The sequence below is a fragment of the Doryrhamphus excisus genome, chromosome 1 (assembly GCF_030265055.1).
Source record: "Doryrhamphus excisus isolate RoL2022-K1 chromosome 1, RoL_Dexc_1.0, whole genome shotgun sequence".
Classification (NCBI taxonomy): Eukaryota; Metazoa; Chordata; class Actinopteri; order Syngnathiformes; family Syngnathidae; genus Doryrhamphus; species Doryrhamphus excisus.
Genome location: NC_080466.1, coordinates 12,868,784 through 12,940,872, shown reverse-complemented (window position 1 = coordinate 12,940,872; position 72,089 = coordinate 12,868,784). Strand labels below are relative to the sequence as shown.

Genomic DNA, 72,089 nt, shown 5'->3' with positions numbered 1-72,089 from the left:
TTAACTGCAGTCGTAGTCGTAGTGAATAGTATGAAAGCTGCTGCAGAGTGTTGTTCAGATATGCACAAGGATGATGATTTGGACCAATTGGACAATGGTTGGACGGATTACAATATTGAGGAACTGTACCAAACCATTCTAAATGACAAAAGGTTTGAGTTGACAGTGCATAGTTTATATAACCAGGAGCAGAACTGGTGGGTGACAATGTTGGCTTATGGCCAACGATTATTGGAACTTGCCTAAAGATTAACAAGGTCCATGTATCGGTCTTCACCATGTCAAGGTACATACAGTATGTGTGTCATTTGAGAGGTGTTACTTTACCCTGCAATGTGGGATCCGTGTAGCCACTGTTAGAGGTACAATCCCTTCTTCATCACAGTGTTTATATTTTTAGTAATAATAGGTTATATTTAACCACCAAACAGTAATGATTTGTTAATTAATATATTCTGAAAAACTGTGATAGAGTGAAGCAGAAGAATTTGACTGGCAAAGTAGTACATAGGAATTCAAGTCAAAATTTTATGGAAGTCATAAAAGAGAGTCGTTTTGCTCAGTGACTTGTTGTTTCTCACTGACTCAAATGTTTATCCCAAGGTGTCAACTTTTTTGACTAATATAATTGAATTAATCCGACGAAATTACCAGGCTTTATCATCGGACACCGCCTTCGCTGGCTTCTCTCTGACTTGGAACGAAACTATGTGATACCTGGAAGCTCTAATGGGGCTCCACCTTGCACTTAATCTCACAGTCAATTTCTCCTCAAAGAGGAGAATGTGAATGTAAGTTTCTCCACTCGCGTACAGATATGTTCTGTTGGAAATGTTTTTGCCTAAATTAAGATCATTCAATTTTATGGTGGCTGCACGGCAGGTGTACCCTGCCTCTCACCCAAGACAGCTGGGATAGGCTCCAGCACACCTTGTGAGGATAAGAGGGAGAAAATGTATGAATGAATGACTTAATGGCTATTTTTACCATATCATAAAGCTAATCGCAGGGCTGCAGCCAATCCCATGAAAAAAAGACACCCCCCATTAATTATTAGTTTTATTTGGAATTTTTGATTTTACATTTTTGTAAAGTGATTTTCCTGGATGTTCCCCGTTGTATGACTCCCATAGATGAACTGAAACATTTATAACTGAGCCATGAGATCGGTGTCTGCAGATTTGTCATCTCTGAAGAGAACCAATTGATGGTTCCTCCAACTCAGGATTATTCAGTATACGTCAGGGCGCTGCTTCTTCCTGCTCCTTTTTGGACAGGTTGACTTGGGCAAGTGTAACGGTGATGCAACTGTTTTGCATGGCTGGATACATGTATTAATGCGAACGAATTACTATCAGAAAGTCAGTATGGATACAGACATTTCTACCTCCATGCCACACTGATCAAAATTACGGAGGAAATCACTAACAGTATAGCTCATAAGAAGTGTGCAGCCGCAGTATTCATGGACCTGACAATCAATTAGATACAATCAATCATGACATCCTAATAACTATATTAGAAAGGTATGGAATAAGAGGATTAGTTTTAAAGTGGGTCAAAAGCTACTTAGCTGACAGGAAGCAATACGTGAAGCTAGGAGAATACACATTGTAAGTTCATATATTATGTGCCGAGTTCCCCAGGGGTCAATACTGGGACCAACACTGTTCAACTTGTACATCAATGATATCTCCAAAGTCACGAAAGACTTAAAGCTGGTATTATTTGCGGATGATACCACTGCCTATTGTTCTGGAGGGAGTACAGACGAAATCATTAGAAAGGTCAGAGAAGAAATGGTCACACTAAAAAGATGGTTTGATGATAATAGATTGTCCTTGAACCTAAGTAAAACTAAAATCATGCTGTTTGGTAACAGCAGAAAGTACCAGGAAATACAGATAGACATTTTAGACAAATAGACAAGTAGACATTGAAAGGGTGAAGGGAAATAAATTTCTGGGGATCACAATAGATGAAAATATGAGCTGGAAGCCTCATATTATAAATATACAACGTAATCGCTAAATGTACCAAAAAAGAGTACTAATTTAAATTCATAATGCTGCCTACAGAGAACATACTAACTCCTTATTTCTAAAATTACAAATACGTAAACTTGCTGATATAGTTAATATTCAAACAGCTAAAATAATGCATAAGGCTAAAAATAACCAATTACCTAAAATGTCATACAATGCTATATATATCACTATATTGACGGTTACTATGGTACCCATTATGTCATTGTATGGTCATATCACCTGTACTTCGGTACGTGACAAAAAAAAAAAAAAAACATTCAAAAAGAAAATCTTAACTTAAACTATATTAGGAAAGCAGGAAGTGAACAAATGTAACAGTTACTGATTGTAAAAGTACCAGGCGGAGGGGTAGGATTTAATGAGCTTTGCTTCTTCTTACTCCTTTTGGACATGTGGAACTGTGAACTGATTATGTGATTCACTCAATTGTAATCTGATGCATGTTCAAATGAAATAAAACCATTACCATTACCATTACATAATGAAGATAAATCTCCAAATCTAGGTTAACATTTACTTGTTTTATTTTTTTAGGAGTTCTTTACCTGTCCATGCCCAAAACTCATTTGAGAAGAGAACACCTAATTTTAACGAGGTGTTTTCTGTCGCTGCCAGATATCCTGACTTCAAACAGCATTCCCGTTTGCAAATGAGGATACATCCTGTTTTCAAATCACTTTCTGTGAAATGTGTTTGCCTTTCAGTGTCTTCCAACCCTCTCCCTTCATCCCTTCACTCCTTCACAATTGAGCTCTGAAATCACGTACTAATCCATTTGAAGCTGACAGGATGTCGTGATTACGGCAGAGACTTTCTTCTTCAAACACACCATGGTCCTCCATCCAGGAACACGCATCAAAACATGAAAGAGTTCCTAAGTTCAATTAGCGGTTCAACTGTTTGTCAGATGAGCCAGCAAACTGGGGGCAAGTTGTTGTACACACCTGAGCCATTATGTGGGGATTTAGGCACTCAAACACATGCACATTCATTTGTGGAGTGAAATCACCAAGCTATTGCACTCTTAAAAAAAATCCCATCACTGTCACTTTGTTGAATTAATAAACTGTTGAAATTAAAACCCGCTAAGAGCGTTGTGCCATGAAATGAGAACAGGAGCAAGCATTTGAAGGTGAATAACATCCATCATTCAAATATTTTCCTGCAGAAATGGCCATATGTGGCATAAAAGTGATCACCTTAAATAAAGAGATAAGAAGAGGCAGCTCATGACTTCAAATACCTCCAGCAAAGTTTTATACTAGGATATGAAAAAAATAACCATAAAATCATTAATTCATTTTCTACCGCTTATCCACACTGGGATGGGGGTATGCTGGAGCCTATCCCAGCTGTCTTTGTGAGAGAGGCAGTGTACACCCTGGACTGGTGGCCAGCCAATCACAGGGCACATATAGACAAACAACCATTCCCACCCACATTCATACCTATGGACAATTTGGAGTCGCCAATTAACCGAGCATGTTTTTGGAATGGGGGAGGAATCCGGAGTACCCGGAGAAAACCCACGTGTGTACGGGGAGAACATGCTAACTGTGTGGCCTGCACGCTAACCACTCCTCTGATATGCAGCCCATACAATGTATTTACCATATTCTTTGCACTTTTTAATAGGTTGGCTGTTCCTGCGACTTATACTCTTATACTTGGTTACAAAACTACGTTACAAAACCATTACCGTATAGCCGACAGGGAAATGTATGTTGTTATGTACTGATATTTACTGTATATTTACTTACCTGGATGTCATCTCAGTCTCCATTGTTTACGAGTACAACACAGGAAAGCTCCCAGCTAGTCAACGAGAGCTGGAGTTAGTTACTCTCAGGAAGACACTTTTGGTCGAGATGCAATACAATACACCAATACAAACTACGTCCCAAAAAACAGAAGTTAAAATTGCTATTATAATTTAACTTTTATAGGCTCCAACCAATGTCTGCCGGTACTACCGAGCACTGACAAGGTACCAGACTTAAAAGCGGTGTTGCAGTTGAGTTTTGCCATTGCTCCTGAAAACCCCTAATATTTGATGCACAAAGTGGTGAAGGATGACTGCAATCAAGTGCGGCCAGGGGGGCAATTAAGCCCATGTATGTTTTTCATTGGCCATCAGCCCAGTTAAGAATACAATGAGAAAGAAGAAAACTGCAAAAATGGAAAAAGTAGAAGTAGAGTAGAATTGTTAAAGGCTAGAGTATGTATGTTTTAAAACTCAGAATATTATGAGAATAAAAAAACAAAGAATAAAGTTTCACTTTGAAGAAAATTAGGTTGGATCAAAGTTATAAATTTATGAAAATAGAAAGTGAAGGTATAATAATCCAAAATAATAAATAACCATTGATAATAAAAAACACACTCTTTATCACAGACAAAACAAAGCTGAGATGCAGTAAACGTTCCATCACCCCCGCACAAAATCAATGAAATCAGTATTTATAAAAACACAAAAAGATGCAACATTCTTACCATATTTGGTAAGTATTTTTTTTTTTTACTCAATTTTATCTCTCATAACATCCATAAAAATTACATGAGCATGCGTCACAGCCAGTTATCCAAATTTGACCAGGATGTCATCTTTCCCACCACAGATAGATTCTAAATGGAGTGGTCAAGGTTAAATATCCAACTTGGAGTTTTGAGTGTGTGATGAAAAAGGTGAAAATTTGGAACAAGAGCCTACAAATAGTAGCTGCACACACACACACACACACACACACACACACACACACCAGGCATGCTGTGCTCAATCAGTTCTTTAAAGAAACCCAGCAGGATGTTCTGCAGCTCTGCTTTATTGTCCATTGTTGTAAGCCCTCACTTTTTAGTTTGGGTTCAAAAGAAAAAAAAACAACTAAGAAGGTATGTGAAATGTGGGGGGGGGGGGGGGCAATATTTCCCAACAGCTTTCTGCTAACCAAACTTTCTTCACCCGCTTGCATTTCCTCCTCACATTTTCTCTCCTTAACAACAAAGTAAGTTTGAGTGAGCAACAATAAGAGTGCTTATTCTCTCAAAAGCTGTTTAAGTGAATTTCAGCGGCTCACTGGGGAATCGCCCCTCTGAGGTTTCTGAAGGCATCGAGGCAGAGAGAGAAAGTAATTACATTTTTCCCTAAACAGAAGCAGGGTGTGGCGTGTGTGTGTGTGCAGCTTTGTGAGGACCACTTTGTGCATGCGTGATGAATCAGTATGCTTATATTTATGTTGTATGTCCTCATTGTAGGGCTGCAGCTAATTAGAATTTTTCCATCAATTAATCGGAAGCTTCTTTTTTCGATTAATCTAGCAAATCCCTAAACAGGGGTAGGGAATCTATGGCTCGGGAGCCAGACGTGGCTCTTTTATGACTCCATCTGGCTGTGACATTTCTTAACATGGTAAAATGTATTTGTTTTGCATTACGCCATTAAAAATATCCATCCATTTTCTTCCGCTTATCCAGCAGTCTCTCCAGCAGAAGTCAAGGCTTCCCGGTCTCCAACCACCTCCTCCAGCTCCACACTGGAAGGACCCCAAGGCGTTCCCAGGCCAGCTGTGAGACATAATCCCTCCAGCGTGTCTGCCCCGGGGCCTTCTCCTGGCTGGGCATGCCCAGAACACCTCACCAGGGAGGCATCCAGACTAGATGCCTGAGCCACCTCAAGTGGCTCCTCTCCATGTGAAGGAGCAGCGGCTAAACGCTGAGTGCCCCCCGGATGACCGAGCGCTCAGGGTGAGTCCTGCCACTCTATGTAGGAAACTCATTTCTGCAGCTTGTTTCCACGATCTTGTTCTTTCCATCACGACCCAAAGCTTGTGACTATAGGTAAGGCACCAAATCTCCATACTGGGTAATGGTGGAAACAAAGAAACATACAGACGATGGTGCAAAACCATGTTGCACCAGAGGTCGCATTAATGGTAAGTAGTATTTTAATTATTATTGTTTAGCTTTAGAATAACAATGCTATGAAAAAATGTCAATTGAGAGTTTTATTATATTCTAAAATTGCTGGTCTTGCTTAAAGGGTACCTATCATGCTCATTTTTTGGCGCTTTGTATTGAGGTTGTTGTGGACTCCCATAGAACAGCTCCACATGATAACCAGCACAGAAAGCTTTCTCAATCTTCCATAATTTGCACCTATTCCAGCTGTATTCTTTTGTATTCTATGCTTCCCGTGAAAACAGTTTGTTTTAATTTATTCCATCCACGACCCGCCTCCAGGCACGCCTACTCGGCTGTGGTTGGTCACACTCCTAAGTGCATAGGAGGACTTCCAGTGTTGTGCTGCGAGCTGCAAACCCAACTTCATAGGAGTTGATAATAAATGGTGATTTGTCTATTTTAAACGTCTTACTCATTATATGAAGTCAAAAGTGTGTCAGTTTGTCTCCTGACTATACAAACTGGATCTCAGCTTATCACTGACAATCACCCTGTACAAATCCAGCCAGAACTCTGAACTCCGGTCCGTCACTTTGTAGACGTCCGTGTCAAACCCAAACAACAATAACAATTCCTGTTGTTACAAAAAGGTATCTGTAATATATTGTTGTGTGCAAGAAATGGTCATGTCTTTAATGTTCCTTCTCAGCTGCCGTAGCATGCACAGTAGAGTTGTTCGAGCATGTGATGTAGTAATAAAGAAGATGGCCACCACCCAAAACTCACGCAAGTCGTGTAGTCTGTAATACACATTATTTCACAGCACCCAAAAAACACTGAAATCTACAACACTGTGGCTGTTTACTGTTTACAATATGTTCCTGTATACCAGGTTAGTCATCGCGTGAACATCTGTCTCGTGAGCACAATTACCAGATCGGACGCTCCCCACAGATTGGCGGCAAGACGAATAGGACAGGACCGCTGCAACCACAACGGATCCAGTGTGATCGTGGTGTTACAACTGAAGAAACACTTCCTGTGAACCATTGCTAACAACGTAAGAGAGCATATCTCGCCTACAACGCAGCCCATATAAGGAAGCCCACCCATGTGTGACATCAAACACCTCCAGTTTTACCACGCCCTCTGAAACAGAGCGTTTTGAGCCATCCCAAACTTCTTTCAGGTCTCACTTCCAAATGCGCAAACCTCATTATCTGAAACTTTGGCATGGTTTAAAACGAGAATACGAAATTCTAACTACATTTAGCGATCGGGAAAGTGGAAAATCTGTGACCCTTTCAAAATGTACACATTTAGTTATATTCCATTAAAAAATAATTATATATATATATATATATATATATATATATATATATATATATATATATATATATATATATATATATATATATATATATATATATATATATATATCACAGAACTACATTTTAAAATATGTGGCTTTCATGGCTCTGTGCCTGACCCCTGACCTAGACGGATCAACACTATATGAAGCAAACACAGTTAGTGGTTTGGTCCCCAACATATGAGAAAAAAAAAATTGAAAAAAGGCAAAACGGTTTTCCAAAGTCAACACTGATGTGTGTGAATATCATGTTGAGAATATCTCATCTGCTGTGGAACACATACATAAACAAGATGCGACAGCCGCAGAGCAGATGAAGACGCGTGCGTTGCAGCCATTTTCATCACATATGGAAGAACGGGTAGGCGCAGTGATGCAACGAAAGAGGAAGGTAACGCTGAGCAAATTTTTGAGATCTGATTTCTTTTGAGGGGCCATTTTTGTGGTGTAAATGTATTACTAGAGAAGCCAAAGGTTTTACTTAAGTGGCCCAGGAAATAACCGAGACTGCGTTCCTCTTCACTGAAATCTGACCACAACCAAGTGGGCGGTAAGTCACCATGGATGCCACATCACACCGCTAATGGGTATGTCATGTCAAAAAATCCGAACTATCACTTTAATGTGTGCTTCCAATCATGTTATGTAGCCTGCCGCATCCGCATTACTGTATTGTCATATGAAAGGCTGATTGGCTTCTGGCTGCCCTGTTTTCATACTTTTCTCCAAACGTGAAATCCTTCCATGTTTTAATGTCACCCCTAGTGTATATTATAGACTACACATAGGCTTGACACTACCTTCCAGTTGAATGCACAAATTCTCTGACCACTCCAGCTCTCCAACAGTTCAATCAACCTACGCCCACACGGAATGCCTTGCTCCCACCAGAGCCAGTAAAAAACACAAACTAGTGAAAATGAACATATTAAGCAAGATACTAAAGTTTCAGAAAAATAAAACATGTAATTTCGTGTATAATATATAACTTTTAAAAGTCACTTAAATGCTGCATAAGTGATATGGTCAGCTTGAATGCTTTGAATTTATTAACACCAGAAATAACGATGAGACACCTTGTGCACCCTCAATGCACCGCCGCATTAATAGAATGTTTCCCGGGAACTGGAGTGTGTGTGTGAGGGTATGCCTGTGTGTCACTCGAAGTCAATGACGGAGCCACTCCGCCGCACACTATCCAAGGTTTTAGAAACCGGGAAAGGTAGGCAACCACGCAAACTTGTAGGTTTGCAGCGATAGGTACCATCCTGTCAAGCAACTGCTTTGATCCCTCAAGAAGTTGATCCACCTCAGAGCATGGTGATCCGTCCCCAAATACCAAAATACCAAGTACCTCAGACTTTGCAGGGCCTGTTTGATCGCCAGACCATTATTTTTCACTGCTGATCTCATGTGTCACTGGTTCTCCTTGAGCAAGGACAGCACCAAGCCCAGCTGCTGAGATGCCCACTTGGACCAGGAACCTTCTATCGAAGACCAGGCTTTGCACTTCAGCAGAGGAGCAGAGGCGCATTCTTTGGTCTTGATGACTAGATTCTTTGTCTCCTTCATGATCAGTGCAGTGAGCGGGGCAACAATAGTTGCAAAATGGGGAACAAATCTTTGCTGCCACCCTGCTAACCCAAGAAGAATGTCACCTCAATTTTGGTGCGAGAGCAAGGAGACTTCAAGATTGCTTACACTTTGTCCACCTGTGGCCAGGCCACAGGATGGTCTACATACAAAAAGCCATAGACTGCCCACACTTCATGTATCTTTGTGCAATGTCCGTATGGCCAACGTATGTCTTTTGTACGCTTTGCTGGAGATCTTCAAGGTCACCACAGCTACAGTACTTTCCCCACAAACAAATATCCCCCACAGTGATTGCAATTGCACGGCCAGAAAAATCTTATGTCCTATTGTGACCTAGGCTTTAGAAGCTGAGGTTGAAACTGATATGAAATAGCAGAGCATGCTACCTGCTGCCTCCAACAGACTCTTAGACAGGAACTATGTTGTAAAGTAATGTCTTGCTGGACTTAGAGCATCCCAGATTGCCCAACACTTAGATCAGTGTTTTTCATCCTTTTTTGAGCCATGGCACGTTTTTTACATTGGAAAAATCTTGTGGCACACCACTAACCAAAAATGTTACAAAATGTCACCACGACCTCACACGTGCATCAATAAGTCTATCGGAGGAACAAGGTTGGTGTTGCCACACGGACCAATATTACATTGCTATGCCAGTCTTTACACCACAGACACTCGACAGTAGCCACATTTTTACATGACGAGTTTTTCTCTTTCCGAATGACCTTTCGGGAAACAATGGTATCAATGGAAAGGAATATTCCAATCTCTTGTCTACATGCACCGTGAAAATCAAACAGAATAGTCAATAGGGCATGCGCAGTAAAACGTAAACATCAACATCACGTGATACCGGCTTCCCCAAGTTTTTCTTTCACTTGTTGGAATAACTCCGTATTTCCAGTTTATCGTCTGTTCAGTTTTTAGTAATTTAGTTTGAATCAAAAACAAACTTTGCTTAGTCCAGTGCCGATTGCTGGCCTCCATTTTTAAAACTGAAGAACGTCTGGAACTGCGTGTTACGTCATATCTGAACATGCGCTGAAAGAACGCACCAGGGATAAATTTAAGGAAAAGATCAAATTCAATCTTGCTAATATTTTATAATTAAACTCAGGACATGTTTTATATAGATATATATTTTCTTTTTTAATAAAACTGCACTTGTGAATAAAGTATAGAAGGGTTTAGATTCTGTTCCACAGATGGCGGTAATGCACACGAAAGCTGCTTGCCAACCGCCAATAAACAACAGAAGAAGAACACCACAAAGAAGAAGGCACCCTGACAACTTTCCGTTTGAGCGGGCACAAAATACCTCTATCGGATTGGTTAAAGGAATATTCCATCCCTTTTCAATTCTTTCCGTTTGAGCAAATAAGCCAAATGCAATTGGAATATTTGGGTCCATGTATACGATTGACATAATGGCTACTGACATAATATTTGCAAATGATGATTAATAAATGTTAATTATAAAAAGTGATATTGGATAATTCCTCACGGCACACCTGATGGTTTCTCAAGGTACACTAGTGTGCCGCGGCACAGTGGTTGAAAATCACTGACCTAGAGGACCTGCAGGGTAGAGCATATTAGGCAGTATTGGTAAATCTTTTACTTTGAATAAATAGCACAGTGGGTTGGTATGCAGAATAACATAGTGAAATACATATTTGTGCTTCTCACATGTTCACCCATGGGCACACATTTGCATGAAACACTTGACAACCTTCGCATTAAAATGAGCTTCCGTGTCACGTCATGGCCATATCAGCCCAAGCTGAGCCCCGACACTAAAGCCGGTTTGCTTTTCGATCACTCGTTTCTTATGGAAATCCATCTGACACCAAAGCAGTCTGTCATAACCTTCGTGTCTCTTCATCTCATGGCCTCATCTCCTGCACTCAGTAATCGTATAGCCGACATTCCTTACACTAAAATCAACGACATAATTTTTTTTTCTTTTTTAAAGAATTGACTATGTGGTTTTTAAAGATTATTGTAATGAAAAAATGAATACATTAAGAGGGTGGACATTAAATATATATTTTTTCATTTTGTAAAAAAAAATTGTATATATTTAAAGACATAGCTCTGTGTTATAAATTGTTCAATCGATTTCAGCTTTTTTTCTTTAATTTCCCCCGTTTTTAAAACATTTTATTTCTACAAAGTGGCTATAAAATGCCAGTCACAGGCTACAATTTGGACACCCCTGCTTTTATCGCCTTTGCCACATCTCTTGTCAACCATTTAACCTGTTTGCTTCCTTGCAAACAAGCAAACAATGGTAATTGAAGAGAAAGAGAGAGTGTTTGAAATTCTTAGAAATGTTCGATAATAATGCAGTGTTGTCACACCAGAGAGCATGAATATGCAAATAATACATTGTGACCGTACTACAATCAAATGAAAATGGGCCATTTCACTGAATTTGAGCCAATGTACACAGTAAATGCACAATGAATATTAAGGAATGTGTCCTGCTAAGTTGTTGATTAGTTTGAAACTCTACTCCAAGTGAGCATCGAAGAAGCATTACCCCCCCCCCCCCACACTTAATCATGGACCTGCTAAGACCTGCCACTCCCACTACTACTTGACAAGCGCTCAGTCTTTTTCATTCTGCCGGCAGCAGATTGCCACTCCCACTTGCTCTCTGCATGATAATATTCATACCCCACCAACCTTCCCTGACAACGGTGACCCCTCAGTGCTTTATTCATCATATCCCTCATTTCCTTCTTGGACAACACGCAGCAGTGGGAGCGGCAAATGTTAATATGACTTCAAGAAAAATGAGTGAGGAATGGGAGACAAAGACAGTGATAGAAACAGAGTGCATGCATATAGTATATGAATACACACACACATATGCATAAAAGATAATAGACCTATGCACAAATACACAAAGCTGCCACATAAACACCAAGCCGTTCTGGGTGCCGGCACATTCAGTAGATTGATGATATTTGGGGCTCAAACTTTCATCAAAATGTCACAAAGAAATTGTGAATCTGTCTGCAATGAAGTGTGTATATGTGATTGTCTACTACGTCATGAAAGGGCTGTCGGTGTGTTATTCGTTGGTGTTGGTGTGCATGGCGATAAGCACATCAGATGACAGCAGTGCAAAGGCTCCTAACAACAACCTCTTTGTCCCAAGAGCTTCAATAATTCAGAGATAATTCACAAAAGGGTAGCTTTCCCTCATATTCATACCTGCATTACCATAGAAGAAGGTATTTGCACAGGGGATGAGCTGAAGCATTCAACACAGATGACTCATAAGTGTATTGATAAAATAATGTTTGGTTGGTTGGGCTACTTTTTAGCTCAGATAATCTCTATCGCATGGGTGTGGTAACCAGTGCAACTAAAGGGTCAGCTTTGACAATAAGTCAAAGTATTGTATTTAACCTGGAATCTAAAACAAATTGTTAATTCATTCATTCATTTTCTACCCCTCACGAGGGTCACGGGGGTGCTGGAGCCTATCCCAGCTGTCTTCAGGCGAGAGGCGGGGTACACCCTGGACTGGTGGCCAGCCAAGCCCAGGGCACATATAGACAAACAACCCTTCCCACCCACTTTCATACCTATGGACAATTTGGAGTGGCCAATTAACCTAGCATGTTTTTGGAATGTGGGAGGAAAGCGGAGTACCTGGAGGAAACCCACGCATGCACGCGGAGAACATGCAAACTCCATGCAGAGATCGCCGATGTTGGGATTGAACTCCTACTCTCCCCGCTGTGATGTCTGCGTGTTAACGACTCGCCCGCCATGCAGCCCATAGAAAATAATGTAAATGTAATTAATCTGTCACAGACACCCAAAAATGTTAACAGTAAATGAACAGCTGATCATTTAACATCACTATTATCTCATTGTGCAAAGATTGAGTGGGAGGAGAGGAGATTATGCTTGGAGATCAATGTTGTTGTTTTAACTGTTTTTTTACTGCACTCATGAGAGGTCTGTTAAAGTCTTTTTCACATGCACATTTTTACTTTTGTATGGAGAAGTGAACATTTAAAGGGATAGTTGGGATTTTTTTACATGAAGTTGTATGACACCCCCATAAGCAGTGAAGTCCCTCAACAGTGACTCACTCCCCACTTCGTATCCTCAACCAAGTTGTGGTGGGATTTCGGTACAGAGGTTTTCGGATTTCACTGCTATGAGGGTGTCATATACTAACTTCATGTCAAAAAAATCCCAACTATGCCTTTAATGTCATTTTACCCATAGTGGACACCTTTGGACAAAAAAAGAGGGACAGCAACCACAATTTGTGGCGTCACGTGGGACGCAGCAGGACCGAATAAGACCACTACTGCTTCACGGATGTGAGAAGTCGTGGTGACAATGCATTGTCATACACTAAATGTAAACAGTACTTGACAAGGTGTGAGTAAATGTGTGGTAGCGTGGTCATTTCGTGCTGACACAGTAACGCCGTGTGTTGTTTCCATATCTCTGACATGATCATGGTCTTCTCTTTGACTGTACAATTTGCACCTTAGTCTTGGTATGGTGCATCGCCTGTGTCTTTTGTGTGGTCCATGTGTTTGTTATGTTGTGTATCTCTCTGTGGCCAGAGAAAACTCTGACAAACTCTGGGTAGCAGTATAGCTCAGGAGGTAGAGCAGATCATCCAGAGACCGGAAGGCTGGCAGTTTATTCCTCACTCCCTCTGCCTCACTGTTGTTGTGCCCCTGGGCAAGATACTTCACCCAGCTCCTCCTAGTGGATCTTGAGGTGTTCCCAGGCCAGTTGAGAGACATAGTCTCTCCAACCTGTCCTACCGGACGGACATGCCCTGAACACTTCCCTAGGGAGGTGCATGGGATGCATCCTAAGATGGCCGAGCCACCCCGTCTATCTACTCTCAATGTGGAGGAGCAGCAGCTTTACTCAGACTTTCTCCCGGATGACAATAATTCTCATCTTATCTCTAAGAAAACGCCCCAAATACCCTATGAAGAAAACTAATTCCAACAGCTTGTGAAGAAAACATCTGAGCAATGTTTATATTTTAAGCCTCCTTTCCTGTGTCAGTTTAGTCCTGTGTGAGTCCAAATGAATTAAATTCACCTTTAATTATGTAGTTATTCATTACTCCCTTGTTGCCAGCTCACAATTGGCAGCAGCGAACACCATGCAGGGAGCCGGTTTGACATGCTAAAGATATAAATGTGCTGACCCATATAGCCTCATTATTGATAATTACCTTCCGCCATCATTTACAGCGTGAGAGATTAAGTTGACAGGGCATGACATGGGGGGAAAGGGACTAGGAAGGGTCCAGAGACCCTGTGGAGACGACGTGGGAGGTGCAGATGCTGCATTTTAATGGCAATTTAAGTACAAAGAGGAGGCCTGGTGTGTGTGACTTGGGAGGTGCGAGAAATGTCAGGCTTAGGTATTCTCAATAATTAAGAGAGCTGTGCCTGCTGGGAATATATGCTAAATATTAGATTCAATTCATTTTCATATTCAGTGAGAAGAGCTGAGATTTTATTTTGTACTGATTGTGTGTAAAGTACAGATAAGCCGAGAAGTATTTGGATTTTCTATGCTTTTATGAAGGTTTTTTGAAATACATTCCAAATGCCATTTTTTCTACCACATTTGTTTCAACGAAGACAAAGTGCAATTTGTTTTTTAATATTTCAAAATTACAACTATTGGCTTTTTTCATTTTTTCTGCAAGGGTGCTGTGTCACTGAAATGACACATGCGTGTTTCAACTGATTTTTGACAATAGTGTATGTAGTTTGTGTGTATTTTTGCTTTAACTTTATTAAAACGCAATGAACATACATTACAGTCTTCCCTCGCCAAACCGCGGTTTGAATATTGTGGCTTCAGTTTACCAAGGTTTTTCAAAAATACATTAATAAATAAAATTTTTTTCAATTCAATTTTTTTTGTGGTTGAAAATATATGCATATTTAAGCAAATTGCATATTTTTGGCCGAAATTAATCTTTGTCGAGCATATAAAAGGCTTAATCACTAAACTACAAACACAGGCAGAAGACACATTCTAATTTGGAATGTCGTGGCCAACATTGGTCACTAGGTGTCAGTAATTGTTCAAAGAGACAAGCACCAAACTTGATTGCCAGTAAAACAGGCTTTTACTGCGGGTTTGAATCTCACAACAGGCACAATAATAATAACCGAATTAACTCCACTCTACACAGCCGGAACACACAAACTTCATTTATGTCTTAAATGACTTGTTTCTCTGATTCCATCTACTCTATTGGGCAATGTGAATGTAAAGGTGGCATTAGGGTTCTTATTTCATGTCTAAAGGGCTTAAATAATGTTACATATAATGTAACATAGAGTTGAAAATTTGCAAGAATTTACATTTTGCACTGTTGCTTTTAAGTACAGCTTCGAAATGGGGGGAAAAGCAATATGCAAAAAAAATGAAAAAAAAAACTTATTGCAAAGAAGCATTAAAAGGAAAAAAGTCAAAAGAGGGTCAAAAGTTTAAGACCACTTCCTTGTAAAGCAAACATCCTCGCAAAAATGTGCATTGTCTGTGTATTTTCTGTCAGGTATTCACACTTGATGGCAAAGACAAAAAAAAGATTTTGCTCTTTGAACAGGTTGGACGCAGTAAAACAGTCATTTCAAACTTCCTCAAAGATCCCGAGGGTCACGGAAGAAAGACAACGTCAAGTGACAGACTCAAAAAATATGTTTGGTTTTCCGTCAAGATGGGGTCATCCTCGGCCCAAACGAAGGTTGTTACTGGTTTCAAGGGTAGTCCAATAAGCTTCACCAATCAATAACCATCAAAGTTTGACCCCGTCCTCAAATCCCTCCACTGGCACTGCCCCACTGGTTTGGTTTTTGGATTTTGGTTGTTCTTATTATGTTATTACTTTTACTTACTTTTATTTACTTTTATTCTTCTATTGTAACTGTTGCACTTTGAGATCATTCATTTGATGTACAGTGCGTTATAAATTAAATGTATTATTATTATTATTATCATTATCACATGGCATCTGCGAGGAAAGGGTTTTACGAGGAAAAAACATTTTCAAAAGCCTCCTTTCCTTCAACACCCCAAAATGCCCATTTGAAATTTGCACAAGAGCACCAAACATGGGAAATTGAGAGGTGGAAGAAAGAACAAATTTAACCTTGATGCTCCTGAGGGCTTCCAACATTACTGGCATGACAAGGAGATCCTACCCAAGATGTTTTCCAAACGGCACAATGGAGGGGGTGCCATTGTGATCCTTCAATGGAACAATGGAACTTCAGGTTGTGCAAGGGAGTCAAACAGCAGCTGGTTACGTGGAGATATTGCAGGGGGCATCCTTCTCAACTGAAGACCCTCGACTGTGTGATAATGATTGGCTTTTTCAACAGGACAACTTTGCAGCTCATAATGACAAAGGACTTTTTCCAGAGACACGACTTCACTCTTTTAGACCATTTGCAAAAGAGCACCAAACATGGGAAATTGAGAGGTAAATTTAACCTGATCTCAGTCCAGTGGAGAACATTTTGGGATGGATGACAAGAGAAGTTTAGTCAGTTCCAGGCAGGATGCCCTCTGTGAAGCCGTCTTCACCACCTGGACCAACATTCCCACTAGAGACGCTGGCATCAAGCATGCCCATACCCATTTTTGAGGTGATGATGGCAAAGCGCAACATTACTAAGTCCCTTTTCAGTTTAATGCTTCACAATAAAATAGTTAATTTTGATCAGGAGTACATATGTGGCTGTAGATTGTTGACTACTTCTCCGAGAGCAATGCATTCCAAAGAACCAGTAAGAAAAACCAGAGAGATGAAAAGTCCTTTGGATGGAGTACTGCATTCAGGTCAGGTGGGAGATCATAAAGAATTGCAAAACTGGGATGTACAGTAATGGTTTGTACAAATGTACCAGAATAGGCAAGATGTTCTCCATTTGAGTTAACCATGGGATGTTTCGCAATGTGTTTGTGTGAGCATATTCCCATAGGTGCATTTCACCACGGCTGCATGGTAGAGTCCCATAGAGTCCTAACAGCTTTAGCAGCTTTAATCCAACTCCTCCTCTTCCAATCTGGAGTGTAATGGAGGGTCAGAATATGGCTGCCCAGGGGGTAATAGTCTTCCACAAGGCTCATTGGGGAAACAGATGGGGTCATTGGGATTCTTTGAGTCGGAAAAAACACGTATTTACAAACAAACAGGGCAGGGAGCTCCCATCCACAGTGCTCTATGATCAACAACTGTCCTTGTAATTAATGTGTCATACAAAATGGGCAAAGAACCATCATTAACAAACCTTGTCTTCCATTATGAGCTTGATCACTTCATGTACTGTAGATAAAAGCTGCTATTTGATGTCTTAGTCAGTCCTAGAACTCCCGACTTGGCATCTTTGTGTACCATGTGTATGGTTTTACACTCATTCAATAAAACCATTGTTCCAACAAATCCCTGCTTTATACTTCTGAATAACCTTGAATGCATTGGCACTGAATGCTCCCAATGGGGATCCGGGGACTCTCTTTGTCATTAAGAGCTGTTACACAGTAAATCTGAAAAGTAGATTGCAGGGCAGTGAGCTGTGACGGGGTCCAGGAAAGAAGCAGTCAAGGTGGGATTGACAGGATTGCCAGTCGAGTCAAACAGACAAGGGGAAATACAAATATTTGACTGTGATGCAATTGGCTTTTGATCAGACCCAATGAGAGGTGGTCGGGGGTTTTGACAAACAAATTCCAGGTTATTAGCCAATAATGCGGTGGGTGGTAAAGGAGACAGGACAGAATGAATGAGATTATTCATGAAAAACAAAGAGTGAGGGAGTAAGTAAATGAGTGTATGCAGATACACCGCACCAGTGGCAATGGCAGCTGTTTTAAGGATACAGGCGCCAAGGTGACTGCTGATTGAATGAATCTCAAATCATTTTTTGTTTTGATCTCACTCCGATCCTCATCAAACATCAAGTGATGAGGGGAAATTGGCAAGACTCACTTCAAAGTAGAATGTGAAATACGACAGCACCAAAAGGTTAAATTAAATTGGTGAGCCGCACCAACAGTGGAAAAAAAAGTCTGAATAGAATAGAAGCTCATTGAAATCATGAAGTCACTCATTCATTTTAAATGTGTCTGACAAATATTTTAATTTATTTGGGCTTTCTTTCCATTTGTAGTTAAAGTAAAGTTGTTATTCAATTTTCCCCTTCAAAGCGTGCATGTTTTATGCTCTTTGAACATCAAGGAAAACCTTCTAATTACATGTAAAGGAACACTCATCCAACCGTCTCTGCTGCTCATGACGAGCAATGCAACAAAATGGCATGACGGTTATACAATGAATGTCTTCAAAAAGTTATTTTTCTTGATGATTAAAAACATGAAAGATTCATCAATATTCATTCAATATTCAATATTCCACCCCTGTTCCCAGGCAAGTATGTGATGTATAAAAAAGCAACCTGATGTGAGCAGGTACGCCACCTTTGTAGCTGGTGTACGCACTTTTTAGAGACATGACAAAAAGGCAACACACATATAACGTGTTGAAGTGAAGTCATATGTTTGAAATAAATATGTGGAGGCCAATAAAGGCTTATTCATCACTGTATGAAAACTTCACGCCGTTATTGACTTAGAAACATTTGTGGATATATTTCTGGATATAATCATCAAATAATAAATTAAAGCCTAGGTCACAAATATTCGTATGTGCCCCTACGGCTGGTCTACGTGCAAAAAACTGAAGAACCACAATAAGGGTGCGTGTGGCGTACTGATTTTCTTGCCGTTCACTGAGTTTCTTTGTCATGTCAAACAAACGCTAAGGGCAGTTATGTTTTTTTTTCAGGACAAATGTACTCACTTCATACATCTTTGTGTCTTTCCTACATTTTGCAGTTTTTTGTACGTCACACTTGACTCCATATGTGTTGTATGCCACAGCGTGTATGAGAGTGCATTAATCACACAAAAGCTCTGGGATAGAAAGCTCTGTGTCTAGAGGTTTGTTTTATATGGTAAATTCACAATCACAATCCTGTGTGTTTCCTAGCTGTGTGGCCTGCGCAATAACCACTCGACTGCCATGTAGCCCCGTAAGAAATTCACAATCCTTATGTGCAACATGAACACATATTTCTTTCCCTTTTCTGTGCATCATCATATGAGAAAACAAGTTAATTTCAGCTAGCTTACAATGCTGTCATTGGGATACACCTATTTCTACTATGAATCCCTCTAAAAAAAAAAAAAACTCTCGCAACATGGCATCGTTTGATCAATCATGAACACGTGCAGTGACAATAACATGTAATAGTTGCAGTATCCTGACGTATTTTGATCATTTAAAAACACTCTGGAAACTTCTTTTATCGGTGCAGTGATACTAGCTAACTGACATGAGGCTTTGCTTGCCTCAGCGTCATTTATAGACGGAAGAGTGGATACGTACCTCTCAATATCTCTATAAAGACTCAACAAGATGCTGGTTTGCCGTCAGCATTTTTTAACCTGACGACTGGAGCATACGTCTTGTGCTGGAAGACACAGCCATCCCAAGGAGAGCAGACATTGAAAGTGTTGTTGCTGCTGGTGTTGTTGACGGAACTAGCATAAATATATGTATTAATATGCAGAGAAAAGAAGTTTGGGTAGTGTTTTAAATCATCTAAATAGGGCAAGATACTGTAACTATTACATGGTATCATCAGTGTACGTGTTAATGTATGATCACAGCATGTATATCAAACCATGCAACTTTGGAGGGCTTCATAGTTGAAATAGGGGTATCCCAGTGACGTTCATGGTATGCTAGCTCATATTAACTTGTTTCCTCATGTTGTAATGCACAGCAAAGGGAAAGAAATATGTGTTCATGGTTCACATAATGGTTAACATCCAATATACTACACCTATTACATATCTTTTTGACCATTTATGTTGATAAAATGAAAAAAAAGTCAGTTGCAGAAACTGTCAATAGGACAGGACCAACCATGTACAGGATGCGCCATGTTTCGGGATCTTATGTTGTTGAAGCCTGACTTACACGTTGTATGTCGGATGCACGGTGATCTTACTCCTTCATGGTCATTATAACCATATTCTTCAAAACGCAGACATTTGGGGAGCACTAGAAAATCTGGTTGTAATCCTGGAAAATTTCAAGTAATTGTACTTAAAGCACCCTTTTAGTATCCGTATCTGCAATACATGCTTTTTGTAGGATCAATACCAACATTTACAAAATTGCCCAATCTTTCTTGCTGCTCCTCTGGTCGTTATAACACAGTAGTTCTGTGCAATTTGATAGTGATTTCATATCATGACGTATACATGACAGTCTGAATCCCAATAACAATCAGCGTATAATTATGGTTGATGATTGACAAAATTTGCCCTTAAATTAAAAACGAGACTGAATGATTTAATTAGCAATCACATTTGTTTTCTTGATTTCCAATCCGCATTGATTTTCTTCCCTATCTTTTTCAAACAAGCTAGTTAAGACACATATGACATGATTAGCAAATAAGGATATTTTTGTAGTCTTCGAGTGCCTCGCATGTGGACTCAAAGCAAATCAAGTGAGGAAAGGAAAACACAGTACAATATATGACATTCGTAGACCACCAGAAAAAGGCCTGCTCGATATTATACAGGACAATAGCTCTGTGTGTTGTCAGTCTAATTGACTTTTCATAGAGGCCTTTACAACACACACCTTCAGCCTTTATAAGACATACATACGTACAGGACACGCACTGACATAGCACAATCAGAGTTGATCAACACTTAGATACGACTCGTGAGAGAAACACAACAGACTCACACCAGCTTAACTCTCATTTTCTCAAATTAATGTTCACTTTCCAGGCACACGAGTTTACGTTCCACTTTGTTGAGGGACATGGCAACTGTTGTATAGACACCGTGTACTAACATTCTTGGCTCTTTTCTCGGCCGCCAATATTGATGATAAGAGTCCAGCACTATAAGAAAATATAATTCATCCATTCATCCATTCATCCATTCATTCATAAGGGTCGCGGGGGTGCTGGAGCCTATCCCAGCTGTCTTCAGGCGAGAGGCTGTGTACACTCTGGACTGGTGGCCAGCCAATCGCAGGGCATATATAGACAAACAACCATTCCCACCCACATTCATATCTATGGACAATTTGGAGTGGCCAATTAGCCTAGCATGGTTTTGGAATGTGGGAGAACCCCCGCAAGCACGGGGAGAACATGCAAACTCCACACAGAGATGTCCAAGTGTGGAATTGAACTCGAGTTTCCTAGCTGTGTGGCCTGCGCAGTAACCACTAGACCTCTGTGTAGCCCCGTAAGAAAATATATTTCACTTATTTTTTATTTAAGCCTTTTAAATTGTGTGACCAATGACTACTCCAAAGAACCAGAATGATTAAAAATATATAAATACGACATAAAATCCATTTTCTATACCACTTATTCCCACTGGAGCCTATCCCAGCTGTCTTTGGGCGAGAGGCGGGGTACACCCTGGACTGGTGGTGTTGTAAATCTCTACAAAATGCCCCACACAATTATTATACTTATTTAAAGTATGAGAAGTATGAGCAGAGAGTCCAACACACAACAAAATGACCGATTCTTCAGAGTCTTCTTTTTTTTTCCTAGTTGCCCTCATACAGCCCATCTACTCCAACAGATTGGGTAGGGGACCACAAATGAGTAGTGTAGCCCAACGGGACACGTCATATGATGGAGCAGGCAGGGTCTGGCCAGTGTGCCTGAAGGTCAGAAGTCTGTGGGTTCCAATAGATAGCCAGACATTAGACAAGGTCACTGGGCAGCTTGATCAGGTAGAACAATTAGAAGACAGATCTTCTCTCAACTGCAAGGTTGAAGGTTTACTTCCCTCCTTCCCCATCACTCCAGAATCAGTAGATGCTGAACCATGTTTGTGTGCAGTTTACTTATCTTCCCCTTGTGTTTTCCTGTCCTTCCATTACACTATCCATCCCTGCAAGAATGGATGAATGAGGTACCCTAGAAAATTATTTTCTTAACCTTGAGGGTAGGAAGAAACTATGTTCAATCAAATCCATTTAAAGAAAGTCATGATTGTACAAGGCCAAACTAACTTGAATGCCGATAGCCCGTAATCCCTCAGACAGGTTAATGAGTCGATAAAGGGTGATACTACTTAGGTATAGGAACCCTTTGGACATTGTCAATAAATGGTTTGCAGTTTGCAACATCCTTAAATGGCGAGTAATGTTGTTCGTTCCGAAGAAAGAGCCATATACAGTATGTAACACATACATACTGAAGGAAAGCGACACAATGAAACATTTTACAATGCATTCATAAATACATATTAATATGTATTAAATAACCAATGTTAAAATGAATGTTTCAATAAAGTTGTGTTTTTTTCATTTTTCTTTTCAATATAATTCATCATGTTAGCTTAAACACAGCCTAAGCATAAACACAACCCTAGTGAGGATAAGAGGCATAAACAATGGAAGGATAAATCATTGTTATTGAAAATAATCATCCAATCTCTGTCTGGGGGTGGTGCCTTCGTTAATAAAAATATTTTTTTAAATCTTTTGAATAAACTTGAATATAATTAATCTTTATTGAAAATAATCATCAAATCGCCATTTGGGAGTCGTGCCTTGGTCGGTAAAATACATTTTCATTCATTTTTCTTGAGTGTAATTTACTGTTATCAATGATTGTTTTCATTAATGATCAATTACATTATGAAAGAAAAACAGAAAGAAGTGACATTTTGTGGGCCGTGGTCTGCAAAAACATCAACTTTTTCTGTCATTCATGTTGTTATGGCCGACTGCTTACGGCTTATGTTAGACCTCATGTCAGCTAACCCTTATTTTGCTGCCTCAATGTCTCACAACCTGGAATTCATTTGCCTTGATGCTCAGTGAATCTAAAACCTCCGATCCCCCCCCAAATGGTTAGATTTTCAGCTCCATCTATTCAGAGCACAGTTCACATCTCCAACTCTGAGCACTTGCCTGATGTATTCTGAGCCCATCACTCAATCCCCCAGTGCCATTTACTCTCCACCTACAACTTCACCTTTTACACCACTTTCAGAAGTCATTGCTGGCCAGAGAATTACACCCACCTGAGGATGAACCCACATAAGAATCAAAAGAAGCACGCATTGACTGCCTTAAGGCTTGTTGGGTAACCAGTGCAAAATGAGGTATTGGAATCAGAGTTAGGTATGTTTGGCTGTGGATGGCTTGAGTTATGTTTCATGAAAGCCTGGGGGCCATGTAAAGAAGTGGAGAAGGACTAATGTATCTCTCCACTTCAAACCTCAAGGGGTTAAAAAAAAAATCTCTTCACCAAAGTTCAAATGCAGTTTTGATTCACCTCAGCAGGCTGGCGTGCGTGTGCAACTGTTGAGGCCCATGCACTTTTTGTGAGTGCTTCAAAAGAATTGGACGGGAGAGCGATCGTCGTATGAGTGCGCATGTGTGTGTTGATATTTCGCCTGCAATAAATAGACAGACATTTGAGAGATGCCCCCTGGCTTTCCTCGCTTTAGTGCATTTTGGACTATGTAAGTCCCCTTAGAGCCAAATGTCTAACCGGATCTGTCAATATTGACACAGAAAAAACACACTTTCTCCTGACACAGCCTCGTAGAACTCGTAGAATGTAGTTCAGTGTTGGGAGTAACGGCGTTAAAAATAACGGCCTTACAAATGCCATTACAGTTGGTCAGTATCGGGTAAGTAAGCCCATGTTTAGCGTGATTAATTGGTTCCAGACCGTGGACTAATATAAGTGAATTTCACAAACAGTACACATTTATCAAAAAAAGAAATAAAACTTGTTCACAAAACCTGTATAAATACTTGTTTTAAATAGAGCCCTCTAGACTTGAACTAACACCCCTATAGTTACCTTTACACTTGTACTACTCATAAGTAAGCCATTTAAGACATAATTAAGATACATAGTTGTGTGTTCTGCTGGAAATGTGTTGTGTAATAATAATATAATAATAATTTATAATAATAATTTTTGACTAATAATAGCTTGTATTCACTCAGAGAACTGTATGATTTGTTAATTTAATAAATTTAAGTAAAAGCGTGGCAGAGTGAAGCTGCAATATTTGAAGCGCAGTAAGCAAAACAGTGTGTATCAGCAAGCCAATAGAATGCTAACAAGAACAATTTGTTTTTAAAAAAATGCATCAAGAACACAGCTAAACTCAAGCAGTGAATTAATAACGGGACTCATGCCATATTTTCTGCTAACTGGAAAATGTATACACACCAACGCAACATTTTTGATGTTCGCACAAAAAAAACACACTAACCCAGGCATACGCTAACCAAGGTTCTAATGTAATATAGGATACTACATTTGATACTACATTCCTTTCCTAGCCAGTACCCCAACACCCAGACATTGGAGCTAATTGGGCTAAGTGAAAGGTTCAGGCTTCAGGAGCGGAGAACATCCATCCATCTATTCATCTATCCAGCCATCCATTTTCTATGCTGCTTATCCTCATTTGGGTCGTGGGTATGCTGGAGCCTATCCCAGCTGTCTTCAGGCAAGAAGCAGGTTAAACCCTTGACCGGGGAGTGGAGAACAACTATGTAACTAAAAAAAGAAATATACTTTGTACCATTTAACATTGAAATTCCACTTTTCGTCTCAGGCAGGTCTTTCTATGCAACTGGACAGTGACACCTGGTGAGTGTCTTTGTCTTGCAGATCTAAACATAACAATGTGTTTTCCCCATGAAATCAACGAGCTGTGAGCTTTATTACAATGAATAATGCATTGCCCCTGTGAAGCTGCATTCCATCTCACTCTCGCTTGGTGTTTGCCATGCACCCCGTGGCACGCTGTCTCCACTGTTTGCCTTCCCTTGCACCTCATAATAAAGTAGAATAAAGGTGCTGATCCTTGTGAGAGTGTTTCTTAATGATCTTCTCAGGCTGGCTGATGCAGAGCTACTGTTGGGCACTTGTTACACAGAAGCCAGTAACAAACGGAAATGCTGCATATTATTTTCTTGAATATGTCGTCATCAAATCAGCTAAGGTTTGTATTGCTCATGAAAGGAGCTAATGTCGGATTTGCCACCTTTACGTTGCTCTCTTCCAAACTCATGCCATTCTGACATCCTTTACATTGTTCACTCTTACAAGGACTCTGAAGACACAATAGGCCCGGGTCCCACTTCCTTAATAACTCTCTCTGTAGAAGTCTATGGGTGTGTGTAAAGCCTTATTGATCCCCTGCGGAGCGGCAAGGCCAGCAGTCCACTGTGGTGTGCAATGTTGACCTTGTCTCCCTCCATGTAATTAATTAAAACTTCACAGCGGTCCTGACAGCTGATGGATCGCCCCCTTGTTGATTGTTGCAGTTGTGCCAATCACAAGCTCATACACATGCACATACACACACTTGCCCAACGCGCTGAGGTGTATGCATTTACACCGTGCTGAGAAGGACTGGTGATGAAAGCGATCTGTTAATGGTGAAGCCAGCGACAAAGAGAATTGTGGGGATTAGACGTGTATGGTTGCAATAGAGCTTTCCCTCCAAAATAGCCTTCCTGTTGCAGTAATCCCTCGTTTTTCGTGGTTAATTTCTTCCTGAGCTTGGCTGTGCAAAGCAAATTTCCGCGTGTAGGATTCCTTATTTTTATAATTAAAGCATGGAGAAACTCTCTACGACCTTCAAAATATTGTTTTGAACATTATTAGAGAACATGCTATTACCGAATAGAGTTAACATAATAAGAGAAAATTAGACATGACATACTGTAGACTCATACATGTTAGCATTGGGAGAATTCCTTGTTGTTGCTGTTCCATTTTTACTTACGGTTCCTGTACAGAGCTTCCAGCAGTGGCTATTGTCTTATTAATGTAAAGTTACTGACACTTAGTCTCCAGTTTAGACTACTACATATCATCACACCTTTGAATGCATGTTCTTTATGCCTCACCTTTGTTTTGTTCATTTAGCCATTTTTATGCTTGAAAATGTTTAATTTCGGCCAAAAATATATATAATTTGCATAAACAGGCAAAACAGCAATGATTTATCAATGACTATATTTTTGATAAACACGATAGAGTGAAGCTGCAAAATTTGAAGCGCCATGCGGGGAGGGATTACTATATATCTTATTAACCAGGGGTCTCAAATATATTGACACTGAACCGGCAGTGAGCTCTTCAAACAGCGAAATGAAAGAGGGAATGTGGGGGTTGTCATAAGACACAACACTTACTACAGTCACTGTGACTGTAGTAAGTGACTGTAAACACAAAAATGACAGCAGGACCTAAACAATCACACATAGGGACACTTCTGTTACTATGGGGAATCAAACAACAGCTATGTTAACTCTAAGGCCAACTCACCATGCCAATGGGGTGTGGCCAGTGCACTTTGCAATTTTCGTGAGCGGCACAGTCCGAAGCAGCGTGGGGCACCCACGCCTCCATCCCTCCCACCAGTGCAAGAGGCAAAGAGGGAGCAGAGATGGTGTGGTGGGTTCAACACTGCCGAGTGTACTCTTCACTAATCAAATGAAGGCCTCAATTGCCTTTCAATGTGTAGGGCGCATCAGAGGCCACAATGCACGTCACCACGTAAACCACCTTGTGGGACACATGTCATCTATTCCTGACAGTTACATTAAACACAGCAGCAGGCTAATCTGGGCATCGTGCTTGTCATCACCAAATAGGAGAACCTTTGATGGTATATTCTCGGTCATCCTCCTTGCATATACTCCATCTTTTCAGATCTCAAGACACCAACTGACATTACTACATTACTACTACTACAACTACATTTATTAAACGGACATCTCTCTTTTTCCTTTTCTTTCCCCTCTTTTTTTCCGTTTGAATGAGATTCATGAGAAAATAGAGCCCGATATGTCCTGAAGACCTGTTCTTTCTCTAAACTGTTATTGGTAAAGATTAAGAATCTTAGATGAGTTGTGCTTTTTTTGGTGCAGTGAGACTCCAGCTTTCCCCAGGTAAGTTGAGTTTGAGACCCCTGATGTAAACAGTATGTGTGGCTCTTTCACGTCCTTGTACTTTGCACAGCATGGCTGTCTGTCTCCTCACATTGGTGTCCTTCATCCCCGACAGCCGACCAGAACTGCAGTATGTCGGCCCCAGTTCAACAGGTTCAGTCAGACTTTCAAAGTAAAACCCCTTTTCCACCTCGGCTGCTTACCTTTCTGAAGCACACTGACAACCTTGGCGGGGCACCGGCTGACCATCTGCCCCCCTTAGCTCCTCTTACTAAGTGTGCTAAGCTTTCACTTTCTGCACTACAGTCTGTACTACACAAATAAATATTATCCAAGCTGGAAGAAGGGTCTTCCGTATGAATGATGTCAAGGTTCCATCCACAATTTCTAACTGACATGAGAAAATAATGCAAAACAAATTAAGATTGAAGCACCGTGTGTGTGCCTCATAACTAACTGGCGACCAGGCAAGGTGCGGTATGCCCGCCTTGCGGTCCTGCTCCCTGCGACCCCGAAGATGATGAAATAATCATGTGTAAAGATGTCAGAGCAATGATATTATTGGTATAATTCAAAAGCAACCAAGATAAATTAATTTCTGTGATTCAATGTTAAGAAATGAAATATTTCATAGTTAGAGCATAGAAAACTTGACTTTCGTAATATGGGTTTTACCATAATTAGAGCCTGGAGACATAAAACAGCACGCATATACTACCTTTACACTCCAATTATTAATTGTTTTCAAAACATTGCGCAACTGTGATGCTGCAGGGACTCAAGACAGCCATGAGCTAGTTTGCCTCGATTTTTTTTTCTTTTAAATTTAAGAAGCCAAAAACATTTTGATGGTCCCCTTAGTTCCCTTAGGGCAAAATGTCTAACCGGCTCTATCAATCTTGACACAGAAAAAAGACAATTTTCTCCTGACCATGTTTGTAGAATTCTATCATTCATGCTTGTTTTGAGTGTAAGAACGCTGTTACTAATGTTGCAGTAATGCCTTTTTTAGCGTGGTTAATTGGTTTCAAATCCGACTGTGATGAGTGAAGTTCCGCAAAGTAGGATTCTTTATTCAGAACTGGAATATTTCATTCCGGAATGACGGATGCCATGTTTTTGGTAAAAACCTCTTAAATGAAAGATATTTCTAATCTTGCAGAGAGTGCACATTTTAAGAAACTTTGCATACAGCTCCCTTGCAAATTAATCTTTGTCTGAACCATGCAAACAAATTTAACTTTTTAACCCAAACAAATGGAGAGAACAGGATTATGCCGTCATAACTTCGGAGATACCGCACGGAATGACAGCGAAACCGCAATAATACCTTGGTGTCTTCCTCTCTGTCTTAGGGGGGCAGAGTTTGGGCTAATTAGCTATAATATCAGGAAGCAACTGTTCTCGCTTCATTGACACCCACGGCGTCCCCTAATTGCCTGCCAGAGTTTTGAGGCTGTAAAACAGTGAAAAAGCAAGCTGTATGTTGGTGATTATGAGGTTTGGGGATATAGTGAATTACACACAAAACACTGTTGCAGAACCAATCCAATGTCACGAACTTTGAATGCAACAATACTTGAATAAACAAAGATATGCTCAAACATCAGAAAACCCCCAAAGGAAAAAGAAAGCATCCTCCATAGCAGTTTGAAGTTTTGGTTGGTGCTTTGAATAACACACACACACACACACATACACACACACACACACAAAACCTTTGCTGATTTAAATGTTGTATTCCTGGTGTGGTTTGCCAATCCATTAGCCCCTGGTAATAACCTTGGCAAGGGTGTCAGGTTGTACTGTATCGCTTTGTCTCTCAGCTGAAAGTGAATCTTGGCCATTGCACTCAATTTGGGCCATTTGCTTACTTAACTCTCTTAAAATAAACCGACATGTCTGTCTTTTCTCAAATCTACCTGTGATAATACCAGCGGCAGGCATTGGGACGGGGGGCCTGTTTCTTTGCTCTGATCAACCAATAAGAATTGGGGGCCTACACGCTGGCCATGATAGTCAAATCAGAAGTCTGATTGGCTAAAAACAAACAAACAAAATACCCTTGCAAATAGTGTGCATGTGACAGGGGGCAGCCAAGAAACACACAAGAACTGTTAATAAATTAATATAATATGATGGCACAAATGTACATTTAAGTTAGAAATATACTGTAAGGATGCTAGCCCTGACTGGACACCCACTGGATAAGAAACGAGTTTTTGCATAAAATGATCAAATACATAAAATACAGCCTCATGGTATTTAAATATCAATTAATTTGATTATGTTTAATTGTAATGATAAAGAAAATAGAATTAAATCATCCTCTTAGTTTTTTGTTATTTATAATCATATTTTTAAACAAATAGTCAAATACAACACAATGTAAATACACATATGTAAGAAAGAAACCTTTCTGAAGAATTAAAATGATTATATTTCATGGTGAAAAAAGTCTAAATTTAGGAATCAGGGACAGGCAGGCAATCCCAGCTGTCTTTGCGCGAGAGGCGGGGTACACCCTGGACTGGTGGCCAGCCAATCACAGAGCACATATAGACAAATAACCATTCCCACCCACATTCATACCTATGGACAAATTGGCATCGCCAATTAACCTAGCATGTTTTTGGAATGTGGGAGGAAACTGGAGTACGACCATGCACACGGGGAAAACATGCAAACTCCACACAGAGATGTCCAAGCGGAGATTCCAACCCAGGTCCTCCCATCTCCTGACTGTGTGGCCTTCAGATATATCCGTTGATAGGTTTTAAGTATTTTTTTGTGTTTTCTTTAAGTTTTGGGGTCTCTATGTCCAAACCCCTCTCCCCCATTTTTTAAATTGCTAAATCACAAAATGTACAATGTTTTCCAAAAAAAAAGTTTCAAAGTAGAAGTACAACCAAAGTAATTGATTGAGACCCACCAGACACCACCAGAGGGAGCCCAAGAAGATAAGAAGATAACTTAGAGTGTTAGACGTTCCAAAGGTTCAGTTGGGTATTCTAAGGCGCACACCTTAAAACAAAAATCACACATTCCAAACCCTGTTTGTTCATGTTTTCAGTGTGTTCCCAGTGACACTAGCAATAGAAATGCCATTGGCATCTTACGTATATATTCCCCACAAAAAGGTCCAGCGTGTACAGTATAGAATCATGAATATTGAACACTGCATTTGTTTGAACTCCTTTGCCGTCACTGCCGAACTAAATCTTTTATCCTCCAAGAGCAAGGGAGGGACAGAGAAGTGCGAGTGGGCGGAATATGATGGAGGGAGCCTCACCTAACCCTGGGGGGAAAGGCCAGTGCATTAGATGGATAACAAATCAGTTCAAGCTAAGAGGAATATGAGCACACAGATTGGTCTACTGTCTGGGGAGACTTGGAAAATGCAGTTTTGTGTATGCTGGAGCTGCGGGACTCAGACACAGGGAGTGTGGGGGGCCAGGGAAAGAGGCAATCACCGCATTACCAAGCAGACCCTGGGCGGAGCACATCAGTGCTCGGGGCCAAGCTGAGATATACAGATTGCTTATTGAGCTGTTTTTACAGTGATGGTATTAAGAAGTGAAAAAATAGCTCAAGCGATCTTGTGCTCTCTGACTCTGACAGCCTGTGCAAACTGTGCAAACCCCCCCCAAAGGGAGTTGATGATTGGAATTTTCTAACATACTCCAAAAACATATTTGTGTTCGACAGAATAAATGATATTGTCTATCATGCAGTACAAGCATGGGGCCCACAAGGGCTGCGTCCTTTCAGCCATGTCACCAATTGCTGTCTGTCATTAGTATTACATGAACAGGGTCTACGGGGTCTTTGATTGCTGTCTGGTGAGACTAAGTGAGGGCAATTCCACCTCCTTCACTCACACTCAGCATTTGTGCTTCGGCCTTTCACTTCTCTTCTTCTGTATCGCTGCATTTGTCCTGATTGTCTGTTTTCTGCGTCTTTCTGATTATTTTTAATGCATGAGGTGGTTACTTAATGTTCATGTGCATGGAATTGAGCTGTAGGTGCTAAGTGGGCTCAAGATTGAGCCCATGTCAATCATATCTTATGATTGACCAAAAGGTACTCACCTCTGTTAACTCTTTCGCTTAATTACCCCTGCTACTACGAGCTAAACTAAACAAAAGTAAACAAGGTAATATGTAATTCATTGTGCAACTGTTGCTCTAGCTGCATTTCTATATATGTAATAACCCTGTGGAAAAAGCAACACATCCTCTCCATGCCTCAAATCAACTCTAAACGGTAAAACCCTTCCTGCCTGAGTGGCATCACAGACTCGACAAAATGAACGATTCACTCAGCCCATGAGTTTCACTGACTTGCCGATGCTTGCCGAAGACTTTAGTTTCACAAAGTAGGGGTGTCACGTGATTAAAACGTAACAAGATTTCTCATTCAGAAAAAAAACTGTCTCGCAATAATAATAATAATAATAACACTAAAATGAATTTTGCTAGAATCAATATCTTACCATGTGCGTGTGTCTTCCTCTTTTCTCGCCTCCAGACAGAAGTAGGGTTCACTCTGTACTTCTTTTCAGCCATTGGACACATTTGCCTCATAAAACAACAGCTTAAACGAAGTGAGCCCTCTTGTCAGTTATACAGTCTTTGTCATTCTCTCTGTGAGGGGAGGAGCGGTCGCTAGCATACACACAGCAGACGAGTGTAGCCTGGTAAGGAGCAATGCAAGGTAACGTCGTAGAAATTAGAAGAGAAAAAGATACAAAAGGAAGTTACAAAGCTAATGTCACTGGCCCGGTGAGGGATTATTTGGGCTTCAAACCAAGGATCAAGAGGAGCCCATCAACACGGACAAGCCTGTATGCTGAATTAATTTGAAAGTGGTGGAAACAAAAATATTCACTGTGGACAAAGTAAATACAAATGGAACAGTGCAAAATTATTTGCCCTCACAGAAACTGCGCTCAATCACAAATTTTTTTGCTTTTTAATGCAGTTGAAAAGCCAGCATTTTGAGAAATGCTGCAAACCTTTGACAGTCAGTAGAAATTGCCTGTGAGAAAACACATCACAAACACAAATTCCACAGCTGTACAGAAAGAAAGATTACATATTAATGAAATTGCATTATTATGGTACATTATACAGGATGCACGGTGGACGAGTGATTAGCGCGCAGGCCACACAGCTAAGAGACCCGAGTTCAAACTACCCTCGGCCATCATCCGGTTTCCTCCCCCATTCCAAAAACATGCTAGGTTAATTGGTGACGCCAAATTGTCCATAGGTATGAATGTGGGTGTGAATGGTTGTTTGTCTATATGTGCCCTGTGATTGGCTGGCCACCAGTCCAGGGTGTATCCCGGCTCTTGCCCGAAGACAGCTGGGATAGGCTCCAGCACACCCGCAACAAAGGGTTAGCACACAAACAGGAGATACAGAGAGAGTGAAAGAAGGTTACGTAATTAGAGACCACACATTGGGGCACTTTGTGTTTCTGAATGCTGATCTTTGCTCAAGACGAGCAAAAACTGTTACCTGAACGCAGTTTTTCTGTGTTGATTGTAAATAGAGTTCAAAATGATAAAGTCATATTGGACCATTTGTTTCATTGAGATGGGTCTTGTTACAATTTGTTACATGTTGAGCATACAAATTCCAATTTGTATGCAGACACGGTTCCTGAAGGAATCGCAATTTCTGCTGGAAAAGATCTTTCTGACAGTTCCACGTGTCTAGAAAAAAATTGTGATTTGTGGAATGAACCACTCACTTTCAATAATGTCAGCTTCATTTTGCTGCTCTTCAACCATTTTTCTGCACCATCATTTCATGTCAGCACCACTTGCTGCCATCAAGCAATCTCTGCACCCCCTTCTTCCTTCAAGTGTCCTCCTCGCACTTTAACACCTCATCCTCCTGGGGCCTTCATACATCCTGACCGTTCTCTCTGCCCGTCCTAATCCACTATCCACACCTTCCTTTGAGGCCCATCTATCCCTGCTTCCTTTCTATCACCCTTTGCATTTTCTCACCACCATGTCCCTCCATCCATCAGACTGAGTAATGGCCCTCAGGCCCGGGAGTCACCCTGCAGCTGTCTGGGACAGACACTGATCACATACCCAGTCACTTTGAGCTGAGGGTACAATCATCCATTCTGTACATGCTCAAATCCTGGTCTGGGTTCACCGCACTCTGCATGCTGAATTCCTTGCAGGTTACACAGCACAGTTGAAATGAATATGGTTATGCAAGGAAGGGGAAAGAGCAAGATGGGGTTTTTTTTCCAATAGGCGACATTCCCATTATCCTCCTGGAAACACTGGCATCAAACATGGAATGACTTTTTGGGGTGATGAACAAGAATGGTGTAGCGACTCATTACTAAGTCCATTTCTGAACATTTTACTTCTATTTTTGTAGGTTTTTTAGTTTTTTGAGCTATGGCTGATGAACAGCCTATTTCAAATTAATGCCTGCTTGCAATTGTTTTGTCTCACTTCCACGTCTCCGTTTTGCATTGTGAGGCTCTACTCCTTAAGATCGACTCTCATGTAGAAATTCACTGTCATGGTTCGCTCTGGAACCAATTAACCACAATAAACAAGAGATTACTGTAATCACAAGAGTCGCTTTTCTTGCAAATGTTGATCCGTAATTGGAAGAGAACATCAAGGTTAGCTAGCAGGAAGGGCTGGAGGGGGAGGGGCAAGCTATAAATACATTTTACAGGCATATCAATTACTTGCCATTCGCCGGTGGTACCTTAACCTTCACAAATTGCAGAGATCTACTGTATTGTACATCTATAATACATGACTGGATATGTCCTGTCATTGATAATCACAAATAACTGAATTGTTCTGCCATTCAAATGTTAAAAGTTATCAAGTCTCCTGCCTTTTTCTGCACATGTCAATAAGTTAATTTCAGCCGCTGAACCTACCTAAATGGTGACGGAATTCGGAATTCTGCGTTCATGCAAACTCAACAGCCTACAGTATACAAAGGGACCATTGGTCCCCTTTACTACCATTTCATCGGCCCGCAAGTCAGTTGTATTGCACTTCCAAAGTGCTGTTTCACACAGCCGTGAGGTAGCAGTTTATTGGAGGGCTCTGTTCTTGGCACGAGGTATATCCTTTGGGTGCTAACCCCCTTAATGATATCTTAATTGCCTTTTTGTTCATATTATGAAATTTTAATAGCCTTCTAAGCTTCAGCGGACAGACCAGACTCCATTTGTTGGCCCCTCCCAACATGTCTGGTTATGATGTAATTTGTCAAAAATATATAAGCCATTTGTCACCGCAGAGCCACTAAATTATAAATGCGCAAAGAGTGAGAAAAGTGACCGCTGATAGTTTTCTGGCAGGTCAAACTATGAATAAATGTGACATATTTATTCCATGCTTAAATTAATTTGCATCTGGTGCCAATGAAGGTCTTTAAATAATGTTGCTACCGTAGATTTGATTATTTGCTGGACAGCAATAACCCAACTGTTGACCTTACTGGAAATAGACCATGTTTCAATTATGGTAATTGTTTCACAGAGAATACTACAGAGGAGTCCCGCCCACATACAACACAACCCTGTATAATACAGTATGATCCCCCTTTTTTCTGTCACTCAAAAATATGAACACAAAACACATTTTGTATAAAACACTAAAATAAAATTAAACAATAAAATTTAACAAAATAAAACATGTAGAAAACAATGAAAAAAGCATATACATGAAATGGATAAATTAACATTTAACATTTGTAGAATCCTTGTTGGTGAAGGCGCCGATGACCGGAGGCAGATGCCGTTTCATTCTGGTCACGTCTAGTCGTTCAAGTTAACTATGAAGAGTGGACGGCTCAGAGCTGTGCAGTAATCTTTTGTTTATCACTTCAATTGGTTACAGACTTGACTGCAATAGGTTGCCACCTTGAAAATACAGTTTTTCACATGACGCTAGACATGAAATAACACCCCTATAGTCACCTTTACACGATACAGTAGACATAAGAGGAAATAACACGAAATAAATGTGTTCCAGGAAGTGACTTCGTGCAGCAGTGCTAAGTGCTATTATGCTAGGTGTTTTTATTTTAACAGCTCGCATATTAGCATTGCTAGCAGGCTAACATTATAATGTTATGCCTAGCATGTGGTGATGTATTGTGTGAGTGTGTTAATGCGTCGGGTGCGTGCATACTAGCTAGGTGGCAGCAGGTATTATCTTATATGTACATTTAGCATGGTAGCATAAATTATCATGTTACGTTTTAGCATGCTAACAGCTAGTTTCTCATCTCTATCACTTGCAACATTGTGTGGCCCAATGGCAGGTTGTTTTGCAGCCACGATAAATGCAAAAAGCAGACTTGTAGTGATTGTCAAAGACATAAACTTATATAGTGTGTTAGCATGCTAATTGTCAGCATGTTAACATATATTTACCAATTGTACATATACAAAATTACATTGACACTAAGTGTGTTAGCATGCTAACATTGTTAACATGTTAACATTAGCATGTTAGCTTTGTATATTAGCTGAGCATGCTACAGCATTTCAGTTCGGTGTCACCTCGTCAGGGTTTGGGCGAGGGATTCGATAATGAGTGCATCATATGATTTTGATATGAGCATCACCAGCATTCACACACAATTTCTCCCAATTTTACATCACAATCATACTTTTTTAGGACTTTTTTCTTGAATTTGATGGTGTTTCTCATCCATTTTTATTCAAAGTTCTGCCACTTGCGATTTTTTTACAGCGGTCCTATATATTCTAAAAAAAAAAGCACACATTTGTCTAACACTCAAAAATGCAAATGCCTCATCTGTGCATGTCACGTGCTCAAAGGAGGAAGAAATGTGATGGATACAAAGTCCTTTGTTCTGTGTGAGTTCTATGGACACATAAAGCACCACCTCTCACACATAATAAAGATGAGTGAAGGATTCCCTGCATCAGGGGTGGGCAAATATTTTGACTCATGGGCCGCATTGAGTTAACAAAATTGTCCCGGACCAGAACATATATTTAACACACATACACACACTATTTTATGCTTATAATTTTCCTTGAATTATTTGTCTAATTTTTATCTGTAAAAGTGTTATACTATCAGCTGTATATTCTCATGTCCCTTTTTTCAGAAGAACTTTAAACGTCAGACCACATCAAACTATGTTAATTTGACTTTTTTTTTTTTTTACTAAATAAGACATCCGACTTGCAAGTAATGTTGCCAGTTTGTATCTTAAAAGTTGAAATACTTAGAAAGCAACTGATGGGCTGGATTCAAACGCTTGGTGGGCTGCATGTGGCCCCCGGCCGTAGTTTGCCCACCCCTGTGCTGCATGGACAGAATCTGTCTATAGTGTCCCACAATCCAAAAAGACCACATAACATAACTCAGTCAACAACGCATGGCTGCTTTGTTTGGCAGTACGATTACTGAGACATGTTTTCTCAACAAAAAACAAAGCCTACAAAAACCGGGCCATACGAGAACTGAGGTTCCCCTGTATCTCTGTCCCACACTTATTTTCAGTCAGGGTACCATTTACTCCTATTTAACCCATAAAGATAATACTGGCATCAAGCGGACTGGACACACCTAATGTTCAGATGGGTCTGTACATGTCTTCTTGAGCAGGGTCACTGCAGCAAAGTATGTTACGTATGCCTTTCTTGCTGACTGTGCTCCCAACTCCCTCGACATTCAGGGAGCAGTTGCATGTAGCTGAAGAAGAACTGGAGGTAGCAGAGATGAGGATGCTGAGATTCTCATTGGGAGTGACCAGGATGGATAGGATCAGCAAGGAGTACATCAGAGGGACATTACATGTTAGAGGCCTTGGAGATAAGGTTCTTTAGGCCAGACTGAGATGGTTGGGACATGTCCAGAGGAGAGATAGTGAATATATTGGTAGAAAGATGCTGCCAGAGGTAGAAGGCGTAGAGGAAGACCAATGAGGTGGTTTATGGATGTAGTGAAGGACGACATGAAGGTAGTTGGTGCTAGAGAGACAGATGCAGAAGACAGGGTTGGATGGAGGAGATTGGTTTGCTGTAGCGACCCCTGAAGGGAAAAGCCCAAAGAGAAAGAAGAAGGTATTGAGTTAATGAATGAGTTAATGCATAAATCATACTGTTTTACGGTTGAATACAGCCTATTATAGTCCAAAAATATGCCTACTTAAGCACATTTAATGTATCTTTTTGCTTGAATTAATCATTTCCTAACCAATGGCTAAATTAAGTAAAAATATAAATATAAGGCATTAAGACAACACATTGTTGTTACAACTGGCAGCAAGTGTGCCAGTTTGTGGAAAAAAATGTATTTTCAGAATAACAAAAGAAGCGAAAGAAAGAAAAGTAAAACAGAAAAGTTACAAAAAGTCACTGGGAAGCTAACCAAAATATATTAGATTTACAAGAATTATAAGATATTGAAAAAGGCTCAACAATTACAGGTATAACTGTCAGCAAAGGGAAAAAATTGATGCATGCATGACGTATGACGTAACTGCTGATGGGCTGCATGTGTGATAGCCAGCCAAGCAGATGGGAGCAGTCCTCTGCAATGAGACAGCAGAAAGCAGAAGACTAAACATGGGGCAAACCATGACAATTGTGATGATATGAATTACACTGGTCACTAATGTTACTGTGATGTTGCATGAGAAACACGCCACACCAGACTCGATTGCCAGAACTCCAAGCTTTCACTGCAGGTTTGTAGTATCTCAAGTCGCAGGGAGCCTATCCCAGCTGTCTTTGAATGAAAGGTGGGGTACACCCTGGACTGGTGGCCAGCCAATCCCAAACAGGCACAGTAATCCCTGATAAATAATCCCTGGACTCCCCACATCAGTTCCAGTCAGCTCTCCAACATGGGAACACACACAAACATGAGTCTTACTGTTAGAAAGCCCATAATTTACATTGCATTGTATCATTGATAATGTACAGCTTTGAGTGTCGTTTGTCCTACGATGTTCAGCATAGATCTCTGAGCCTGATTGCAGCTCATACATCATTTCACAAGGTTGATGCTGTGCGTGAATGCATAGAGGTGAGTTTTTGGCTCTGTTGTGGGAGCTGTGGAGTTGTTTGGGCACCCTTTTCACGGAGTTAGGCTCCCTTTGTCAGCGGTGCTAATATCAGTATTTAAGCTAGCTATGACTAACTTGTTTTAGTGAGCGTCATGTTTGCTTGGTTCCTTTGTTGAATTCTGTGTGTAGTGTGCCTTTGGCTTATCATTATACTTGTGTAATTTGAGTTACGTTACGATACTTATCATTTATTGTGTATTTGTCTTTGTATGTATGTCATAGAGTACCACAGCATAAACCTAAATAAAATTTCCAAAAGAGGACAACCTTCCGTGTTCTTTGATTTGAACACACCCCCTATACCTTTGACCGCTCCAAACCAGTGCATCGTTGGAGACGATCTCACAACCCCAGAAGCCTCTCAGTTACACTTATGTCTTATTTTCTCTTGCTGTGTCTACTGTATAAAGTTGACAAAACACTGGTTAGCAGTAAGTACAGGATGTGCAATATTACTTTGATCATAAAAAAAGAAAATTAAATGGTCAACTAATATTAACATTTTATAATGAATATACCCAGCATAAAGTTTTCTAATAAGGTACATAATGCCTTATCCAAGACATACCTTTTAAACACCATACAATATGCTCTATATTTTAAGTTAAAAAAATAATGAAGTGAACATATGTTGTGTATTTTAGCAGTAAAATGTTTCATCAAGTTGATTTAGAAATCCAAAATATGAAATCCACACAAAATGATTGAGCATGAAAGTATTAAAATAAAGAGCTTACACCAGGGGGCGACATTGTTCTCTGTAATGGTGTCTTCCATCCAGAGACAGCGGGAGCGAGAGAGGAAGAGAGAGAGAGATAAGAGAGAGAGGGAGGCTGTGAGTTCTCACTTCAGTGTCACTTTCATTCCGTCACACAGATGTGGCTCAGACATGGATGGAAATGTATCTAACGTGAGCTTTGTTTCCCCTGGCTTGCGTGGCTCGACGCGGAACGGTTATTTCATCCACTCCTCGGTGCGCACGTCGCTTGTCGCGCCTCGTCCATGAGGTTTGGATTGAGGGACTTATGCCAATTCGGTTAAATGATACGCCTTTTCATCCTTTTGTCGTCACCCTCCCATAACGGCATATAAACAGAAAGACCACAACAAGTATTGCACCGAGCATTTGCATATGTAATAAATGCATTTAAGGGCAGCGTGAAGGTGGATTGTTATGAATGTTTTTCATTGATAATAAATAAATAAATGGTCACTTTATTTAAATACTAACTGAGCACACATATATTGTTCAGGAAAGGAGTGCAAAGTAGATCAATCTCACGATGTACTATTGCGCTCCATTCTAGGAGGGCGATCCGCTACCTTTGGATACCGGGTAGAAACAGGGACCGTGTTGCCGATATCAACGTTTTTTTGTTCTTGAAAATATTCATTGATCAATTTGGCGTTTTTGCCTTTAATAAGAAAACAAAAATGTGTTTAAATGAGTACAATGCCACATGCTTTTAATGTAAGTGAATGGGTCATAATGCACAATATAAACAAGAATTGCACCATAGGAGGGACACAGATGAGCATATATGTTCACATGAAATCATTTCTATCACTAAAACATGAATGAGCTTTCACAACACCAACAATGTTAGACAGGATATCAAGATAATCATGTTTTTCCTTGTTTGAGGTAAAGTTGTTTGAGCCAAATAAGTAAACAAAAGCAAAAACTACATTGTAAAAAATATCCATTGATTTTCTCATGAGGATATTATATATTTTATTTATACAAATGCTTATATATAGATATATATTATTTAAAATAATATCAATTATATATAATTGTGTTGTTGTTATATATAAAATCTTATTAAAAATATAAAATCTTATTAATCTTAATCATATTTTAGTATATAACATATAAATATAACACTATCAACATATGAACACAAACACAACAGAAATGCGAAAATAAACATACTCGAGAAATTATAAACATTATTCTTTTCACACTTGTATCGATCCGATACTGATACTACCGGTGGTATTGACGTTGGGATCGATCCGCCCACCGCATTGGTATGAGAGCCCTGCTGTCATTGGAAGGTAAATAATGATAGTGGTTTAAAAACATCATTTATTTCACAGCTCCGTTTTGAACCGTTTCACCAAAGCAGCGCGGCCATCAAGCGTCCCTGACTCTTATTGGACTTTTCTTCACGATTTAGATGAGTAAAAGAGTTGATGTGGCTACTCCAAGCCAGGCTTGGCCTGGAGGAGAAGCGGAGAAGAAGGGGTGAGGAAGCTAAGTGTGCTTTTGTTAAGCGTCTTCAGTGTGCGCGCTGGCTGGCGTCGCCTAGCCCCAATCATGTGGCATTACGCGCGGCGTCGGCGCTCACCATTGGCTGGTGGAGAAAGAAGCTGTGCGCAAAACCAACCCCGCTGGTCACACTCACTTTACACAAGCCGAGCTGAGTGCATCATCCGCTTGGAGCGCACGGAAGCACCGATTGAGAGCGCTGCTATTCGCCAACAAGTTGACTTTTCTTCTTCCTTTTTTTGTTTTGTTGCTCTGACAGACAGCCAGGAAGTGCCTGTTTTGTTGTGAGATACTTTGCGTGAAGAAGGACCAGTGTGATTTTTTTTCTTGCACAGGAAGTGTTGGCGACACGTAGTGGCTCCAGTCTGGTGCAAAATTGATTAAAAAGGTGCTCGGATCAGATGGCCGTGCGTGAGAAGAAAATGTTCCATGTGTCAATGGAGCGGATTTTCACGGTTTTGCAGGCAGATCATTTGGGAAATGCGCACTGCTTGTAAAAATAAGGAATAACGCCTTTTTGTCCTGAAGTGCACTTGGAAACTGTGAGCGGAGATGATTTGGTTGTTTTTCCTGTGCTCCATCCTGGATGGAGCAGTCTCTCAGCTCCGTTACTCTGTGCCAGAAGAGCAGGAGCCCGGGACTGTGGTTGGGAATATCGCTGATGATTTGGGGCTGGACATTACTAAACTTTCCGCGCGGCGCTTCCAGACTGTGCCCAGTTCACGGACACCTTACTTGGAGGTGAATTTAGAAAACGGCGCGCTTGTGGTGAAGGAGAAAATTGACCGGGAAGAAATTTGCAAGCAGACCATCCCGTGCCTTTTGCATCTGGAAGTGTTTTTGGAGAACCCCCTGGAGCTCTTTCGCGTCGAGATTGAAGTGATGGATATCAACGACAACCCACCCAATTTTCCCGAGGCGGACATTTCCGTGGAGATATCAGAGAGCGCCATCCCCGGGACGCGTTTCCCGGTGGAGAACGCCTTCGATCCAGACGTGGGCGCAAACGCGCTCAGCACGTATGCCATCACGAATAACAACAATTTCTACCTGGACGTGCAGACTCAAAGTGACGGCAATAAATTCGCCGAGCTCGTGCTGGAGAAACCTTTAGACCGGGAGCAGCAGGCGGTGCACCGCTACGTGCTCACCGCGGTGGATGGCGGCAACCCGCAGCGCACTGGCACGGCGCTCCTGGTCGTTAAAGTTCTGGACTCCAACGACAACGCGCCCACTTTCGACCAGTCTGTGTACACGGTGGACTTGCGGGAAAACTCCCCCTTGGGCACCCAAGTGATTCAGCTTAACGCCACTGACGTGGACGAGGGGCAAAACGGGGAGATTATTTATTCCTTCAGCAGCCACAATACGCCGCGGATTAAGGACTTGTTCAGCATTGACGCCAGAACTGGCAGGATCGAAGTGGCAGGTGAGGTAGACTATGAGGAGGCCAGCACGCACCAGATCTACGTCCAGGCTAAAGACATGGGGGCCAACGCCGTCCCCGCTCATTGCAAAGTGCTCGTTAAACTTGTGGACGTGAACGACAACACTCCGGAGATCAGCTTCAGCACCGTGACAGAGTCGGTGAACGAGCAGGACGCCCCCGCTGTCATCGCACTTTTCAGCGTCTCGGATCGAGACTCCGGTGAGAACGGTGTCATGAGCTGCGAGATCCTGGGGGATGTTCCTTTCAAGTTGAAGTCTTCTTATAAGAATTATTACACCATCATGACTGACGGCCCGCTGGACCGAGAGACCACAGAGTCCTACACCATCACAGTAGTGGCCAAAGACAAGGGCCAGCCGGCTCTTGCCACCAGTAAGTCCATTAAAGTTCATGTGTCTGATGAGAACGACAACGCCCCGCGCTTTACACAGGCGGTGTATGACGTGTATGTGACTGAGAATAATGTGCCTGGGGCCTTCATTCACGCTGTGAGCGCTGTAGACCCTGATATAGGACAGAACGCTCTCATTACTTACTCCATATTGGAGTGTGACATACAGGGCATGTCTGTGGACACGTATGTGTCCATCAATCAGGACACGGGCTACCTGTACGCGCTGCGCTCTTTTGATTATGAACAGCTCAAAGAGTTCAGTTTCATGGTGCAGGCCAAGGACTCAGGAACCCCAGAGCTCTTCTCCAACGCCACAGCAAATGTAATCATAGTGGACCAGAATGACAACGCCCCGACTGTCATTGCCCCAATTGGTAAAAATGGCACCGCGAAGGAGCACCTGCCACGCTCTGCTGAGCCCGGATACCTTGTGACGCGCATTGTGGCCATGGATGCTGATGATGGCGAGAACGCACGTCTGTCCTACAGCATCCTGCGGGGCAACGAGATGGGAATGTTCCGCATGGACTGGAGGACCGGGGAACTGAGGACCGCCCGCCGGATCTCGCCCAAGCGGGACTCTCTGGGCCACTATGATCTGCTGATCGAAGTGAGGGACCACGGGCAGCCCCCCCTGTCGTCCTCAGCCAGTGTGAGCGTGCTGTTAGTGGACAGTGTTGTGGAAGGTCGCAGTGGGGATCGTGGCTCTGCCTCTAGGGCGAAGGAGACCTCGCTTGACCTGACGCTTATTCTCATCATCGCCCTGGGCTCTGTCTCCTTTATTTTCCTCTTGGCCATGATTGTCCTGGCTGTGCGTTGCCAAAAGGACAAGAAATTCAATCTGTACACCTGCCTGTTGGCCGGCGACTGTTGCATGTGCTGCGGTTCCTGTTGCAGCAGGCAAGCTCGCAGCCGCAAGCAAAAGAAGCTGAGTAAGTCCGACATCATGTTGGTTCAGAGCACCAACGTGACCTCAGGTGTGGGGCCCGTGGGGCAGGTACCCGTGGAGGAGTCCGGAGTGGGCAGCGTAGGAGGGGGTTTTGGCTCCCACCACCACCAGAACCAGAACTCCTACTGCTACCAAGTGTGTCTGACGCCAGAGTCTGCCAAGACGGACCTGATGTTCCTCAAACCGTGCAGCCCCTCCCGAAGCACTGACACAGACCACACCAACCCGTGCGGCGCATTAGTCACCGGTTACAGCGACCAACAACCGGATATCATCTCCAACGGCAGCATTCTTTCGAGTGAGGTAAGAAAAACACAAATGATTTGTCTTTCTTTCTTTCTTTCTTTGTGTTTCTCTTCAACGCTAACACATGGTCAGAAATCATCTGTTTCCTATCAAGCATGCTTCCCATTCAGGTCATGCCCAGCAAAGGAAGATGGAAATTGTATTGACTGACTGTTGAACTTTGTGGCCTTTAATCATTGTCACGCCTCGTGGTGATTGCACATGTCAATTGCTGAATCTCGTGTGTCCTTTTAGTTTTATTCACAGCGACCAGACAGAGCTCAATCTCAATCCTCAATTCTCATTTAAAGTTAGATTTTATTCGCTTTGATGTGGGACCAAAGACAGATATGAATAGACTGGGAGTTGCATTAAGGGAGTCCATTTGAAGTTCAATTATGGGAGTCAGTTTTACTCATTGAAATGACACTACAGGGAAACTTCATTTACTCCAGTTTTTGCATAAAAATAACCAAGAACCAATCTCTCTGAGTACGAGATAGTCAAGTAACATCACAGATGGTTCTAATTACTCCCTCCTCCCCCAAATAAGGCTTCTGATAAATACTTAGAAAGCCAAACTATGTTGAGACAGCAAATATTCAAAGAAAAGAGGAGATAAATGAGTTCTGCGTGGGGAGCTGAGAAGACTTGAGGCTTTTTTGTTGATTGCAGTGTGGAGTTTTTGCCAGACAGCCAGTCGCAGTCTTGGCTTTGCTGTGCGTTAAGTATTCTGTGCACGGCCCAGCGTGGCAGCAGCATGAACAAAGGTTGTTCAGTCCCAGCGTCAGCCGGCTCAATCATTTACGCATTCAATCGCCTCCTAACCCACTCTCCACTGCTCTCATCTCTTCTCACCCACTCACTAAGTGGATGCGTACGTGCAAGTGGATGCATTCAACATCGCTACTGATCTATGCAGAGCAGGCATACTTTTTTTTTTAACACTCGAATGATGCATTTGTGGTATGCACTTGTGTTTCTGCTGTCCATGTCTCAGTCTGTTTTGAATTGTCATGTTTGTTTTTATGGGTTTACTAGAACAAACACCAGCGATCGGAACTCAGCTACCTGGTGGACAGACCAAGACGTGTTAACAGGTACTAAAAACACGCATGCATCTGAATCCCATCAGCAATGTGCTGAGCCAGCTGAACCACATAACTTTCACCATCAGAGGACCGCTAACCTCCAGCAGGCCAAAGGGATCCTCAGTCTATTCACAGATCTATAAAATTGAATATTACACCCATCAGGATGAGCCTGGTGGAGTCTGCGTCATTAATTGCGGCTCTGAGAGGCTACATGGTACCCGGTGTGTTCGTAATGTAGCTCTTCAATTTGGCACCGGGCCCATAACTAGCAGTGCGGCGCCCATTAAAGCTCTAAGACTGGATTTCATTACATGCCATGTGTAACATCCAATTTAGAATGGTGATGGCCGCCGTGACGGTATTAATGCGGTTATGTGGTGACGCTGCTGTTCTCACTCTCTTTGTCGCTTCCTTTAATCCTCCCTCCCAGCATCAGTGAAGCTTGACCTTTGTCTATACCCGTGAATTCTTTTCGTTTCACCCTACCTTGTGACACAACTTGCTGCGTTTTGCCTCTTTCCTCCAGTTCGGCATTCCAAGAAGCAGACATTGTAAGCTCGAAGGACAGCGGTCACGGCGATAGCGAGCAAGGCGACAGTGATCATGACGCCACCAACCGGGGCCACTCAGCAGGTGAGTCTCTAAATAACGTGTTTGCGGACAGGATGGGGCGACTTATTTGAGAAGAGGTTGCTGTGCATTATTAGAAACAAAGGTGCTGATTTGATTTCATATGCAGTGATTATTTGGCAAAACCTCCGTTTTCCGTCTGTGTTCTCCTCACTGCGGTTCTATGGGGCGGTGCTGAAAGGACAGCGACTCCCATGGAGTATGTGTGAGGCCTGCACTTCTTTCCAGGCATCAATCAATAGGTTCACTCAAGTGAAATGCACACAAGCTAGAGTAACGTAATAAGATGCTGCTGTATGTATCGTTGCACTTTTTTGGGTTTAAGAGACAGAGAGAGATCTGTCTTTCAGTCTGGGGGTCCTCATTTACTTTTATCAAAGAAAAAAGAACATTAGCCAGTAAACCACGTTAAGCTTCAAATTTCACAGCTTCACTCCATCGCTGTTCATCAAAAATATATTAATCAAAATATATTTTCTCTTTCATAGTTGAATGCAGCCTATTATTATCATTATTCGTTATGTATTTTATGCCTAAAGTAAGCATTCCCATTGCCAAAATGGCACATTGAAAGATGATGTCATATGTAGTATTCCACACTGGTCACCAGGTGTCAGTAATGTTACTATAATTTTGGATGAGACGCACAAGCATCAGATTTGATCAAAAAGATACTGTTGTCGTGGTAACCCACATCCAGCTAAATCGCTGACACCCGACATCACTTCTTGCCCACCCCTCACTCAGCGCCCCTACCACCGCGCAAGCACAAGTCTTATTGATGTCTTAAATCGCTTATTTTATCATATTATGTCTACCATAGTGGAGTGTAAATGTGACTGTAGGGGTGTTATTTAATATCTAGAGGCCTCTAATGATGTCAATTTTAGTTTTTCTACGCTGTCACGATGGAAATATCCCATTTATAAATAAAAAATCTTAATTCACTGAAACTACTTTTGGTGGTTGAGTCTGGAACCAATGAACAGTGATAAATGAGGGGTTACTGTATTTTTGGCACTCTGATGTAGCATTCATACTAACAAAAGGCTAACAAGGTGCAGGTATATTGTCGAAAATATCATTCAGTGTACCACGCCAATTGGATGTACTTTTATATGAATAACAGTAAAGTGCGTGTGTGTGCGTGTGTGCGTGTGTGTACTGCCTTTTGAAAAACACAACTTACCATAAGCATTGTGTTTATAACATTTGCTTTGGTTTCTACGTGTTTATTGATCCAAGTGGAGTCAGACCAAAAGAAGGACGGGTAGAAAATTGTATTTCATATTGAACTGCCCTTTTCTTGGGAAGGGTCACGCTTCACGACTCATGTATGACCTGTGTCTAGACCGGAGTCTGCCACGTATGAAAGTGGTGCTGGGAATCTAAAATAGGCTTCATTCTGTGCTGTAGGATAGTAAACAACCCTCATCACGGCCTGTGGCATTTCACGTTGTTCAGTCAACGGTTGCGGCTTTAAATTTTGCTTTTGAGCTTTTCCAGAAAATTGCCAAAGAAGTTGCAGTATTTTTACGTGTTTCTTGTGATTAAACTGCAGGAGAGAGTGAAAGCTGAAGTAAACCATTGTATAAATCAAGTTATTTGTGAATTAATAAATATTAAAAAGATGGCACACTGAAAGACGACAAAGATGGAGCTGCCTTCACGCCAAAAAAAGAAAAACTCAAGGGACATACAAAGTCTTTTATGTTAGTATCATATCGGAAGTGAAGAAGTTGTATGGCGACACCCATAGTTCTGTACAGTACTTCCTGCGGTGGCTATTGTCTGACCAGTGTAGAATACTTCATTACATCACAACACATTTGGATGCATCTTCTAGAATACCTTATTACCTCCACCAAGCACACAGTGCAGAGCGCAGTACAGCGGTTATGTTTTTGTCTGTTTCTCTACGTTCAAAATAGCTTGTATTTATGTTTTACTTCATTTAGCCATTTTTAGGTCCTGAAAATATGTACTGGTGATTTAGAACAAAAATATGTAACATTGGCTTAAATATGCATGTTTTTTTTATTAATAATTGGCCGTATGCTAGCCACTCCGCCTCCACACACTGAGACAAAGAGACTGTATTACTGCGGAATTGGCTCACTTTATTCATGCCGTTGTTCTATAGAAGAAATGTACTAAGGTACTTAAACCAATGCACTCAGTGAACTGAGTGAACTCCATTCCTGCCTGTTTAGAGGCGAGAGGCGAGGCAAAGACAATATGTTTGTCAATATATTGATGCTGGAAACATTGTTGTGCGATTAATTAATTTATTGGCCTGGGACGATTTCTTGTGACTCTCCCAATGAATACATATAATTACATTTCAGAGGAATTTATTGCAGTATTTTTTTTAAGTAAACGATGAGGTACATGATAACTGCATGCACATCAATGATATGTGAATGAAAATTGGGTCCGGATAGGAAAGTTAACATACACGTCCAAGAAAAGAAAAGATCTTCCTTTGGGGGGGAACCCAGTTCTGTTATTGTTCAGAACCATATTCCACTTCAATAAACCGGCCGAGCTCTGGCTCCTCAGTCGTGTCTAAGTGGAGTTATTTAATGCCTACATTCCATGACACAGGCTAATAAGTTTGGGTAATGGGCAGACGTTATCCACTGTATTGCTGCAAGACTACTTTAAAGAAAAGTCGCCCTGTGACTGATTGGTCGTTCAAACCCTTGTGTGTGTGTGTATGTGATGAATATCTAACATCTCTAACTAGCCTAAAGCTGAAAGAAATGGAAGCAACAAAGGCGTATGCAAAAAGCTAAATTGGCAACGTCAATCAATATTGAATATTATGTGCTAATACTCTGCAGTATATTTGACTACACCGGCATTACCACAAGATATACTACAAATATTATTGACCACGGAAGTAGTCTTCAGGTGTCGTTAGGGCAATGACACTATTCTCCTTATTACAAGCTAGTGTACTACTAAAACATATATTTATGGTCCAATTACTGCAGTGTGTGTGGAAGCTACTTTCATGTGGGTTTTGTATACCTCCCTAAAGGCTCTTTGGGTATTACGATGCACGCACTAAAATGGAATTCTCTTCTAATCGGCAGCAGCAATCTCAAAAGACAAATATTTTGGACTTTTTTACTTGCACTCTGCCAGGTGTATGGTAGATCATGTCCATTCCTCATGTGTTGTTTTGTAGGTAAATGTGCATGTTTCTTTAACACTAAACGGTATTCAGTCGATCCCACAAAGACACCGGTTTTTGATGCCAGTCAAAATATATATTTGTGATACGCGGCCTTTAAGTCCTACTGCTAGCTTGACACTGACATTCTCGTCCGATTTCAGATCAACATTTGCAATAAAAGGCACTGTTGTAAATATTAGACTATATTCAACTCCAACCGATCCCCCCTTCCCTCTTCAGTTGCTGTTGTTCACTCACAATACCCCCTAAAATGTCTCACCGGCTTATTGAACATGTTTAATGAATATGATGAAAAATGAAAGTCTCTTCTTTCTTTGCTGTGTACCATGTTTATATAGCTCTAGAACACAATCTTCTGTGTGTGCCATGAAAAATCAGTCAAAATGATCCAAGATGGCCGGTACTGGCAGGTATGTCTCATGACAAATGGCTGGGATTGAATGTGTTTTATGTTAATACTTTTAGCCGTCTGGAACAGATTAATTAGATTTACATTATTTCTCACGGAAAAAGGCAATTGGGTTAGAGTACATTGTCGGACCTTCACTATCTAAAACAGACAGTGTGCATGCACGTGCATCGGTTCGCATGGTTTTGTGCTGAGTGCACATTTCCGAGAAGAGAACATGCGCTGAATAACCCAGAGCTAAAACCAGCAAAGCATCTTTTTTGTGTGTGTCTATTTTGCCACAATTTGCCTGCTCAAGCAAATTTGCCCGTGTGCACCTGTCCACACGCACATACATTTAGCATTCACCTTTGTACCTTTGTATTCCGTGTACGGGTGTGCACGCACATATTTGTGGCGGGGTCTCATCCTTCATTCTGTTTCCCCCACACGTTGGATCTCCGAAACACTTGGCTGAGCAGTAATTCATTTCTAGAGCCTTTGCATAGCAATTATCAAGGAGGCTCAGATGCAGGTTGTCCTCACAGGACCGCCCGTCACAATGTCTCTTTTGGTATTTCTCACAATAAGTGATGAGAAACCACCTGCCGTTGGTGTATGATCAACCACACCAGTTTTTGCTCCCTGCTCAGCCCCCTTTCTGACATTTAAGGAAATAAGGCTGGTGCATCTGCGAGACTAGGGTGTCTACTGGTGCTTTTAAAAGACTGCAAATAGTCTGGAGTGAAACACGGGCGTGTCAGGAGCCAAAGCGCAAGTGATTGACTGCCACACCCTTATCTGGCCCACACCTTCATTGAGTTTTTGTGGTTATTATTATTCAAATCAGGCAGCGTGTCTTCGGTCTGCATTAGCTCCCCTCATCATCTCTAATAGGAAACTGAGTGAACAAGCCAAAAAAATGGCATCTCAGACACGGATGCTGAGGTCTGCGAGACGGTAGAGAGAACAGAAATTATTGTCGTGATGACATTTTGGTGAGAACAAACGACATGACAAATGGGGCAATTAAATCACTGTGGCAACGGTGTATGAGATAGATGATTATGAATTAGTAGCTGGCATCGTGTTTCCTTGTCAGTGAGCTGTCAAAGGCATTTAGTTAACAGGGTTTGGAAACCACAACCTGGGCACTAATTCATTGAAGGTAGAAGGCACTTTTCTCAGAGGAAAGTTCGTGTGACACTTTACACGTGCGTTCCTTGACTTTGGATAGGATTTCTGTTCATGGATGGAATGGAGATCCTGTGTCTTCCTCTAAATTTGCTCAGCTTGTGGCAAGTTTGCAGTTTTTGTCCCAAGATTAGAATCATGCAAGAGTAGTTCTTGACATTGTAGAGAAGATGATTTAGTACTCAAAGTATTTCTTCCCACTTTATGTTGTGTATTCTTAACATTTCCAGCCATATTTTGTTGTCTAATATGACGTCTAGAAATGTATTATGATCACCCTGTCAACGTCTATACCATCTATTCATATATGCGCATGCATGTCCTTTCTGCTATGACCAAATAGTATTATTTGACTTTCACTGAGGGTCGAGGATAATCTGTTTTAATCAAACCATCTTTTTAGTAAAGTCATTTCATCTGTGACTTTATTTATCAGCTCTCGCGTACTCGCGTCTAAATAACTTGTGACACAATTTTGTGAAAAAGCTGCAATGAAATCAGCCATTTTAGGCTGCAACGATGACAAAAAAAAAAGCCTGGCGAATGCTAGAGGGACTGACTGTCTCTTGAACACATTTTTATCATCCTCAGGAAATAGTGATTAGAAAGTCTTTAATTAAAAAGATGATTTGCATTTATGAACATGTGGCAGCGTGACAAGGTTGTGTAAGTTAGATTGATTGCTGATTTCATTAAAAAGATGCAGCACATCTAGCTGCATTTAAATAGCGCACAACTCAGAGATCAATAAGCGGTGGTCACCCAGAGCCTTTCCGACCGTAAGGAGGGATATTCATCAAACGGGCAGCTCCCCAGGCAAGCGGCCATCTCAGCTCTCCATCCAAACATTTAGTAGCTGCCTCTGCAAGACTCACAACAGTTTCTCTGTCTGTCATTGCCGGGTAGGGTGGCAGCCATCTTGCTCTGTTTTGCCCCTGGGGGGTCTCTGGTTTACTCATCACAGCCTCGCTGGGCAGCTCGTGCAAGAAAGCTTTGCTGCTCCCCTGCCGTTCTGAGCTGCTGTCCCAATATTGACATGCCTTGACTTGCTCTGCAACAAAGAAGGAAAAGGGAAAAAAATAGCTCCAAGACGCAACCTACCTGGGGTGCTTTTTAAGAAAAAAAGGCATGACATAAAAGAAGAACAGCAAGAATGAGTCAGGAGCAGACAGGTGAATGCTGGGCTAGGGTTGATGTTGTTTACATATTATCCCATACAGCTGCCAAATAACAAAATGTTTTTATTGCTACGGAATTTTGTTGATGTCCAACTTGAAAAAAAAGTCATTTATCTACTTCAGGAGTATAAATATAGTCAGAACTAAGTAATACATTCACCAATATGAAATTAATTGCCATAATTATTACACACAGAAGCAGCAGCAATACATAAAGCCACGCAGGACAAAATGTCGACAATACTTTAGGTGCATACGTTCTCCACAATTTCAGCAGAACGGGTGATAATGGATGCCAGGCTTGTACACAATTCTGAAGTGAATTGAGAATGTCTCCAATTCAATTCCATGAATGCGAAAGTAGATTAGCAATCTTTTTAATTTTGGTGTATAACAAAATCATGTGTATACTCTAGAAATGATTGTTATATATTTCCATACTTTACTGCATGTGGCTTCAATATGGAAATACACTCATCGCTCGTTATTGCAGCGAATTGGGTCCAGACCCGATTATTTGCAAATGTGTTTGTTGTGTTAAAGTCTATGGAATACCTGTTTACAACTTTCTAAATCTGGTTTTTAACTTTGTTACAGCCTTCTAAGCATGAAATAACACCCCTTAAGTCACCTTTAACTAATATAGTACATATTACAAGACTAAATAATAAATAATCAAGTAAGACAGAATTGGGAGAAGACCCTTGTTGTTTTTAATTTCCTTTACTGTACTCTTCTTTCTGTGGTGGCTATTGTCTCAAAGATATAACTATACTGACACCTAGTGACCAGTGTGCAATACGACATCAGGCCAAGTTTGAATGAGTCTTCTGCATGCCTTATGTTTGTACGATATCTCATTTTTATGCTTGAAAATGTTTCATTTTGGCCAAAAAGATGTAAATTATTTTTGCACTCGGCAGATTGATATGACATTCTGGCAACCTGCTTGTGTTGTAATGATGTTCAAAATTCCGCTGTTTGTGAATGCACCTCCAAAGGATGATGAGCAATTGTCGCGTTGCATGTTGGTCTGCCAGCTGACCGTGTTGGATTTGAGCGCTGCTGTCGCCGTGTTAAGGTCGGCAGTGGAGTCTGTTGGCATGTTGTGTTCCGTACCAGACCGTACCTGCAAAACATCACCTTCAAGCACGTGTTTCAGGTGCCTGCATTCATTTAGCAGCCGAATGAGGCGCCGGTGCCGTGTCGCGTTTCAGTACGCATCCCTATGCAGGGCACGGGTAAGGGGAGTAATCCCAGCGCCCACACAGTGTATTCAAACATGTGGCTCATTTTTCCCCTTGGAGGATTTGTTTCCCCTCATTTCCGTCAGCTGCCACTTGCTGATTGTATGTCAGGCAGCACAATTAGTGAAATCACTCCCACATGGAATTTCAGAAGCAAGCGGAGATGTAATGAAAAACAAAATAGTAGGGGAAATGTGCTGATGGCTTTTTAACAAGGAGATTGTGTTTGCATTGTGTAGCATTGTTTACCGCCGTGCATGTGTGCGACTTTGCTTGTTTGTGTGTCACTTCCCCCCGCTGGATGAGGTCATGATGAGCGAGAGGGCTGCTGGCAGGGACTGTCATTGCCACTCACTGTTTTGGTTGTTGTTTTGCTTCCTGCCTGAGGAAGCGAAGGTGCTTCACGAGGATCAACAGCTACTGGGTGTCATGTGCACATGTCTGTTTGCTTGCAAGCATTTACATAACTTGGCATAAGACTACTTTTAAGCCTGTGTGTTTGCAAACATATGCGTTCATGTCCGTGTTGGTTAAGAGCAAGCCGTCAAGCAAAGACCCCTCTCGAGCCAGCAAGTCTTTGCACACTATATTTACTTATCTCCCCCCCGAGTACAGTACCTCATTGTTGCCTGTGATTTTATCAACAGTGAATGCATATCATTAAGATGAATGTGCATTGTGGCTTTCAACCACTTAACTGCACAATGGCCCCGCCAAGATTAGAAGGCCTGGGTCAACACAGGAAAATGTCAACAAATCATTAAGAAGCTTAAAGGCCAACAATAGATAATTTAGCATAGATATGCATTCATGCCAGGGGTGGATCTGGATGCCTCTGCAGACAGCCTCTCCAGTAGCAGTGATGTGATGTGAGTGCATATAGGATAAATAAGACATGTGCTTGTGTGTGTTGATCTAAATGTGTTCCACTGCAACGGGAGTTGAGTGGGGGAACAAACAGGAAAGGACGTCCGGGTTCAGAGTTTTAGCCTGGCATGGGTTCAGCACCATGTGTTAAGAATTATTGGGCCTTTTGTGAGATAATTTAAACTAGAGCTGCACCAATTAAATGAAGAAATGATTATCCAATTAATCAACAACTATTTTATTTTCACTTTGTCGCATATTTAACCATATATATTTAAAATGTTGTTTTACATCAAAATAATTTATTTTAATACCAATTTAACGCCATGAACTATTATAACAATTTCTACATTTGGAACTGAACCGTGTGTGTGCATGCACGCATGTGCAATAAAATTTCCCTTCATTGCGTAACCTTCTGCATGTTCTGCTCCTCCATGCCTTTCCACTTCCTCCCTGCTGTGTACTGCTTCAATACATGGAAAGGAGCCATGCTCTCATCAAAGGCACCTGCCACCTTGTCGCTGTTTCTATGGCTTAAAACGGCATTAAACAAGATCTCTTTTATTGTGCAGTTGCATCATCAAGTTCGTCTTTGGATACGTTTGAATAAGTTCATTGAATACGTTTGAAGACGTTTTGGAAAATCCATGGCAGAGTGACAAGTGAAATTGGAAGCTCAAAGTGGCGATGAATGATTGCATCACCAATGGAAACATGGTGTGATACAAGCACGTGTAAGTTGATAGTCTGGTATGTAAACCCTCCACTTGCTGCCTCAATTTGACCACCACACTCCTTGTTCCATCTGCGTTGTCACCGTTTGGTGTTTTTGGCCTTCGGTCTCTCCATCTGTGTTTGCCAGGATCTTTCTGTTCCTTACGGCTCCTGCAGCCTCGCTGCTTTTGTTGCCCCTGAAATCTGTGACTCCCGCCTCTCGGCCTGTGCTGTCGATTGTCTGGGAGCCTTGTGGCTCATCTGACTTCATGGTCACTGCGGTCACATGGCCTGTCTCGCTCCTCTTGTGTCCTGAATTAGCAACATGATTACAGCAATGCAAGGGTCAGCCTCAACAAAACATTGTGAATGCTGAATAGCAAGTAACACCAGTCCAGGGTGTACGCTGCCTCTCGCCCAAACATATAGGCTCCAGCATACCCGCGACCCCAGTGAGGCATAGAAAACGAATGGATGGGCGGATGGATGAATCTGAGTTTGAGATGAGTTTGCGGAATTCCACTGGGAATTCATGAATCAATAAATTCATTGTGCAGCTTCAATCATTAGTTTACACAACTTAATGTGTCTTGGTCTCTGAATGTCTTTTACATGTTACACAGGAATACATTGTGATGGGTAGTTGACAGAGCTCAAGCACACAATGTCAGGGAATCTAACAGCATCATGCTTCCCCTGCCTGTTCTTATTACGTTTTCAGTGGTAATGTTAAACAGGCATCAAACGTTAGCACGTCATAGCCGTATTATCCTATCAGTGCAAACAAAACTGAATTGGAACATTGGATAAGTTGCATTCATGACAAGGCCCATTTTCTTCTTTTTTGAGAGTTGGTACTCACTTTTCAAAAAACCTTTCCTTCCATGAATAAGAGGAAGGAGTAAAACATAACAAAACTAAAAACTGGGATAGTTTCCCATTCATATACCGTAAGGTCCTGTCTAGTTAGATGCATGGCTTTATGTTTTGTTTTTTGCCAAATAGTTTGGATCCAAATCACAGATAACAATACTGACAATACTTAAGTCACATTGTTCACCAGCATTAAATGAATTCATTAAATGAACAATCCGGTCTGTAAACACGAGACTGGCTTGAGAAGAAGTTAGAGCACATGTCGCCTCATGCAGCACAACAATATGTAGTGTGTGCCTGCTCAGCCACACTGAGGACGAAGAACATTTCTGTTGAAGTTTCATTGTATCTTCCAAGGGGCAGTGTGCCAAAGAAAAGGAAAGCCATCGCCATGGAAGTAAAAATGAACATCCTTAAAAGCTCAGAGAGGAGAGACACCAACCACGCTTTGTTGGACCCAATGAGGAATGTAACTAATTATTATTTTATTAATTATTATATTATATTTATTAGGGCTGTCAAAAATAACGTGTTAACGGCAGTAACTAATTCATTTCATTAATTAAATTTTTTTTGCATAGTTAACGCATGCGCATCAGAGCAAGCTCGCCTCGGGTCCGACGGGTCTGTGGTCGTAGCACAGTGGGGCAGTGGAGCATCCTCACAGTCCCACAGAGGCTGACACTGTTTTAGAATCTCATTCTGACCTGAACACGCACTGCAGTACAATTAGATATACACTATGTACCGTATGTATCTCTACTTCCTTCTTCCTCCACGAGATGCATTGAGGTACACTCCGAACATCACAAAAACGGCTTAATAACGCGTGTGTGTGTGTGTAAATAAACAGGAAGATAAATAAAAACATGAATTGGATATTCTTATCACTCACTTCCTAAATCTTAAGCAGTTTAATGAGATTCAAGTGCCGCTTCACAGAAGCACACGGCTTATTTAGGGGCAGCACAGCTGCCGGCAGTGACACAAAACGTCACCGTGCTCTGCATCGCAGGAGGGGACAACTCGGAGGATTCTCCTAAAAGACAACATACGCTGCGAGTGGCCAAACCACCGCTATGGTGGTGGAGACGGTGGCAGAAAAATACACTTACACGTAAATGATGATGATGATGATGATGATGGCTGAGTTGGGTGAGATGAGAAAGATTAGAGAGCTAAATGTTGGAGACAGGGACCTGACCATTTCTGAGACTGGTGATGTCATAGTATGGAATGAGGGTAGTGACTATACTCCATCATTAACTTTGGCTCATACGGATGGTTTTCGCTCATTTACGATATGTCTTTATCTCTTACCAATTTCAACATACAACCATTTCAAATACTATTATTAAAACGGAATACTCTCTTTTAAACCCGTGCATGCGTGGGTTTTCTCCAGGTTTCATGCATGTTAGCTTCATTGGCGACTCCAAATTGTCCATAGGTATGAATGTGGGTGGGAATGGTTGTTTGTCTATATGTGCCCTGTGATTGGCTGGCCACGAGTCCAGGGTGGACCCCGCCTCTGTCACTGTCTTCTAATATGTGTGAATATCTTGTGCTTAAAACATAAAGGTAATAGGTCTGCCTTTATGAATGACTTAGAACATCTGAAAAGCTAAAATGATATTTTTTACATATATTTTTACATGAACGATACCAAAATAGTTGTTCATTAGCTGGATAATCGATTAATCATTGATTCACTGTTGCACCGAGATCTGGGAGAAGACTTGCCTGGAAAAATATTTTAAGAAGGTAGAAAATTCTTACTGTTTAAATTAATTTTTAATGACTGTGTAATGATATATAATGATTAACGTATTAACGTATTCCCTTCAGTGTCATTTAGGTGTAAGTTTTAGCTTACACTAAAACTCAACAGTTGAGGAAGGGTCGTTGTTCATAACCCGAGGACCAGTTGGCTCTTTTTGGCTTCGGGGATGATGGTGGCCAAGGGTTATAGAAGGGTTATAGATTGGCCACTTTTTTTGCTCGTTCCATTCAATTCTTTTGCCTTCCTCCTCTCTAATGGAAGCCCTGCTTTGATGACACGATTCCACGTTATTTTTCCCACATCGCAGCATCTACCGGGGAAAGGATGAAGGAAACACAAATCCCATCTGTGCAAGAGAAAATTGGCTGCGGGGTGTAATTATTATGATGACTCTGTTCATGTCTCTTGGTCCTGTCTTCCCTTTTCTAATATCTCGCGTACGCTTCCACCCTCCTCTTTTTATTCTCTCTAAGAGAGTGTAATTAACATAACTGGAATCCCTTTCATGCTGCTTCTTCTATTATGTAATTTCCGATGTTATTTTGATCTTTTGTGTGTGTAGGTTTTGTTTTTGGCAATTACACATGTACGGCTACACGTGGATGATTGGCATGAAAGTGCAACTAAGCAGCCAAGTGAACATGTTGTTGCTTTTTGTGTCACTTTTCTTGAGATAATTGTAGCTTTTGTTTGAGGGCGGTTTTCGCACGGTGACGGAGTGTCGATGCTGATGGTGCAGAGGGGTGTATTTTTGAAATACTACATCACTTTGATTGCACATTTAATTCAGAATGAATGAGGTGCGTAGGAAAACAAACAATTTGCCTCATCAGTGTTGGCCTTGTCTCTTTGATGAATAGTTTGTGTTGCACTTTTTCTTCTGCTGACATGAAAATGATGAATAACTTGTTTGTTGTCTGGTTTTTTGTCCCCTTCCTGCCTGTCCTCTTCCCTCTCTTTGCCACTGCTCTCGCTCATCCATTTCTTGCTCATGCTCACAATCCCTGTTTTTGGCATCTTCAACGCAGGTGCTGACCTGTTCTCCAACTGCACGGAGGAGTGCAAAGCCCTGGGCCACTCGGACCGCTGCTGGATGCCATCCTTCGTCCCGTCCGATGGGCGCCAGGGGCCTGACTACCGCAGCAACCTCCATGTCCCCGGAATGGATGCTACACTGCCAGACACTGAGGTACCCTCCTCTACCGACCTATCTGAAGTCGCCTTGGCCTCGTCCGCCGCCACGTCCAACGATAGGTCATTCTCCACCTTTGGCAAGGATGGCCAAAGATCACAGTCACACAACAGCCTTCACCATCACCTCCATCAGCAACAGCAGCAGTACAGCTCCAGCACGCTAGAGCGGAAAGAGTATGATAGGGGGACCCTTCCGTACAAACCTACCTTTCTCTGTGAGTATCAGTATGAAAAATCCCTGGGGCCGTATGACTTTGGTCTGGTCCAGTACAGATACTAAAGCAAAGGGGTCACTTCATTGTGGTCTGGACTATCTACTCCTAGTTCTCCCATTTTTAAGGAGCTTACTGTTTTTGTTGTGTTGTTCTTTTTGTTACTGTTTTGTCAAATGTAAAATGTAATCTATTATTTTCTTAAACCCCACGTAAATAGACGCACCAGCTAACTTTAAGAATTGTCTGTATTCCTGTGACGTAAAAGGAAAAATAAAAACTCTAATTTAAATTGGTTCTCTTATGGATCTGCTGTGGCCCATTTTCTTTCTCCCACCTAAATTTCCCCTTCCAAATCCTTTCAAAGCTCTGGTTTTTTATCTGATGCTCATATAAGTAAAGGTCAACAACATCAATCTCACCTCATGTTTTTATTCGTTCCATCACCTCATATGTCTGAATGCTGTTTATGACAGCAAACATGATTTGGATGTGCATAAACAACCGGATAATCCATCTTTTTCTGAAGGTTAAGGTGCAAGGCTTCATTTTCAGTTGCATGTACCATATCAATAAGATTCCACATTTTAAAAGGTAAACATTTCCAACTATAAAGAAGTTGTACAGAATTCATTAGGAGAGGATAACAAATCATTTCCGAGCTCCCACAGAACATGAATAATCTATTAGCTCTAAGAGAAGAGAATGGATCGGATGTGAGCGCTGAGCAGTGAGGCGGTTTCCAGTCAAGTCACCAACATGTTCACCAGCGTTTTTTCCTTGATACTACATGCTGTCTCTCAGGTAAAGGATTGTTTGTGACCTAGCAAACAGTGGCAGGCCATCACTCTCCTACAGAACTTCTCTGTGCAAAAGATAATTGCGGTTTAGCCTTTAGGTGCTTCTCTAAATATAGCACCGTGCTCACCTCTTCTGTCTCGCAGGCTTACGATAAATGTGCAATATAAAACTCCATTGTATACCACTATTGGATTTATGAGTTCCTTTTGGTGTTGGTCTCTTCAAATATATGGGCTTCGTTTTGGCACAACAGAGGTTTTGCTGTGTGTAAAAACAAGAACAATTGCTCTGGAAGCTGTGTTCCGCGTTTGATAGGAACATCTTTGCCGATGGCTGGAGTAATGTTTCTTAATAAACAATTTAGAAATGTTTGTTGATGGATACGCCGCTACAATGGTGTCGTGTACAAAATCAACCCCTCACATGAACACACATCCATATACAGCAGAACCTGTTACCATTGGAAATTTAGAAAATGTAAATTTAGCTTCCGTTTGGCTGCATTTTATTATATGCTTCGTATATTGTTATGTTATTAATGCACTGCCTGTGTTCTTAATGTAACAGACAGTTTTACCTTCATTGAAGACATGATGACGTATTGACAGACGCCATGTGTCAGCAAGGTTCATATACACACCACCTTTGTGTTTTGCCATGAGTTATTTCTCTGATGTATCTCACTTTTTTTGTCTTTGGCTTTCATTCATTCATAGATGTATTTATATGCATTTTTAATTGTTTTCTGCATGTAAAATTATAATAAAAACATGTTTTTCTGTTAACATTTTTGTCTTTCTGGAACAGATTCATTGTTTAAACAACAACAATGCCTTGGTTCACTTCAATCCCTTTCAGAAGGTCTGACTCAAACCAAAATTGACTCCAACCAAAGCTAATTTTCCCATAGAAATGTAATGTAAATCCAATTCATCCGTAAAACACCCAAAAATGTTAACACAAAAACATTTTATAGACAATTATTATAATTTTACATGCCGAAAATGATGCAGAAATAATTACAAATGACATTTACCGGGTTTTCTTCGGCGGAAAAAACAACAATAAATTATAAACAAAATAAACATATTATTCTGCTGAATATATCAAACGAAAGATCAACGTTCTCGAACCAATAAATATGTACCTGTCTGTTTAAAAACAAAAGACATCACGGAAGTGCGCTGCCGCGAACATTCTACAGCAAGTTGAATCCGTAAACACGTAATCCGCAAGTTTTGTTGTGGGAACCAATTGGAATACCTCTGAAATGATGACGGTGTTCTCTTTAAGCCATCAAATCCGTACAGTCCATTGCCTTTATCTTTTGTGCAGTCCATGTACTCTGTTACGTTGTGTATCTCTCTCGCAAAGCAAATTTGATATTAAACAAACGCTGTTGCTCTAAAATTGTGCCCGTGGCGCACAATGCACTGCGCAATCCTGTGCAAATGTCACAAGATTTTGTGTTCGGTTCGTTATCCAAGATAATGGCGTAAACAAAACAGGACGTTAAACAAGTGGGTGAATGCAAGCCACGGCATTAAAAAATATTGGATGTTAACTGAAAAATGCGCTAACTGGTATGGACTTTAACCAAGGTAAAGCATTATGTTGTAATATGTTTTGGTTAGAGTCGGTCCTTCTGAAGCGGATTAATAATGCCAACCAAGGTTCCACTGTAATCTGTTGCCATGTGAATTGTTCATTTTATTCGGGTGCTGTCTGCGGCCAATGTGTATTTTAGGCAGCCCCAGCAGCAACCCCCACATACTGTAGAACATCCGCCATCACCATGCCAATAATTGACACTGCCTCCCGGATTTCACTACGTTGCGGCAACGCAAAGTCAACTAATCCCCTCAAATACTGCATAGCCTCACAACATCGTCCAATTCTTGCAATTTCCCCGCACATGTTGTCCACACATCGTCATTTTCAACAATGGAATTTGTCCCCGAGTTGCACCCAAACACGTGTCTAACTGATCCTAACTAACTCACCCACGTCCTCACTTATATGGACAGAGCTGTGTGATGTAATCTCATATCGTTCCTGATGGTGATGCTTATACAGTGTCCTGACTTGATGAAAATGAGTACTGAGCACAACTAAATATTGGCCCTTTAACTATGAATGTGTTTGTTAGAGGGACGTCCTCTTAGACCTGATGAGCAAATGAAGAGCCAATGAATATAAATCCCTCCCCCATCCCTGTGGCACCCCCTAGAGAATGCAATTGCCCACGAGGCCCATAGCGAAAACAGCCACAGCCCATGCATATATATTTAATGACACAATTACGGCACAAGTTAGTTTTAGTATCCCTGAAGAGGGCTTTATGGTATATAAATAGCTTCACTGCAAGTCTTTTGTGGCATGCATCCTTCAAGAGACTGTATTTGTAGCCGTCACTAAAAAGCCTCATGGGAAATAGTGTCATTTGTCTTAACGACTGTTCTTTGTCTTCACAGCCCGCAAGAGGATTTGCTAGCTCATTCCATGTGGACCTGTCGGAGACAGCGTGAAGTTGAGTAATCGGCCACCAACACTGACGATGGGGACCGCAGACTGAGGCTAGATAACAGACATTTGGACAACAACAACTCTGGATAAATGCTATTTTCTTGGGTGGCAAACGACACGGCAGCCTTGGCTTTGGTTGCCAAACAGGGGAGAGGAGAATGAAATTCTGAGTAGCCGTAAACCTTTCAGAGGAGCATTCCAAGGCCTTATTTCTCTCAGCAGGACTGAGATCAGGGCTTGAAATTGAAGATTAGCAAGTGTTCAGCAGAAGAACAGGAATACAACACAAGACTGCGGTTTGGAGAGCTGCGTGTTTACATGAAGTTACAAACTTGGACCGACATCCCATGGAGCCCTTTAGTGATTTCTCAGTGAGCCAACTGTACAGAGACAATGCAAAAGCGAGCCAAAAGGCGATGTACAGGTAATATATGGCACAGAAGGAACTATGGATTCTGTATCTTGGCTTTTTTGACTGACTGTCTTTATATAACTTCTCCTTTTTTGTTGCTTTCAGTTGTTCTCTCTGTGTGGTTCACTTGTGGAGAATCTGAACGTATTACAACGTATACTGTAGATGCGACACGTGGGGATTTGTTTCTCTTCTGGGTGGCTTTTAAACACGTAGACAAAACCAGTTTAGTATCACATGAATGTTCTAACTTCTAAGCTAGTGATATTCCAGCTCCTTTCTGAGTGGGATGCAAGTGAAGAACGACCAGTATGTGATTCTCTTAACGCCCTTGGCCTATACATAAACAATCAGACACATTCAGTGGTTTTTATCATGTGTGCAAAGTGTTTACTGTGCTATTTTAAAAAGCTTTTCAATGAATATAAATCTATACATATATAACTATATAAAAAACTATATACAAAAGTTGTTGTTTTTTTCCCAAAAAAACTGTGTAACCATTGATTTGTGCACCTTGTGTGTGCTACCAAATTGAGAGTTGCGTTGATTGAAAAAGGAGGAAAGCTAAACACTGTCATACCAACCGAGATTGAGATTCATTTTCTTATTTGTTACTTTCACCGCGGCCATTTTAAACACGCGGCCATTTTGTGTACAGCGCAGACACCAATATCTTGACCGGATGTGTATTTTTAGCCAAATATATGCTCATGTACAGGAATAGGGGGCCTCTGACTACTAGGCTATATTTGAAGGATTTTACAATCACTCACACATCGACAGGTCAAATGATAAATAAACAGTGTCATTGAAGATTTCTACTGTGTGCTCTGTCAAGAATCATTTGCCGGAAATCCAACAGGGAACCTGGTTATATTATGCTTTCACTCTTATTTTTAACGCAAATTTTCATAAGAGACATTGGGTTGTACTCAGCGTTGGGAGCAACGACCTTAAGAATAATGGTGTTACGATTACTATGGCATGAAATGTTTCACGTTATTCAGCACTGATATCTAAGAACTGTTATGTGGTCATAGACCTCTAACATTCATGAACAAATCAAATTATCAAATTATCCAGCTTCACTCTATCGCAGTTTTTCAAAAAAAATGTATAATTTGGGGGGGTCCAAACTAGGCACGTGTCAGTTGCCGGTTTCAAGGTATACCAAGGTATGAAAAAATATGATATGGTGATATTTGGTGATTTGGTGAAAATGTTGATATTTTGGCCCAAGGTTATCATACCGTCAGAATCTCAATTGCAGTCTTCAACTCGTCTCAACTCGTGGCACATTGTGGAAATGAAATGTGCAGTAAACAGCAGAGTCAACTAATAAAAATAAATGAAGAATACAGTCGGACTCACGCCGTGTATTAACACAAGACGTGCACCGTATAGTACGCTAACGAAGAAATCTACGCAAACTGAGGCACAATCTTTGCCTACATTTTCGATGTAAAATGAAAAATAGCATTTTTCAACCCCACTACAAATCTAAATCGTGTAGATATTTGAAGAATTTTATTTTAAATAACCCTTGTGAGGAAAAGCGGTAGAAAATGAATGAATGAATGAACAATAAACACTAGTAATGATTATTACTTTTGAATAGGGATAAGCACCCGGATGGTTGAGTCATAAACCGGAAGTGGGCATGCTTTAACCGAAGTAGGTGTGGCTGACATTAGTACATTATTTTAAGTCTGAAATTGACATGGATTGATCAGACGTTGCTATATTTATTATTATTGGGCTATGTGTGTAATGGTTATTCATGGTGAATCATCTGCACTGAAAATATGTAATCATGATGGTTTTGCTCTACTTTCCTATTTCCTGACCTCAAAGCTAAAAAAAAAAAAAAAAAAAGAAGTGTCCGGTGCCAGTACCCTTCTGTCTGTTTCTTCCAAATATCACTGGCAACCCCAACCCCACTCCCTCATTCCAATCCCATCAGCTCTGTCCTCACATGGACGACCAGATGTTCACATGCAAAAAAGGAGAAAGAGCTCTTGAATTCCGGGTCATTAAAAGGCGGCCGTCCGTCACTTGACTGCCTGCAAACAGACATGATCTGTTTGTGTCCATCACAAGATTGCCTTCTTTTAGAAACACAGGTTCATGTGACTGCCGCATGTGACTGATGGGGGTTTCCTGCATGAATGAATGGCCTTTGGGTTTCTGTTGAGCATCTCACCCAGAAACATTCCACCAAACGCTAATGCAAGAGCGTGGAAATTGGCTTTCAAAGGGAAAAAGTGGCTTATAATTCCTTTTGGTAAATGGCTTGTTTTTATATACCATACTTCTACTCCACGTTCAAGGTTATGTGGTATGTTTCATTATTCAAACATTTAAAAAAAAGAACATAAATGGCTGCATTCTGATCACCAATAAACACTGAATCTTGTCTTTCTTAGAAAATCAATTAGCCGTCCTTTGTTTATTGTGGTTAATTGGTTCCAGCCGCGTCCGCAATAAGTGAATTTCCCCAAGTAGTAGTGAATATTAATTAACTAGAGGGGCTCCGATCGATCGGCCACAGATGTACATCAGTCGATATCAGTGAAAAAAAGACAGTATCGACCCCCTGCCGTGTGTGGGACTTCCTGCCTTTGTGACAGTGTTAAAAATGTCTTACCGGGGTGGCGCTTCATTCGTCAGGCAGCGGCTATAAAGCCCCGCCCCCCGCCCGCTGTACTTGTGTGGGCAAAATTTGGGGATGTGTATTTCCTTAGTACGGATTTGGGAGCATGCAGACACGATGTAGCACTTTTAGTGCGGGAGGGGCCGCGTAGGACTCCGGATGATGTGTGACAAGTGAGCGTCAAGACGTGCTTGAAATGGGCGTTGTGCACAATGATATCACAGTGATGCACACTGATATCACAGTGACATTGTATCTCCTCTACAGGTACAGAAGAGGGAATCGGCATTAAGGAGGATTTGATGAAGATCTAATGAGCAGAGTAGTTACTGAGGAACTTTGGCACATAGATTTAGAGTAGTTACTGAGGAACTATTGAATAACTAATGAGTAGTTTAGTGTTAGGAAGTATTGCATTCGACAAACACAATGACCATAAAGGCGAGACTGACATTCCATCGATGAACCTGAGTTTACCTGATCTTTAGGCACCTCCACAGCAGACAGACGGCGTATAGCTGAATCATAATGTCTTCCTCGTCTTCTCGCCATCAAGGTTGCCTGAGGTGACCTAACTGTCAGTCTGAGCCTCTAAGCCCTTCACTCATCCCTGGCAGACGCACTTCATTAATCTAACTAAATAGACTTTCAAGAGACCCTATCAGCCCTCTCACCTTTCAACACCTCCTCCGACATACGTGTTCTGCCGTACACACACAGAAGTAACATGACAAGCCCACGCTCCGTCCTCTCCCGCTGTCTTATCTTTTACAGGCCAATCAGTCAAAACGCATGCAAGACACACTGCTTGGTCCACATCCACTCCCAGACAGACAGCTCTTACAGTGTGTGCTTGGATGCCCATTTATCTTCCCATCCTTTTCCGACCCTGTCAGGCTGCAACACCCACCTGACCTGAGACACAGCTTTGCTCCCTTTTAGACACAGACAAACATGTATTGGAGCACATGGTTGTCTAGACGATGTTACTGTTTTATGTCAACAATGATTTAAATGTCAGTCAGATTGTCAGTTCGCACTAAACGTCAAAGGCTATGTTCATGCTGCAGGGTATGATCCCAATTCAAATTTTTTGTTCAAATACGATTTTGTTCCTTCACATTGCCCAAAAAATGCAAAGTATCCAGGAAGTGACGTACATGTGCAAAAGCGCAACATCCCATGCATTTACCTGTGTTTATGGAAGTAAAGATTGCTGCAGTGTGTGCACACTATACTCTCCTTTAGTCATTTGTGGCCATTTCAAGGATTTTGTGTATGAGAACAAGGGCAAGAATTTTGGCTATGGGAGTTTCCTGGAGGTCGATATCCGAGATTGCCGTGAGCTGCTTTCGGATGACAAGAAGAACTTTGGCCTACATCGGTGCGTACCTTTACCTTGCACGGTAAACCACGCCTTTTGATGAAGTATAGGTCCGAAATATGCCATCTGACCATTCAGACGGCAATAGATCGAAGACATATCGGATTTATACCGACATATACCAATTTATGCCTCAGACACATTTGAGCAAACAAAAAACAAAACAGAATTGATCTGCAGGGTAACCAAAGACATTCTCTTCCTTCCAGTAACCTTTACAACAAGTACTTGTTGCATTTCTCAGAGTGTTTCATTGTTCGTAACTGGGCTGTTGAGGAAGGCATTTTGCCTCTCAGCCGAGCAGACTTAATCAAAGACTAGATAGGACTGCAGTAGTCCAGCTTGACAGGACAATTCCAGTCTTCACAAGAATGGTTTCACTCTTTTGTGGTGCAAAATGACAGTCGGTAAGATCCAACAGGGTGAGACCTCTGCCAGTCAAGGACAGTCGTTTGAGTGGAATCGCCCTCTTTAGCATACCATACAGTAGTAACAATGGTCATGGATTCGCCTGTAACCAAAGATGCTGTGTTGTTAAGAGGCTAAATTATTGAATCTCTGATCATTGTTACAACTGAACACAAATGACTGTCACTGGCTGGCAGAGGACTGTTTTGTACCACAAAAGAGTAAAACTGTTCTTAGCACGGCTCTACCTCAGAGGATAAATTGCATATATCCTGCACCAATCAGACTAGAGCTATTCTATGTAGTCTTCAAGCAGAAGCCTGAGAGGAGAAACATCTTCTGAGACAACCTAAAGAGTCCAGTGGCAATGGATGCAATGCGCTGAGAATACAATGAGAATATTCACAGACTTGTACCTGTTGCAATATTAAAGCAAGGCATATTATATTAATTTTCAATTACATCAACCCTGAAAATATCTCCTCACACTTAATATTTCCTATGAATATATGCCTTATGTTTAAGAATGAAACAAAAGAACGTTAATTAATTATTTCTTGGAGTGGATACAAAGTGAACAATAGTCACAGCAGAAGCTGCTTTCATTACGCTCTGCAGTTTTCCCAGGTCTCATGGAAAATGCTGTTAACGGCGTATTTGCCTGTGATAGCGGCACAACAATGTGGACAAGGCCAAAAAGAGTTTCATTTGATTTTTTTCTTCCCTAATCTGTTCTCAGGAATAACATCGTCAGGTAATTTGTAAAGATGACCTTCGGAAAGCCAATGAATTCTAAAATGCAGCTTCAACTTCGTGTCCCACTTTATAATATTTCACTCATTGGTGCTCCTCTGGGTTGGGTTTTTATTTTAAAAGTCTGAATATGAATATTTTAAGAGAAAACAACCAAACTCAGTAGGTTTCCAGTCATCCTTCTTTTCAGTCCTGTTGGGTGTTTTGGTGCTTTTATTTTCCCCAATTCAGTGTCATGAGGGCCATAGTGGTATTTCATTTCATAGAAAGCCGTCAAAATTCAATGTAGACCAGTTCAGAAGCAGTTTGAAATGAAGAACAGAATAAATCAACGTTGTGCTTCTTGTCTCACAGACTAGAGAGTGGCAATAAGCAGTTAAAGATATGCCTATAAGATAAGATATGCCTTTATTCGTCCCTCAGTGGGGAAATTTGCAAAGATACACTATATTACCAAAAGTAGATCCGTCAATTCCATCGGATGCCACCTGTGCAACAAATCCAGTCGTGAAATTTCCTCGCTCCTAAATATTCCATAGTCAACTGTCAGCTTTAATATAAGAAATGGAAGAGCTTGGGAACAACAACAACTCAGCCACAAAGTGTGTCCACTGATGGAGGGGGGTTGGCGGATGCTGAGACGCGTAGCGCAAAGAGATGGTCCACTTCCTGCACAGTCAGTTGCTACAGAGCTCCAAACTTCATGTGGCCTTCATATTAGCCCAAGTACAGTACAGAGAGCTTCATGGAATGGGTTCGGACGAGCAGCTGCAAGCCATACATCACCAAGGCGATGCAATGCGCCTGATGCAGTGATGTAAAGCACGCCACCACTGGACTATAGAGCAGTCGAGACGTTCTGGAGTGATGAACCATGCTTTTCCATCTGGCAACAACAGGTTAGAGACCCATCTCTACGCGGAGTTAGCATGTTCTCCCCGTGCGTGTGTTTCCTCCCCCATTCCAAAAACATGTTGGGTTAATTGGTGACTCAAAATTGTCCATATGAATGTGAGTGGAAATGGTTGTTTGTCTGTATGTGCCCTGTGATTGGCTGGCCACCAGTCCAGGTAGCCATCAACGTCAACAACATATTGTTGATGGTGCTTGTATATTTTCTTGGGGACAAATGTATCTGTTTTCCCTGATGACACAATCCTTAATGCATGTAAAATGACAATTCTGAATAATACAAAACAGGGTATGTTCCTCCTCTGGGCTCAGTCCATTTGTCCTACATTACAACGACTGCGCTAGTCCAATAAAAGCACACACACATGCTTATGCACTCACTCATTGGGCCTCATTGCCCTCAGCCACCATCCCCTCTCATTCTATATTCTGGACAGGAAGTGGTGAGTTGGTAACCTGGGGTGACGGAATCAGGCCTCTGACTCATGCTCTGACCCCCCAAAGGGCGAACAACCCAGTGGAGGACAGACCTCAGCCTCCAGCACTGTGCTAACGTAACTTGACTGACAGACCGAACACACAATAAATACACAAGCAAGATCACTGCTTTGAAGGAACCAACATTTCTCAGAGCGACCTTCTGCTGCTAAATAATTATTTTACATACACTGATACCAACCCATTCATGCCGTTACTTGATACTTTATTCAGATGAATGAAATAACTCAAAAGCATTCACCCAAATGAGCGCTACTCTGACCGCAGTTGACTTTGTGCTTCAGTCAGAGGCTCATTTTAAGGGCTCTTGATTTCCTGGTTCCTGCAGAGACTGCAGTTTTGTTCACTTATTTTTAAGCGGTTTGTTCCATTTAACATTAAAAATATTTTTGACTTTGCCTCTCACAAATAAACACGACACTGCCACCTTCGGTTTTAGGTACGTCCATGACCATTGCTTCCAATCATCGTTTAATGGCAGAGGTCCCACCCCACTGTATCTTAACGACCGTGAAGAGTGAAAGCATTCTAACTCAGAGGGTAAATACTTTGCATTGGGGACGAGAGCTGTCCTATCATATTTGAACATGCTTAACAAAATTGCAATATGATTACACTTGCAGAATTCAACATGCATGAAGGAGCAGGAAGGAGCAGATTTGATTTCATTCTACCGTGTACCAATATCAAAATCATGGTAATGGTTTATTTTATTTGAACATGCATCAGGTTCGAATGGTTACATCACATAATCAATTCACAGTTCCACATGTCCAAAAGGAGTAGAAGCAAAGCTTATTGTATCCTACCCCTCCATCTATTACTTTTACAATTTGTTACTGTAATATTTGTTCACTTCCTGTCTTACAGGAATTATTTTTTAAGTGTAACAAATAATGGTCCTCATCAAAATGGTGATATTTATATAAAAAATATAAAACATAAATATTAAAATACAAATATATAAAAAATAAACACGACTCATTCAAGACTCTTCATCCTTTTATTTAGTAAACATCAACTGCTTGTATTTTTTCTTGAATTTCTTACCCAGTCCCTTCCATAGTTTGATTCCACATACTGAAATGCTGTGGTTTATTAACCTTCTTCTCACTTTACTTCTTCCACTTTACTTTCATATTTCTCTTCTTGCCCTATAGGACGACATTTTCAGGTAATAAGGTTATTGTTAGCTTTATGCATTATTATAATGATACAGTGGATCCCCATGTATTCGCTGATTTCCGATGAAAAAAAATAGCATTTTTATTCAGGCTATTAGTGATAAAAAAAAAAAAAACCTCCAGGCTACAAAACCTGGATTGTGCTCACAGGCTCCTTTTTAGCTTTTTTGTCACAAGTGAACAATGACAATTGAAGAGAGAAGGGAAGCTGAATCAAATGTAAGTTATAACAGTCACCTTTATTACAAATGTTGATACAAAATGGGAAGGCAACATCAACGTCAACCTCGCAGGAGGGGTTTAGAGGGGAATGGCCATGTGTCAAATATGAACATTTGTATGGACTATCAGGGATCAGCAGGGATCTACTGTAATCTGTTGGCTACCCGTGTCACGATGCGGCATGTCGCTGCTACGGTGCGACCCCAGGATGCAGAGATGAAGCGAAGGTGCAGGTAAAAGCTTAGCTTTATTTTCACAAACACGATTGCAGCAACGGCATACAACTCGTAGTAATGAACAAAGAACAATGCACCAACAAAAGGCAAACGCACCCGGCTGAACTAAATACGACAATCAAATTACAAACAGGTGCGCATAGAAGGGGAAGTAAAAGTGACGGGACACAGAACAGACCAACACCGGAAATACTACAAAATAAGAGCAGGAACTAAGGCTAAGAGGAAAACTAAGAGCTGTCACGAGGGGGTGAAGCCCAATTGTGGCAACCTGCCTTGTTCACACTTATAGTAACCAATATTTCCAATATAGGGAAGAATAACTAACAAATATTTATTTCTATGTTTTCCTTAATGGATTATTAGCTTATTTAGTAATTATTGGCATGGTAATATGTTGTGTTGTCCGGACATGCAAACGTTTTAATATCATCTTTAGTAATAGTCATTCTTCATACTGTGTCATACTTCCCGTCTGTTGAACAAAAAACCCCTGTGTATTATTAGTAAGCAGGCTATTTGCTTTGTGCTGGCGGCCAGTAGACAGTCGTTTGAACGGCTCTTTGAGAAGAATGGCACCTCAAGATCTAGCTTCCTCCAAACAACCATATATGAAGTTCAGCCTCGTACTCTGCACACATTTTAGATGAAAAGCCAGTTTATAATGAGATGGTAATCATGTGTAACCACGACAATGCAATTGACCACCAAAGCTGAAAACTTCATAGGAATCCACCCTTCAGGCCATACCGTGCCCATACATGGCTACAACGGTGATCTACTGTAATCTGTCCTATTCCTTGTTCCTCAGTACCATGCCATGTCTCCCTACTGTGTGTGATTGTGTGCTTGCGTGTGTGTGTGCGTGTGTGGGTCTAGTATGGAGGGTGGGAAGGAGGGGCTTTCTTTTTGCTTCATTGTTTTCCTTTTTAATTGTGGAAATTGTTTTAATTCTGGAAAGCACTTTGTGTTGCATCTCCTTGCAGGAAAAGTGCTATACAAATAAAGTTGATTTGATAAGCAACAGCCAGGCCCATTAAAACTTTTTTTTTTTTAGTCTTTATTGCATTTTGAGACTTTCTGTTGTATACATTTGAAATTTCCAGCTCATTTGATTGTCTATTACGGCACCTCAAGCATATCCATATTTCTGTTTAAGTATCTTGTCTGCAATTTCCAGATAACATTCTTTTGGTTTTATTCAACTTCGGTGATGTAATCCAGTACAACGCTGTATTTAAATATAAGCCTTTACAAAGTAAATAAATGTGCTGAGTTTTAATTGACACTCTGTTATATTAAATTAGCAATGCATTATGCAGGCGGCAAGTAAAGATAGTTTTAAAACTATATATTTTGTCACTGCGGTAACCTGAAACTTACACCTTCATTTATGATAGTAGTCGTCACTGGGGGTGCACATTTTAGTATGAATCTGACACAACGTAAATCCACCACTGGTTTTTACTTGGACATTTTTTAAGCTTGTTGGTGGGGTATTGAGTGCCAGGGTGGTCCTCGGCGCTATGAGCTTTCTGACCCTGGTCGGGTCTCCCATGGCAAACAGGTCCTCTGTGACCTTCGGCAGCCAAATGTGGTTCTTGGGACATGGAATATCACTTCTCTTGTGGGGGTGGAGCCTGAGTTTGTGAGACAGGTTGAGACATACCGACTACATATCGTTGACTCAGTTCGACCTTGTTCTACTCCGAAATTGCCGCAGGGGAGACGTAGCAAGCTGGTTTGGACTTATTGGTGAACAAGAGCATCATTTCCCTATGCTTTGAGTTGGGGAAAGGGTCCTGATTGTCATTAGTCCAACAGTTTCAGAGTCATTATGTGCTCAAATCACCTCGTACTTCAGTACGGGACAAAAAAAAAAAAAAAAAAAAAAACTTAATCCATATTAGGAAAGCAGGAAGTGAACAAATGTAACAGTTACTGATTGTAAAAGTACCAGATGGAGGGGTAGGATTTAATAAGCTTTGCTTCTTCATACTCCTTTTGGACATGTGGAACTGGGAACTGATTATGTGATCACTCA

At 41.2% G+C, this 72,089-nt stretch overlaps 1 protein-coding gene across 3 annotated transcripts; it reads left to right on the top strand.

The window, feature by feature from the left end:
- The first annotated feature begins 40,511 nt into the window (after nucleotides 1-40,511).
- Nucleotides 40,512-64,448, top strand: pcdh10a (protocadherin 10a). 3 transcript variants are annotated; one of them, XM_058083696.1, is made up of 5 exons: nucleotides 40,512-43,486; nucleotides 44,510-44,568; nucleotides 45,089-45,195; nucleotides 57,676-58,056; nucleotides 61,329-64,448. In XM_058083696.1, exons 1-5 carry the CDS (start codon nucleotides 40,943-40,945, stop codon nucleotides 61,346-61,348), a joined length of 3,111 nt encoding a protein of 1,036 aa, XP_057939679.1. In that variant the 5' UTR covers nucleotides 40,512-40,942; the 3' UTR covers nucleotides 61,349-64,448. The 3 variants fall into 3 exon arrangements, with proteins under 3 accessions (XP_057939679.1, XP_057939687.1, XP_057939670.1); XM_058083704.1 differs by having other exon boundaries at nucleotides 57,676-57,836; nucleotides 61,329-64,446; XM_058083687.1 differs by lacking the exon at nucleotides 61,329-64,448 and having other exon boundaries at nucleotides 57,676-59,639.
- Nucleotides 64,449-72,089: the final 7,641 nt, after the last annotated feature.

What these genes read in the sequence shown, in the direction of transcription:
- pcdh10a (XM_058083687.1), top strand. Translation starts at nt 40,943, where the DNA reads ATGATTTGGTTGTTTTTCCTGTGCTCCATCCTGGATGGAGCAGTCTCT. An exon ending in GCAGCATTCTTTCGAGTGAG is followed by an intron (nt 43,487 to 44,509) that starts GTAAGAAAAACA and finishes TGGGTTTACTAG; the next exon opens with AACAAACACCAGCGATCGGA. An exon ending in AGACCAAGACGTGTTAACAG is followed by an intron (nt 44,569 to 45,088) that starts GTACTAAAAACA and finishes TCTTTCCTCCAG; the next exon opens with TTCGGCATTCCAAGAAGCAG.